The sequence below is a fragment of the Triticum aestivum genome, chromosome 7D (genome assembly GCF_018294505.1).
Source record: "Triticum aestivum cultivar Chinese Spring chromosome 7D, IWGSC CS RefSeq v2.1, whole genome shotgun sequence".
Taxonomy (NCBI): domain Eukaryota; kingdom Viridiplantae; phylum Streptophyta; class Magnoliopsida; order Poales; family Poaceae; genus Triticum; species Triticum aestivum.
The window spans coordinates 537,379,467-537,451,555 of NC_057814.1; the positions used below are offsets into that span (position 1 = coordinate 537,379,467).

A 72,089-nucleotide genomic window follows, 5' to 3' on the forward strand; every position below is an offset into this window, starting at 1 on the left:
TGCACTCACCAACGTGTACTGGATCCCGCGGCTCAAGAGCAACATCGTGTCCATCGTGCAGCTCGACGAGAACGGCTGGCCCACGCACGTCGAAGCCGGCATCATGACGGTGCGCGATCGCCAGCACCGCATCCTGGCCAGAGTGCCGCGCTCCCGCAACAAGCTCTACATCGCCCGTCTACAGCTCGCCAACCCCGTCTGCCTCGCTACGCACTCCGGGGACGAGGCGTGGCACTGGCACGCGCGCTTCGGGCACCAACACTTCGACGGCCTCGAGCGGCTGGCACGTCAGAACATGGTCAAGGGCATGCCCCTCTTCCACCACTCCGAGCAGGTTTGCGACGCCTGCCTAGTGGGCAAGCAGCGGCAAGCGCCTTTCCCTCAGCAGGCTAACTACCGCGCCACCGAGCCGCTTGAGCTTGTGCATGGTGATCTTTGCGGGCCTATCTCGCCGCCCACTCCGGGCAGCAAGCGTTATTTTCTGTTGCTTGTGGATGATCACAGCAGGTTCATGTGGTTGTACCTGCTCCGGAGCAAGGACGAGGCAGCCGAGGCGATCCAGCGCTTCTAGGCGCACGCAGAGCACGAGACGGGGCGGAAGCTGCGCACTTTCCGCTCTGACCGAGGCGGAGAGTTCAACTCCGGCGAGTTCAGCGCACATCTTGCTGATCTTGGGGTCCAGAGGCACCTCACCGCGCCATACTCGCCCCAACAGAATGGCGTGGTGGAGAGGCGCAACCAAACTGTCGTCGGGACGGCCCGGTGCATGCTCAAGGCGATGGGAGTGCCGCCGCAATTTTGGGGCGAGGCCGTGTCCACGGCCGTTTTCGTGCTCAACAGGGCGTACTCCAGAAGTGTGCCGGGCAAGACGCCGTTCGAGGCCTGGCATGGCAGGAAGCCCTCCGTCGACTTCCTACGCGTGTTCGGCAGTGTGGCGCACGTCAAGAACACGCGCCCACACCTCTCCAAGCTTGAGGACCGGAGCAAAGCCATGGTGATGATCGGGTACGAGCCAGGGAGCAAGGCGTACCGGCTCTACGACCCGGTGGGCAAGCGAGTCCATGTCTCTCGGGATGTCGTCTTCGACGAGACGCGAGCATGGGACTGGGAGAAGAGTGGCACGGACCGGGCAGGCATGAGCTTTACAATTGAGCCCATGTCAATCCTCACCGGCGGTCCGTCATCTGCGGCACGCTCCTCCTCGTCGCCTGGCGCCCCGCGATCACCCGCTCAGTCCGCGTCCCCGTCAAGCACGCCATCCACGACAACAGCATCGGCCGGGGGCGACGACGACACCCCAACGGCGACCACTACCGCGCCCACGGCTCCCCCGGCTCCTGCGCGCACGACCAGCAACCTCGCGCCGGTGCACCCGATGACGACGCGCGGCAAGGACGGCATCTTCCTCCCCAACCCTCGCTACATGGACACGCCTGAGAAGGCGGCTCGGAATGCGCCTCCTCCAGGGCTGCAGGAGTTCGACGACGCTGACGGCGAGATCGATGACGACGAACTCGTCGACGAGCTGCACCTCGCGCTGGGCGAGGAGCCTGGCTCCTTTGAGGAAGCAAAAGGTGAGACGTGCTGGCAGCACGCGATGATGGAGGAGATGAACTCCATTGAAGCCAACCAAACCTGGGAGCTCGTGGACCTGCCCGCTGGTCATCGTCCGATCGGCCTCAAATGGGTATACAAGACCAAGAAAGATGCCCACGGCGCGGTAGTGAAGCACAAGGCGAGGTTGGTGGCGAAGGGATATGTACAGAAGCACGGCGTCGACTACGACGAGGTGTTCGCGCCGGTGGCCAGGCTCGAGTCCGTCCGCCTCCTGCTCGCTCTGGCCGCGCGCGCGAGCTGGTCTGTGCACCACATGGACGTAAAGTCCGCCTTCCTCAACGGCGAGCTAGAAGAGGAGGTCTACGTGGTGCAGCCGCCGGGGTTCACAGCTACCGGCGAAGATTCGAAGGTACTCAAGCTCAGAAAGGCCCTGTACGGGCTAAAGCAGGCCCCGCGAGCATGGAACGCCAAACTGGACGCGAGTCTGGGCTCGCTTGGGTTCAGCAGGTGTCCGTCTGAACACGCGGTGTACGCCAGGGGCACGGCGTCCTCGCGTCTGGTCGTCGGCGTCTACGTCGATGATCTAATCATCACTGGCTCGGACGAGGAGGAGATCGATGGCTTCAAGAAGGAGATGCAGGCACTCTTCGACATGAGCGACCTGGGACGGCTCCATTACTATCTTGGGATCGAGGTGAGGCAGCACAACGGCGGCATCGACCTTGGTCAGGCCGCGTACGCTGCCAAGATCCTCGACAAGGCGGACATGACGGGTTGCAACCCCTGTCACACACCCGTGGAGCCGCGCTTCAAGCTGAGCAGGGTGAGCTCGGCACAGCCAGTGGACGCCACCGAATACAGGAGCATCGTGGGCATGCTCCGCTACCTCGTCCACACCAGGCCGGATCTTGCCTTCTCCGTTGGGTACGTCTCCCGGTTCATGCAGGAGCCCACGACGGAGCACATGGCGGCAGTGAAACATGTTCTGCGCTATGTGGCCGGGACTTTGCACTGGGGAGTGCAGTACACCCGCGGTGACCACGATGCGCCTCTGATCGGCTACAGCGACAGCGATCTGGGCGGCGAGGTGGACAACCGCAGGAGCACTACCGGCGTCGCCTTCTTCCTTGGCAGCAACCTGGTCAGCTGGCAATCACAGAAGCAGAGGGTGGTGGCCCTCTCCTCATGCGAGTCGGAGTACATGGCCGCCACCACGGCGGCTTGTCAAGGTATATGCCTCGCACGGCTGCTGGGAGAAATAAAAGACGAAGAACTGAAGGCGGCGGTGCTCAACGTCGACAACAAGTCGGCCATCTCACTGAGTAAGAACCCTGTTTACCACGACCGGAGCAAACACATTGAAATCAGGTATCATTTCATCCGGGAGTGCGTGGAGAACGGGAAGATCCAGATCGAGTTCGTTCGGTCCGGAGATCAACTTGCCGATGTACTCACTAAGGCACTCGGGCGAGTCAAGCTTCAGGAGCAGCGCATGAAGATCGGGATGGTGGAGCTCGACGAAGCACACAAGGCTTAGGGAGTGATTGTGGACTTAAACCTTGTGTATTCGTCAGTTTAGTCTTAGCGGAAAATAAACGCTGCTTAGTCAGCTGAGTAGATAAGTTTGTTAGAAAGTTTTTTCCCTTAGAAATAGTCCACACCTCGCACGAGCTGGATCGTGGGATGGCGCGATCGTTGTGGCTCGGCGTGGCTGTTTTCTCGGGCTGTTAGTGGCCTCGTTTCCCTTCTGTAACAGAATAAGAGGAGAAGAAGAAATGCAGAAAAGTTGCAAGTGTTCGCAACGCAAAACTACTGTATTCTGAGCACTCTCGTGTGTGTGTGTGTGATCTGTGCTTACATCGGCTCAGGGATGGTTGAAAGACGAGAAGACATGCTTGCATCAGAAGAGGAAAAGACTCCGCTAAACACATGTAATGGACGGCATTAAAAATGATTGTGTCCATAGTGGGCCTAGCTAGTGGCCTGGCGGTGCACTGTTCATATTATGATGTGTGTCGAAAGATCGTTCCTATTCTGACAAGGGAGAAAAAACTCGAGTTCACATCTGAGAGAGGGCTGGAAAGGAATGATGAGATGGGTGGAGAATTGCTGATGTGGCGCATGGTTGAGGTGGATAGGCTACATGTTTAGATAAATAGATTAGTGGGGGTGAACTTCTTAAGTATATAGGATGTGTACTTCATTCTTCTTCTTCTACATGCTTACGAAAATTGAAAGACATTGACAATTAGTGGCTAGTTGTCAAGGCTTTGAGAAACACCACACGTCCTCAATTTCTGAGCTTGCTAGGCGCAAACCGATACCGTGATGTATGGGCTTCGCCATAATCGTTGGATGTAGTCCTTCTAAGCAGTCAGTTCTACGCAGTAAATCCTCGAGTATATTCATTTGGTTACTTCTTCGAGATGTTCACTTTGACCCCACAGTAGAGGATTCCATTGTCTGGATTGCTTTAACCTTGAGGTTTTACTCGACGTTGTTCGCACACAATCACAATTAACCGGCGCCACGATCCCTTTTCTTTTCACGAAATTTGGATTTCCAAGGCCAAGCTGCAATGTAAGCTATTTATGTGGCTTTTCCTTCATAGTAAGGCTCTTACCGCGGATCGTCTGGCCATCCAAGGTTGTGGGCATGAAACAAATGAGCAACTAGCACGCAAATGCCTATTCTCTCGTGGGGTGTGGGACATTCGTTTCCTCCTGGCTTTCTATAACCAATGGGATGATACTCTTCTTCACTGCCCTTGAGGAATTGTGGAATTTGAACATCTAGCACAACACCGTTTCGGCATGTGAGTACCTAGGTGTTGTGGTATGTTCGGAAAGAGTGAAGCTATCTATTGTGGTGTGTTTGGAAAGAGTGACACAATCAGATATGTGTTGTGATGTGTATCTTCATTGACTTCTCCCTCATCGTGCTTGAGTTTGCATACTTTGTCACGGAGGACATTAACCAAGTGTGTCCCTCCTTTGCGTCAGACATGCGGCTACGTGTCTTTTGGGGATGTAATCTTGTTGTAATTTCCTTTTTTCGCTTTCATCTTATAAATAACATTTGTTCTTCTTTTTCTATCTTTTTATCCTAGAAAATTAAAGGTCGAGCCTGAATCAATAAGTCAAAGTCAGAGCTGATAAGCAAACAACTATTGGAGGGAGTATTATTATTATTAAACAAAAGTGGAAAGGAAGGGGAACGTGTTACAGAATGGTGTAAATCCTGCTCCACATATATATACGATGAGTCCATCTTTGCGGTGCATAGCATGCATTACGGTGCAGTAAACCAGATTTCACACGGACTTGAGCTTCTTAGCGATGCCGGCGAAGTACCTCCCCTGGTGCTCCGCCAAAGCGAGCTCGGCGCCAGTGGGCACCCTGCTACCGTCGGCGCCGGCGAAGGTGCCCGCCCCGTACGCGCTGCCGCCCTTGACCTCGTCCATGATCAGCATGCCGGCGCCGTGCGTGCCCCCGACAGGCACGAACAGCATGCCGTGGTGCGCCAGCTGCGTGACGGCCGTGAGCGCGGTGGACTCCTGGCCGCCGCCCTGGGTGGCCGTCGCGAAGAAGACGCCCGCGGGCTTGCCGGCGAGGGACTGCTCCTTCCAGAGGCCGCCGGTGGAGTCGAAGAAGGCCTTCATCTGCGCCGCCATCATGCCGAACCGCGTCGGGGTGCCGAACAGGACGCCGTCGGCCTCGGCCAGCTGGCCCGCCGTGATGACGGGGTGGTCCTGGCGCCCCGGCGCGGCGTGCATCTTCGCCAGCACGCCCTCCGGCAGCGTCTCCGGCACCCGCCATATGGTGACCTCCACGCCGGGGACGGAGTCGGCGCCCTTCTTTATCTCCTCCGCCAGCGTCGCGACGTGCCCCCAGGTCGAGTAGTACCTGCAGATAAATGAAGATAATACATAGAGCGGCCGGTCAGATCAGTGACAGTGAGCTAGCTAGCCGGAAGTAAAAGGGGTGAGCGAAGGCTGGGCGTGCATTGATTACACGATGTATATCTTGGTCGCCATTGCAGGAGAGTTCTGCTCTCCTATGATTGTGAAGGAAGAAGACTGAGAGGCACCGGTATTTATATAGAAAGACCGTAGTGTGCTAACTGATTCAGTGGAGTGGCAGCAGTAGTTCTATACACTAAACTGGTTCAGTGGTGCTAATGGCGTCCGCTATCTTGGAAAAGCCATGGCTGCTAAGCGCTACTAGTAATTTAGAATGATCAAGTGTGACAGTGCGCAATATGTAATGAGGGAAAAGCAACACGAATCCACAATAACGGGGTTAGGTGATGATGACGGGAGCTGCTTTGCAAAGCAGCCTAGGTTGTGCGAGGTCATTTAGGCTTTGGCAAATGGCAAGTTGCTTGAGGAAGGGATTTTTTTTTCCTTCTGAATGAAACTTTGTTGTACGCTAATTATGAAAAATAAGACACCAGTTACACTATTACAATGGCATAGTATCGACAACATGACGCTTCCGCGCACCACGAATATATGGTTCATTGACTCATACTGTACGTGATTACCCATAGCTTTCCGCTGGTGGCCGCTGCTCCCTAACCAGCTGACGTGACCAAGAGAATACCTAAGACTAAGTTTCAAAAAAAAGAATACCTAAGACTACCGCAGAACAAACTAATAGCGGTGTGTCCAAAGGAAGCAGATTTTGGCTCTCGGACGATGCGAGTGCATCCGCTATTTTTTTTTAAAATAGTAATTATAAAAAGTAAAAAAACTGAAAGTTTTTACAACAAATATCATAAATGGTAGGGCAGTGCTAGGCGCCGGCGCACCGGCCGAACCGTTCGGCCGGTCGACCCCCAGCCGTCAGATGCGCGTCTTATCAGCCGTTTGATCGAGCTCCTTTTTTCTTTGTCCTCCCCGCATCTCCCACCTCGCGCCGCCGCATGCCAGACGCGAAAGAATCCCCCGCCCGACGACTGAGCCCCCGCTGACCCCACCCCTCCCCCGCCATGGACGAGCTCGACGCCGGCCTCAAAGCTCGCCGCCACTCCATTCTCGCTTTCGGGGGGCAGCCGCGGTTCCCAAAAAAAAAAATCCATCACCACCGTCGAGCAACGCCGCCGTGAATGGAAGTAGCAAAAATTGACTTCGGCTCCAGCAAAATCAAACATGGTTGTAGCAAAAAAATCGACCGAAAAAACAGGGATGTAGCATCTCGTGAGAATGAATGTAGCAATCATCAACACCTGTGGTAACAAAAAACTGACAAAAAGGTTGCATCCAAAGACACAGTCGCGGGTCTTGCATGTTCATGGAGATGGGATGTAGCAAAAATTCGACAAACACCGGCAGTAACAAAAAAACAACATAGTTGTAGCAAAATCGTTAGCCGGTTCCAGCAAGAATACGGTGGGAGCAGATTTCGGGCGGGGTGGGTGGTAGCAAAAACATAAGCCGGTTCCAGCAAAATTTATCTTCGGTTCCAACAAAATCATAACATGGTTGTAGCAAAAAATCGACTGGAAATACAGCGATGTCATGAAGATGGATGTAGCACAAATGCACAAAACACCGGTGGTAACAAAAACCAAAACGGTTGTAGCAAAATGGTTCGCCGGTTCCAGCAAAAACTAACGTGGTAGCAGATTTTGGATGGGTGGGTGGTAGCAAATACATGGGCTGGTTCCAGCAAAAAAAAGCATGGTTGTAGCAAATCCTGCTGCGGCGGCCATGGACCGGAGCGCAACCAGCTGCGGTCGGCCATGGCGACGAGCGCTGGTTGCCGCATGGTCGCGCGGATGGATGAGCGGTTGCTCACCGGAGCAGCGCGAGGCGAGTGGATAGTGGCCGCTCGCCGAAGCAGCGCGAGGTGGGTGTATAATGGCCGCTCGCCGGAGCAGCACGGGCAGGTGGTAGTGAGGCTCGCCGGAGCAAGGATGCGGCGGCCCGAGCGAGAGGCAGAGGCGAGGTAGGCGAGACGTGAGCGAGAGGACGAGTGGATGAGATTTTTGTGGAGGGGCGGTTGCTGGGATAAGGATGTGGATGCCTGGGTAGTGCGCGTGGGACCCATGAACACGTGGTGTGCGTGCGGCACTGCAGCTGTTGACCCGTTGTGCTGTGTGCGCGACAAGAGCGGCGCGACCGGCCGAAAGTTCGGCCGGCGCGCCGGATATAAGCATTTCCATAAATGGTATGCTTGTGTAAAAGGTTAATGAGATTGTTGGCAGAAAAACATATACAAGTTACTACTCACACTTTTGTGTCCTTGAAAATTCGTTTTCTCCACCCATGAGTCAACGGGAGGTTTTTGTTGACGAAACATTCCATACGACTACAAGATAAGATGTCTCGAAACTTTTTGCTATGACATTTGGATGTTAGTAGTACAAGGTAAGATCAAGTTTCTTTTCAGAATTTTTCGATACATGGAGTAGTTACTAAATTATTTTTACTATATCAAGTCCACTCGCACCCGCGAGCCAAGGGATATTTACCTGTGTCCAAAAGACTTGAGGAGGGGTTTCCTACCAGGAAGGGTTTTCTCACGAACCACAGACATCACGTCACCATACAATGTCCATGGCCGGGAAGCCTCGGTTTCTCGCCTGGCTTAGAGCAACTGTAGCAGACCTCGCAAAAAGGCCCGACCCGCAAAATAACACTCAAAATGCGGGTCGGCGCGGAAAATCACGTCCGAACAGACCCCGCAAACGCGGCCGGCCCGCAAAATTTTTTGAGGGGCGCGGCAAAATCTCGGCACCAACCTACGAATACGCGGGTTTCCCCCTCGCCCTTGCGGTGCCCCAAATCCCAGAGAAGCGGTGGCGGGAGGGACATTTCAGCCCGCGCGCCTTTCCCCATCTCCTTCCGCCGCCGCCCGCGTTTGCTTCTGCTCGTCCGCCGCCGGCGATTCCGGCCAAATCTGCAGGCGGAATCGTGCCGCGGGGCCGTCCCCCACCCTCCAGCACCGATACGCTGCACCGACCCCCCCGGATCCGGCGAGAAGAGCCGCCCCTCGTCGCTGTCGCCACCGTCGAGGCCAGCCCTCGTCGCCGCCCGGGATCACCCGCCACACGAGCCGCCGGTTAGTGTTTGTTTTTGTGATATTTGCGAGCGGTATGCATAGTTGATTGACGCGCCGTGCAATTCTTATCGATGTAGATGGAATTGAGCCCGTGCGAGAAGTTCTTGCTCTCCGATTCTTCCGATTTGGACGACTCGGATGTTGAGACCATGCTTGCGACCTTTCGGCAGTAGATATTAGTGATGGCACTTGCTGTGAAGGAGCACGAAGACGAGAACCGGAAGAGGCGGCGAGGATCGACCGTCGGGCGTCTTTGCATTCCTCGAAATCGCCATCTTGGGAACGAGATGTTGATGCAAGACTACTTTGCGGAGAATCCAACATATCCACCGTACCTCTTCCGGAGAAGGTGCCGAATGCGCCGATCCCTCTTTGTGAAAATTGTTCAAGCTTGTGAGGCAAATTGCCGGTATTTTACTCAAAGAAGAAATGTTGCGGGCTTAAAGGGATTTAGTGCATATAAAAAATCTCCGCAGCTATGCGGGTGATTGCATATGGCGTTCCGGCTGACTATGCTGATGAGTACCTTCGCGTTGGTGAAGATACTACAATTGAGTCAGTGTGTAGATTTGCAAAAGTGATCATCCGTGTCTTTGGTCCTGAGTATCTTCGGGCACCCAACGAGGATGACACAAAGAAATTGATGGCATCTAATGAGAGGAGAGGTTGGCCTAGCATGCTAGGTAGCATTGATTGTATGCATTGGACTTGGAAAAATTGCCTAAAGGCATGGCAAAGAATGTATTGTGGCAAGTCTCGTGATGCAACAATTGTGCTAGAGGCCGTAGCATCCGAAAATTTATGGATTTGACATTGCTTCTTTGGTATGCCGGGCACTCTCAATGATATCAATGTGTTGCAACGGTCTCATTTGTTTGCTAGGCTTGCTAGTGGTGATGCTCCTGCTTGCAACTACACTATCAATGGGCATGAATACACAAAAGGGTACTATCTTGCAGATGGTATATACCCTCCTTGATGCACCTTTGTCAAGAGCATCAAAGATCCCAAAACTAGAAAACATTGTGAATTTGCAAGGGTGCAAGAGGCTGCCCGAAAAGACATTGAAAGAGCATTTAGGGTTTTGCAATCTAGGTTTGCCATTCTTCGTGGTCCTGCTCGTTTTTGGGATAAGAGAACCTTGAAAAATATCATGACATGATGGATTATCCTTCACAATATGATTCTTGAAGATGAGAGAGGAATGAACTTGGAATTCTTCTATGATAATGTGGGTAGCCGTGTCAAACCAGCTAGAGACCCTAACCACATTAGAGCTTTTCTTCAAACATACAAGGAGATTAAAAATGCAAACACACACTTTCAACTTCAGGAGGATCTCATTGAACACCATTGGCAAAGGGCTGGACAGTAACTCATTTTTGTATTCATTTGTATTTGTATTCATGATAAGTTTTGTATTGCATTATTTAAGTTTGCTTCGGTGATTTGAACAATTATTTGTAATGTGGATGATTATTGTATTATGTTGGTATTGAATAATTATTTAGTTTGCTTTCGTTTGTTTTATTATGTTGGATTTGATATTTGCGGACCGGTGGGATGCGGGATGCAGCGGCGCAAGAGCAGACCCTGCAAAGCCGACCCGTAAAATAGCATATTCTGTGAATATACTTTTATACGGGTCCGTTTGGGGGTCTGCATCTGCGGCCATCCGCGCCGGCCCGCAAAGGCCGTTTTTCGCGAACCACAAACGCATTTTGCGGGCCGGTGGGATGCGGGGTCCGCTAGAGATGCTCTTAGTCATCAACCGTTGGTGGGATCATCTCGACAGGGAACTGTGTCCCTGGGAAATACTTCTCCACAGTGGCATGAAGTTTCTGGGCCTGCTAGGCAAAGTGCACTGCATCATCTTTGTCTTCCACCACCCTTGCCCGCTGAGAATGTGGATGCAGTAATACAACAAGCTCCATCTCGAGAATTTGAAAAGTATACATGGATAGAGGAAAAAAATAAGGCGGATGCTACGAATCATCCGGCTGATTTCCTGGGGAAATCAGTCGGGTCCCAAACCGTCGGATATGTCCACTCAGAACCGTTGGATTTCGTCAACATGAAGTTCCCTCATCTCCTCTAGCCCGCAGCGAAGCAACGACGCACGTCGTCATGAGAGCAGCGCCGCCTGGCTCACAGCAGCAGACAAACCCCCCCTCTTCGGCGGAGCTCGTCGTTCGCTGCACCCACCACACCCCGTCTCCTCTTGCATCGGTCTGCCACGCGGCGCCGACGAGTGTTGGACCGGTGCGCCGCGTCCGGCTTGTAGCAAGAGCAGCGCAACGATTCCTCCATTGCAGCACCAACACCGACGCGACGGTCCTCCATCGCAGTCCGTTGCAGCTCCATCACAACATCGACCGAAGCCAGCGTGCTTCATTGCAGCGACAGCACCGGCGCGGCGGCGCTCCATCGCAGCACCGACGACCCGTCGCAGTTTCATCGCTGCACCGACGGAAGCCCGTGATGCTTCATTGCAACACTGGCACCGACGCGGCAGTGCTCCATCGCAGCGCGTGGCGACGACGGGTCGACAGGTGGTTGGTGCTATGCAGCGAGCGGAGGCGACGACGATGGCCACGGCCATTGCGGCTATGCAGCGCATGGCGGCGTCAGCGGTTGCTGCGATGCATGGCGTGGCGGCGACGGCTGGTGGCCGGGATAAGAAGTAGCCATGCTCCGTCCCTCGCTGCGTGAGTGGCCGGTAGTGCCTGGCTGCTCCTTCATCAGTGGATGCTACGACGCAGGGCGCGACGATGAAGTGCACGGCGGCGCCAGCAGATGCTGCGATGTAGCCCCTGCTACGCAGCGCCGGTGGAAGCAGGCGTGCCCTGCTCCGTCCCTTCGTAGCACGGCTGGCCGGTGATGGCTGGTGGTGCTCGCTGCTGCTTCATTGGAGGAAGAATGGGGATACAGGAGAGAGAGAACGGAGTGCACGAGGGAAATGAGGAAAAAGCGGCGGGTGGGTTCGGAGAGGACACGTGGCAGGAGAGAGAGGCGACTTACACGGCGCTGTTATCAGCCGGTTGAAAATAAACGATTTCCAAAAAATAATGGTCAGCTCTGGCTCTAGGTGGTGAGCGGATTTTTCAGGCTACATTCTTCATCTCTTTCATTCAGATGCGCCTGGACGCTTCCTGTCCTTCCAAAGCGACCGAGGTAGCAACAAAATTGATCAAGACGGGCTGAGCTAAGATTCTGAGTTTATCTTTTATCATGTTGCCACGATATGCCAAGTCTAAGAGCATCTCTAACAGAACCCGTATTAATCGTCGAAACTGTGAAATTCCGGCGATTATACGGGTTTGGGCCGTTTTGTCTGCGAGAACAGACACCGTAGACGCAGCCCGACCCGTTAAACTTTTGCGGTGGCAGATACGTCTCCAACGTATCTATAATTTTTGATTGTTCCATGCTATTATATATTCTGTTTTGGATGTTTAATGGGCTTATTTATACACTTTTGTATTATTTTGGGGACTAACCTATTAACCAGAGGCCCAGCCCAAATTGCTGTTTTTTGCCTATTTCAGTGTTTCGCAGAAAAAGAATATCAAACGGAGTCCAAACGGAATGAAACCTTCGGGAACGTGATTTTTGGAACAAACGTGATCCAGAGGACTTGGAGTGGACGTCAAGCAACAGACGAGGAGGCCACGAGGTAGGGGGGCGCGCCTACCCCCCCAGGCGCGCCCTCCACCCTCGTGGGCCCCTCGTGGCTCCACCGACCTACTTCTTCCTCCTATATATACCTACGTACCCCCAAACCATCAGAAGCGACCACTAAAACCTAATTCCACCGCCGCAACCTTCTGTACCCGTGAGATCCCATCTTGGGGCCTTTTCCGGCGTCCTGCCAGAGGGGGCATTGATCACGGAGGGCTTCTACATCAACACCATAGCCTCTCCGATGATGTGTGTGTAGTTTACCTCAGACCTTCGGGTCCATAGTTATTAGCTAGATGGCTTCTTCTCTCTCTTTGGATCTCAATACAAAGTTCTCCTCGATTCTCTTGGAGATCTATTTGATGTAACTCTTCTTTTGCGGTGTGTTTTTCGAGATCCGATGAATTGTGGGTTTATGATCAAGATTATCTATGAACAATATTTGAATCTTCTCTGAATTCTTTTATGTATGATTGGTTATCTTTGCAAGTCTCTTCGAATTATCAGTTTGGTTTGGCCTACTAGATTGATCTTTCACTACAGGAATCAGCTACTTTGCCGTCTGCCACGGCAGATGGCAAAGGCAAGGATGGCAGACGGCAAAGGCCTTTGCCGTCTACCGCGGACGGCAAAAGGCTCCGGCAAAGTAGGCATCGGTAAAGAGCTTCTTTGCCGTCTGCTTTTTGAAGCGGACGGCAAAGGGGCCTTTGCTATCAGCGGTTAACGGCAAAGAAAGCCGACAACAATAAATGCGCTGTTAGTCCGTTAGGCGGCTAACGGCAGCCTTTGCCGTCCGCCGTTGACGGCAAAGAGCATCCGGCCTTTGCCGTCCGCCGAATGACGTCAGCTGGACGTCACTGCGGGACAAGCCTTTGCCGTCTGCTGCTGTAGGCAAATGTGGGCATTCTTTGCCGTCTCCCACTATAGGCAAAGCCTTTGCCGTCCGCCGTTGTAGGCAAACTGACCAAATGGGTCAGCTCCCAGGGAGCACAGGTGGCCGCCGCGTGGCTTCTTTGCCGTCCGCGGCAGACGGCAAAGGAGCCTTTGCCATCAGCGGCTGACGGCAAAGGTGCCTCTTTTTTCTGTTTTTTTTAAATCCAGCAATTTTCACAGCAAATATATGACATATATATATATATATATATATATATATATATATATATATATATATATATATATATATTTCACAGGGCTATTTAACAGCAAACATATGACATGTCCAGCACATAAGTTTCATCGTGCATACATATAGTTCCATCCATTCATACATAGCAAGTTGCACATACACATTGTTCCATCCATACATATTACAATGCAAAGTTTCATCAAGATAGCAAGTTCCATCATAGCAAGCTAGAAGAATACTAGAGGAGAATGAAAGAAAAAACAAGCACTCCATCATAGCAAGCTAGCTTCCATGAAGTGAATGAAATCTGCAAAATGGCAAATAAGAAAGTTAGAAAAAGGTGACTAGAAGAAGAAGTATATGCCATTTATGAGCTAACTTAGGTGAAATGTGTCATTTATGAGCTAACTTAGTTGAAATGGATCGTTTATGAGCTAACCTAGGTGAAATAGATCGTTTATGAGCTAACTTAGGTATAATGCATTATTTTAGAGCTAACCTAGGTAGGATGGGTCATTTTGGAGCTAACCTAGGTGAAATGGATCGTTTTTGAGCTAAGTTAGGTGAAATAGACCGTTTATGAGCTAACCTAGGTGAAATAGATCGTTTATGAGCTAACTTAGGTAAAATGCATCATTTTAGAGCTAACCTAGGTGTGATGGGTCATTTTGGAGCTAAACTAGGTAAAATGGATCGTTTGTGAGCTAACCTAGGTGAAATGGATCGTTTATGAGCTAATCTAGGTAAAATGGGTCATTTTAGAGCTAACTTGGGTAAAATGCATCATTTTGGAGCTAACCTAGGTAAGATGGGTCATTTTGGAGCTAACCTAGGTAAAATGGGTCATTTTAGAGCTAACATAGGTAAAATGGATCATTTTGGAACTAGTCTAGGTAAAATGGGTCATTTTAGAGCTAACTTGGGTAAAATGGATCATTTATGAGCTAACTAAGGTAAAATGGGTCATTTTAGAGCTAACTTAGGTAAAATGGATTGTTTATGAGCTAACTAAGCTAATTATGCCATTTTTGACATAAGTAAGCTAAGTACATGTCATTATTGAGCAAACCTAGTTAACTAAGCATATTAGAGCTAACTTAGGTCATTTTGGAGGAAACAAAGCTAACTATAGATCGTTTTAGAGCTAACTTAGGTAAAATGGATGGTTTTGGAGGTCAGTAAGCTTATTAAGTCATTTTGGAGGAAAAGAAGCTAACTCTAGGTCATTGTGGTAAGCATATTGGAGGAAATAAGGCTAAGTCTAGGTCTTTATGCATTTGTTAAGCAAAACACTAGAGAAACTTACCATGATCATAGAGGTGTAGGAGCGGGCTGGCTCGTGCCGGTAGCTGGAGAAGGATCGTGCGATGCTTGTCTGGAGTTACGCTGCATCAAAGATCATTTTCAATGTCTCGTTAGCATGATGACACTCAAATGTTAAGACTAGCAAGTAATGTCCATTCAAATTAAACTCACCGTGGTCCTAGGAGCAATCACTGGCATCGGCGGAGCGGTCTGACCGGTCTTCTCGCACACAGACTGCACATTTGGTTTTGACGACTCAGTCATACTAGTTAGTAATGAGACAAACACTACGTGAATGTTTTGGCTAATCTGCAGAAGAAACTTACCACAAGGAGCTCGTACATGGCCCTTGCCTGCATGTCATTCCGTGCCCTCTCCTCCTCCAACATCTTTGTCGTCCTCTCCTCCAACTCCCGCTGCCTCTCCGCCGCCCCCGCCAGAAGTTTCTCTGTTCTATCTCTCTCACTCTGTATAGCAGCCTGCAACACCAGTCCTCGTTACCATTTGTAATCATTGATGGAAGCACACACAATGTAATGGAGAAAGATAGCTGAGTACGTATAACTAACCTTGATGGCGAGTTGGACTGGCCGTTCACGAGGCCTTATCTCAGGAGCGGAGCTCGACTGGCGCGCCTTGATCTCAGGGAGAGTGCTAGGACAACGGATAAGTCCATCTCCAATGGCTATGGAGCCATGGGACCTCCCGCCACCAGATATCATCACCAGCTCTGGATCAATGGGACCCTGGCTCGGGTTAAAGTCCTCCCCTTTCCTCGCCTTCCCCTCATCTCTATATTTCACGAGCTTGTCGTGGGAGGAGATGTTGGTGAAGTTGTTTGCATCATCGAGGTCAGACAAAGAGAATGCCTTGACTTTCTTGAAAGAGGCAGTGTGGGCCATGGCATACAGGTCGTACACCTCTGGAACCTTATCCGCCTTATTGTAGCGTGCCTGAAAGAGAGAAACAAAGTAAATTAGTAATTAAAGGGCTCAAGCTAGCATGATGAATGAATTGCATGAATCATGAAGCAAACCACATACCCAGTTTCGCCTGAACTGATATAAGTTGGAGCTGCCTTGATGGTGTGGCACACCTTCCATTTGGGCACGTTTGTCCTTGGCCGCGTTGTGGACGGCTAGCCATTCTTTTGAGCACCACTCATTAACCAACACCTCCCAACAATCCATCCGATCCGCACACCATCTCGGAGGCGCCTAAGTTAGCAAATAGAAACTTGAGCGCTACGACTGTGAATTACTAAACGAAGGAAGTAAGTACAAGGCCTTAAGAATTACCTTCATGTACTGCTCCTTACTCAGGAACTTATCGCGGCACGCCGGCTTGGGCTTCTTGATACCACGCAAGGCGTAGTAGTCTCGAACAGCCTGCACCCGAGCCTCGTGCCGTAAGTTCTGTAGTAGGCGCTTGCAGACGTTCTCGATAACATTTGCCGCCTCCTCCTCGTATCCCTCCTCACACCTGTAGAATTTCTGCAATCAAATGAGACAATATTGATTAGTACAATTAATAACTAGCTAGTTGAAGATTTTTAAATGTGTAAAGGAGAAATTACCCAGAACTTTCTGATCACCACGTCTGCCCTCGTGTCGCACAAGACACCGTCGATAATCTCACCCGGCGGGGCCGGGGCAGCCAAGTAGTGCTCCCAGCTCAATCCAACCTCTGGAAGCCGACCCTCACCAGGCTATCGGGGTGTCAGGGTGTCGGGGTGTCGGGGTCGGGGTGTCGGGGTGTCAGGGTATCTTTTTCTTCTTCTTCTTCTTCTTCTTCTTCTTCTTCTTCTTCTTCTTCTTTCCTGTTTTTTCCTTTTCTTCTTCTTCTCTTCTTCTTCTTCTTCTTCTTCTTCTTCTCATCATCATCATCTTCTTCTTCCTCTTCTCCTTTTTCTTCTTCTTCTTCTTCTTCTTCTTCTTCTTCTTCTTCTTCTTCTTCTTCTCCTCCTCCTCTTCCTCCCTCCTCCTCTTCCTCTTCTTTCTCCCTCTTCTTCTTCTTCTTCTTCTTCTTCTTCTTCTTCTTCATCTTCTTCATCTTCTTCTTCTTTCTTCTTCTTCTTTTCTTTCTTCTTCTCCCTCCACCTCTTCCTCCCTCCTCCTCCTTCTACTCTTCTTATTCTTCTAAACTAAAACTAAAACTAATCTAAAATAAACTAAACTAAAAATAAAACTAAACTAAAACTAAAACTAAAGTAAAACTATAACTAAAACAGAAACTAAATTAACTAAAAGAAACTAAAACAAACTAAACTAAAAAAGGGAGGGAAGATCACTCACCTGCAGGGGATCGCTGGTGGAGGGGGAGGCGGCGGCCCAGTGGAGGGGGAGGCCGCGGCGGGTGGGGGCGGCGGCGGCCCTGCGGAGGGGAGTCCACGACGGGTGGGGGCAGCGGCGGCCTGGTGGAGGGGGAGGCCGCTGCGGGTGGGGGCGGCGGCGGCCCGGTGGAGGGGGAGGCCGCGGCGGGACGGGGCGGGGACGGCCACGCAGGGGGCGGCGGGTGGTCGGGGCAACTGGGCGAGAGGCGGTGGGTGGGCGGGTGGCGGCGGCGGGTGGTGGGGGTGGCGGCGGGTGGTTGGTGGCGGGGGCGGCGACGGGTGGCGGTGGTCTCGTCGGGGTGGGGAGGACAGAAAGAGAGAGAGAGAGGGAGGGAGGGAGCGGGGTGGGGACCCGGCCGTTAGTTAGGTTATCTCTTTGCCGTCCACCCCCTTTGCTGTCCGCTTTTTTGCTCTTTGCCGTCTGCTAGCAGACGGCAAAGAGGGGGGCCGTTAGGTTTTTCTAAGCAGCTCGTTAGTGGGGCCCACCTCTCTCTTTGCCGTCCGCCAGCTGACGGCAAAGAAATGGCTGATGGCAAAGACCTTCTTTGCCATCAGCCAGTTCTTTGTCGTCCGTTTTTTGTAAGCGGACGGCAAAGACCTTCTTTGCCGTCAGCCAGCGGACGGCAAAGAATTGACAGACGGCAAATAAGCGAATTCCAGTAGTGTTTCTTGCAATGGGAGAAGTGCTTAGATTTGGGTTCAATCTTGCGGTGTCCTTTCCCAGTGACAGCAGGGGCAGCAAGGCACGTATTGTATTGTTGCCATCGAGGATAAAAAGATGGGGTTTATATCATATTGCATGAGTTTATCCCTCTACATCATGTCATCTTGCTTAAAGCGTTACTCTGTTCTTATGAATTTAATACTCTAGATGCATGCTGGATAGCGGTCGATGTGTGGAGTAATAGTAGTAGATGCAGAATCGTTTCGGTCTACTTGTCACGGACGTGATGCCTATATACATGATCATACCTAGATATAACTATGCTCAATTCTATCAATTGCTTGACAGTAATTTGTTCACCCACCGTGACAGTTATGCTATCTTGAGAGAAGCCACTAGTGAAACCTATGGCCCCCGGGTCTATTTTCCATCATATTAATCTCCCGTTATTTCCATTACTGTTTACTTGCTTTCTTTACTTTTACTCTTTATCAAAAAAATACCAAAAATATTATCTTATCATCTCTATCAGATCTCACTCTCGTAAGTGACCGTGAAGGGATTGACAACCCCTTTATCGCGTTGGTTGCGAGGTCTTATTTGTTTGTGTAGGTGCAAGGGACTTGAGCGTGACCTGCTACTGGATTGATACCTTGGTTCTCAAAAACTGAGGGAAATACTTACGCTACTTTACTGCATCACCCTTTCCTCTTCAAGGGAAAACCAATGCAGTGCTCAAGAGGTAGCAGTGGCCCGGAAATGCGCCCCCTCGATCATTACATGTGCGGGTTCGGCTGCTGGATACGGGCCGGAACCCTATCCCTCCGTCGCCGTGAAAATCCCCAATCCCTCACCGCCGATGCCTCAGATCCGCCGCTTGCCCCTCCAGTCTGCCTCCCGTGCCTCCAGTCCGTCGCCCGCGCCTCCAATCCGCCGCCCGCGATGGCCAAGTCTGCCCGCCGTGACAACGACGACCCCGAGCGGGCGCGTCGCGTCAGATCCAACGCGGCGCGGAAGCGCGCCGCCTTGCGGTACACATGCCACAGGCGGTCGCCGCCACCGTCGCTCCTCCGCCGGGAGACGGAGGATGATAACCCACAAGTATAGGGGATCGCAACAGTTTTCGAGGGTAGAGTATTCAACCCAAATTTATTGATTCGACACAAGGGGAGCCAAAGAATATTCTCAAAGTATTAGCAGTTGAGTTGTCAATTCAACCAGACTTGGATAACTTAGTATCTGCAGCAAAGTATTTAGTAGCAAAGTAATATGGAAGTAACGGTAACGATAGCAAAAGTAATATTTTTTGGGTTTTGTAATGATTGTAACAGTAGCAACGGAAAAGTAAATAAATGGAGAACAATATGTGAAAAGCTCGTAGGCATTGGATCGGTGATGGAGAATTATGCCGGATGCGGTTCATCATGTAACAATCATAACATAGGGTGACACAGAACTAGCTCCAATTCATCAATGTAATGTAGGCATGTATTCCGAATATAGTCATACGTGCTTATGGAAAAGAACTTGCATGACATCTTTTGTCCTACCCTCCCGTGGTAGCGGGGTCCTAACAGAAACTAAGGGATATTAAGGCCTCCTTTTAATAGAGTACCGGACCAAAGCATTAAGACATAGTGAATACATGAACTCCTCAAACTACGGTCATCACCGGGAGTGGTCCCGATTATTGTCACTTCGGGGTTGCCGGATCATAACACATAGTAGGTGACTATAAACTTGCAAGATATGATCAAGAACTCACATATATTCATGAAAACATAATAGGTTCATATCTGAAATCATGGCACTCGGGCCCTAGTGACAAGCATTAAGCATAGCAAAGTCATAGCAACATCAATCTCAGAACATAGTGGATACTAGGGATCAAACCCTAACAAAACTAACTCGATTACATGATAAATCTCATCCAACTCATCACCGTCCAGCAAGCCTACGATGGAATTACTCACGCACGCGGTGAGCATCATGAAATTGGTGATGGAGGATGGTTGATGATGACGATGGCGACGGATTTCCCTCTCCGGAGCCCCGAACGGACTCCAGATCAGCCCCCCCCCGAGAGAGTTTAGGGCTTGGCGGCGGCTCCGTATCGTAAAACGCGATGAATCTTTCTATGATTTTTTTCTCCCCGAACACGAATATATGGAGTTGGAGTTGAGGTCGGTGGCAGGGGGGCGCACCCAGGGGGGCAGGCGCGCCCCCCACCCTCGTGGACAGGTGGTCGGCCCCCTGGCCTTGATTCTTTCGCCAATATTTTTAATATTTTCCAAAAATAAGCTCCGTGGAGTTTCAGGTCATTCTGAGAACTTTTGTTTCTCCACATAAATAACACCATGGCAATTCTGCTGAAAACAACGTCAGTCCGGGTTAGTTCCATTCAAATCATGCAAGTTAGAGTCCAAAACAAGGGCAAAAGTGTTTGGAAAAGTAGATACGGTGGAGACGTATCAACTCCCCCAAGCTTAAACCTTTGCTTGTGCTCAAGCAATTCAGTTGATAAAGTGGAAGTGATAAAGAAAAACTTTTACAAACTCTGTTTGCTCTTGTTGTTGTAAATATCTAAAGCCAGCATTCAAGTTTTCAGCAAAGATTATAACTAACCATATTCACAATAACACTTAGGTCTCATGTTTACTCATATCTATGGCATAATCAACTAGCGAGCAATAATAATAAATCTCGGATGACAACACTTTCTCAAAACAATCATAATACGATATAACAAGATGGTATCTCGCTAGCCCTTTCTGAGACCGCAAAACATAAATGCAGAGCACCTTTAAAGATCAAGGACTTGCTAAACATTGTAATTCATGGTAAAAGAGATCCAATCATAGTCATACCCAATATAAATTAAGAGTAATGGATGCAAATGACAGCGGTGCTCTCCAGCTGGTGCTTTTTAATAAGAGGGTGATGACTCAACATAAAAGTAAATAGATAGGCCCTTCGCAGAGGAAAGCAGGGATTTGTAGAGGTGCCAGAGCTCGATTTTAAAGCAGAGATAAATAATATTTTGAGCGGCATACTTCCATTGTCAACATAACAACCAAGAGATGGCAATATCTTCCATGCTACACACATTATAGGCGCTTCCCAAACAGAATGGTAAAGTTTTTACTCCCCCTCCACCAACAAGCATCAATCCATGGCTTGCTCGAAACAATGAGTGCCTCCAACTAACAACAGTCCCAGGGGGAGTTTTGTTTGCAATTATTTTGATTTGATTTACATAAAGCATGGGACTGGGCATCTCGGTGACCAGCCATTTTCTTGTGAGTGAGGAGAGGAGTCCACTCCTCTTGAGAATAACCCGCCTAACATGGAAGATATGGACAGCCCTAGTTGATACATGAGCTATTCGAGCATACAAAACATAATTTCATTTGAAGGTTTAGAGTTTGGCACATACAAATTTACTTGGAACGGCAGGTAGATACCGCATATAGGAAGGTATAGTGGACTCATATGGAATAACTTTGGGATTTAAGGGATTGGATGCACAAGCAGTATTCCCGCTTAGTAGAAGTGAAGGCTAGCAAAAGACTGGGAAGCGACCAACTAGAGAGCGACAACAGTCATGAACATACATTAAGTTAATGAACATTGAGTGCAAGCATGAGTAGGATATAATCCACCATGAACATAAATATCATGAAGGCTATGTTGATTTGTTTCAACTACATGTGTTAACATGTGCCAAGTCAAGTCACTTAAATCATGCAAAGGAGGATACCACCCTATCATACCACATCACAACCATTTTAATAGCATGTTGGCATGCAAGGTAAACCATTATAAACTCCTAGCTAATTAAGCATGGCATAAGTAACTCCGGCGTATCCACCCGCCACACGGCTGCCGACGGCAGCGGCGGCGAATAGCAAGATCTCGGCGTGGCGGCAACATCTACGCGGTATGGTCTACGGCAATTGGCCCCTATTCCTCTGCCCGTGTCCGCGGCTCAGATGGCCCACGTCCATGGCCACTCACTGCGCGTGGCGCATGGCTTGGCGGCACTCGGCCCTTCACTGCTCCAGGCGAGGCCAGTCCCGCGGCATGGCTGCCGACGGCAGTGGCGGCGCACGGCCCGGTGTGACGACATCTGACCCCTGCCACCGCTGCAAGGATGGATGGCCCCTTTTTGCAACCAAGCTCTGCCGAAAAGGTTAGGGGGAAATGCTATTTGTTTCTGCTGCATCGTTGGAAGATTTGATCCAAAATTTGTCAGGTGTTGAATCATAATCATCTAGAGTTCGATAAGGTGAAACAGGTCCTAGAATTTATTTTAGTGAAGGCGTTTTGTTCAAAATTTTCGCCATGGTATTTTGGACGACGTCAACATTTAATCAGAAGAAGATTCTTGCATTGGGCAGGTAATAAGAGGTACGTAGCATACTTTTCAATGTAGTGATTCATGCATTTGGTTGAATACATTTATTTTGGACACTATCACCAGTCAAAATGTGTGGTGTGGTCCTTCAGGTTCAGGGCATTAGGTGGTGTGCAATTCATGTATGTTGCCTGCATGTGAGGGTGCTGGCCGAGCTGGTACAGGAGACATCGCATTATCAAGCTCACATTACGGTACCGATCAGTGACCATCACCTACATGATTTGGTTCCTGACTGATAGGCTGATCGCAGTCCAAGCCCGGGTGGAAGAAGGGGACCAAGGTCATGTTTGAGGGCATGGGTTCGGTTTTCTTCTTCTCATTAGACGAAATCAGCATAAGCACCTATGGCCTTAGCTATTTTACCATTATTTCTTCCACCCTTTTTTTGTAGAAATCCAGGAAGGGCGATTCATGTCACATATGAACATCCCTCTACTTAAAAAAATCAGATTAACATGTATATCCTGAAGATTCATCTATATTCATCTCCCGTGGATGGTTAAACATTGTGAAGTTTATATTTTGAGACATAATAGTTTAAGGATCTTTCTATACATGATTGGTTTTTGAAATACTAAGCATGTTTAAATATCTTTGAGAGGTATGCTATTCTGAACTCTGAAGCCCTCTTAATGGATTCTTTTTATTGGAAGAATTATGCTATTTACTTTTGTTAAGCATGTTTCCCATTCTCTTCCATTTCATAAAATACTTCTTATTTTGAGTTGATATATGTGTTCTTTCAGGAGGGAGGTTTAGATGTTATGTCTTCACAATGTTAGCTGCACCTGCATGGCCATAGAGTATTAGTATCCCAGTTCATTGTCTTCTGATGATGATGCTTGCAAATAATTTGCAATCTCCATTGCTGATAGTAGGATTTGTAACTAGGTATCATTGAGCTATTAAAATGATATAGTTTTTACTCTGATGGTGTCTTAAGTCACCACTTGCAAAGATTTGTAGGTAGTAGTCACTTCATGTTGCATTTGTTTTGCAACCTGCAGATTATGTTTGTCCTTTCAACTTATGTTTCCATGCTAAATCCAGTAAAGGGCTATAGTTTCTCTTTTGGTATTCATGTTATCAAGATATTTGGCTTATTTGAGTCCAAGCAAAAGGAAGTTGATTTGTGAATTTCTTTCTCGATTAAGTTGTTGTACTATTGAGCCAAAACCAGATAAGCAAGAAACAGTTTAGGGCCAGTGATTTTATGTATTTTGGTTTACATATATTTCGGGGGAAACTGCACAACAAGAAACTTCGTTTGATCATTATAGATGCTACTATTTTTTGAGCTTTGTAAACAACTAATTTTGTTGATCGTCCAGGAGCTATACTTTAGTTTTGATTGCACAAGATAGCAACCTACTCAATATTGTCAAAATAATCTCACTTGCACTTCATGCAATATCTTAAAAATTATTAACCAAACATACCGCAGCAACGCGCGGGGTTTCATCTAGTTTACAAAAAAAAGAGGTCGAGTTCATACCAGCTTTTCTCATCTCAATCAATTCATCATATATCATTATAATTGCCTTTCACTTGCACGACCGAACGATGTGAATAATAATAGTGCACGTGCATTGGACTAAGCTGGAATCTGCGAGCATTCAATAAATAGGAGAAGACAAGGCAATATGGGCTCTTGGTTAAATCAACAATAATGCATATAAGAGCCACTTCAACAAGTTCATTATGGTCTTCTCCTATCGACCCCCAAAGAAAAGAAAAGAAATAAAACTATTTACACGGGAAAGCTCCCAACAAGCAAAAGAAGAACGGGAAATATTTTTGGGTTTTCCTTTTAATTATTACTACTACAACAAGAAAGTAAACTAGCTAAAAGCTACAACTAATTTTTTTTGGTTTTCTTAAGGTTTATCAAACATACAAGAAGAAAGCAGGAAAAAGGAAAATAAACTAGCATGGATAATACAGTGAAAGAGTATGAGCACCGGCATCTAGCAATGAGTGTGTGAACATGAATGTAATGTCGGTGAGAAATACGTACTCCCCCAAGCTTAGGCTTTTGGCCTAAGTTGGTTTATTGCCACGGATGGCCTGGCGGATATCCAAAGTTGTAGCCGGGGTCGTACTGTGATGAAGAAGCCCCTGATTGCCACTGGTTGGCAATCATCTCCGGATCCCACTGGTAATTAGACGGTCGTGGAGGATCAAATTGTGGTTCCGGCTCTGGCTCTGTGGCTGATGTAGGGTTCCGGTAGGCGTGGATGGCCGCCAGCGGAACGAGATACTGACCTGCAGATAAATCAAACAAGGAAGGAGTAGGCAAGGTAATAGTCTCAGGGTGATGTTTATCAAAGAACAATTTGTATTTAAGCGCCCCTTCCCTATTCTTAACAATAAAGTCATGCGCTACCATACTCTTATAATCTAAATAAACAGTAGGAAACAATTTTTCTTCCTTCTCATAATGCCTAATAGGTATGTTATTGTATGCAGCAAGGCGTGAAGCATAAACACCTCCAAAGATGGGGCCCGTTGTACGGTTCAGACTTAACCATTTGGCAATAATACCGCCCATACTAACAGAGTCATCACAGAATAAACCATGGAACAAAATAATAATATCAGGAACACTAAGGTTTCCACAGTTTCCGCGACCAATTAAGCAACGACTAGCAAATATTGCAAAGTAGCGTAAAACAGGAAAATGTATGCTAGTGATTCTTGCATCGGAAACCTTCCTAGTTTCCCCTACAGTAATAGTATGAATAAACCCGTCCACATCTTTACGATGTGGTTCCTCTAAGCTACCCTCGAAAGGTATTTTGCAAACCCTGCAAAATTCATATAGTGACATCTTCTTAACCACATCATATAAATGAAACTCTACTGAAGGAGGTGATTCCTAAGGATAGTAGTAGAAGTTTTGCACAAAAGTATTGGTGAGTAAGAGATACTGTTCGCGTTGGTCGCGGAGGAAGTCGGTGAGGCCTGCATTCTCAGCCAATTCATAAAAATCATCATAAATCCCGGCTGCTCTCAAGAAATCATCGGAAGGCCATTCACACAGCCGAACCTCTGCGGTACGAGGCAGATTATATTTGGGCCTCTCTACTTCTTCACTTTGCTTTTCCTTCGAGCTTCGGCTCGATGAGCCCCTCAAAAATCTCTTCATTATTTTTTGAAAATTTCTGAAATTTTGAGTAACTTCAAATAAAAGTGCACCAAGCTCAACAAAATTGATAGCAACTACTCCTACAAGTGCCTAGAGCCTATATCATGCATTAGAACTACTTGGAACCATATAAATTTGACATGCAAGCTCAATAACATGGTCACCTAGGCAACACAAATTTGCAATGAATAAAGCACTAGAACAAAAACTAATTGGACCAATGGAGGAGTCACATACCAAGGAATAATCCCCCAAAGCAGTTTTGTGAGAGGTGCTTTGAGCAAGGAGATCGAAAATCGCAGCAAAATGAGCTAGAACTCGTGCTTGAGCTGGATGGTGATTTTTTTGGGAGGAAGGAGAAGTGTGTGGGTGCAGGAATAATAGACATACTATCGTCCTCGGGAATATCAAGAATAATAAAGTTCGTTAAAATAGTAACGTTTGCAACCACAACAGGCACATCCTCACAAATACCGATAGGTATAACAGTTGATTTATCAGCCATTTGCAAAGATATTTTAGTAGGTGTAAACTTATTCAAATCAAGTCTGCGATATAAAGAGAGAGGCATAACACTAACACCAGCTCCAAGATCACATAAAGCAGTTTTAACATAATTTCTTTTAATGGAGCATGGTATAGTTGGTACTCCTGGATCTCCAAGTTTCTTAGGTATTCCACCCTTAAAAGTATAATTAGCAAGCATGGTGGAAATTTCAGCTTCCGGTATCTTTCTTTTATTTGTAACAATATCTTTCATATACTTAGCATAAGGATTCATTTTGAGCATATCTGTTAATCGCATACGCAAGAAGATAAGTCTAATTATTTCAGCAAAGCGCTCAAAATCCTCATCATCCTTTTTCTTGGATGGTTTGGGAGGAAAAGGCATGGGTTTCTGAGCCCATGGTTCTCTTTCTTTACTGTGCTTCCTAGCAACAAAGTCTCTCTTATCATAACGTTGATTCTTTGATTGTGGGTTATCAAGATCAACAGCAGGTTCAATTTCTACATCATTATCATTGCTAGGTTGAGCATCAACATGAACATCATCATTAATATTATGAGTAGGTTCATGTTCATCACAAAATTGTGTTTCAGCATCAGAAATAGAAATATCATTGGGGTTCTCAGGTGTGTCTACAACAGGTTCACTAGAAGCATGCAAAGTCCTATCATTTTTCTTTTTCTTCTTTTTAGAAGGACTAGGTGCATCAATATTATTTCTCTGAGAATCTTGCTCAATTCTCTTAGGATGGCCTTCAGGATACAAAGGTTCCCGAGTCATTTTACTAGTTCTAGTAGCCACTCTAACAACATATCATTTTACCAGTTCTAGTAGCCATTGAGCAATCATTCTGAGCTTTAAGTACTTGTTCTACTTCAGTGGTAACCATAGAAGCATGTTTACTAATGAGTTTAAGTTCACCTTTAACTCTAGACATATAATCACCCAAGTGTTCAATCATATAAGCATTGTGTTTTAATTGTCTACCAAAATAAGCATTAAAATCTTCTTGCTTAACCATAAAGTTATCAAACTCATCCAGACAATGGCTAGCAAACTTAGTAGGAGGGATTTCAGCTTTATCATATCTATAGAGAGAATTTACCTTTACTACCTGTGTCGGGTTATCAAGACTATGAGTTTCTTCAATAAGTGATGAATTAAGACCATATATTTCCTCAACAGGCGGTAAATTAAGACCATGTATTTCTTCAATAGGAGGTAAATTCTTAACATCTTCAGCTTTAATACCCTTTTCCTTCATTGATTTCTTTGCCTCTTGCATATCTTCAGGACTGAGAAATAGAACACCTCTTTTCTTCGGAGTTGGTTTAGGAATAGGATCAGGAATTGGCTCAGGAAGTGTCCAATTATTTTCATTTGTCAACATATTATTCAATAGAATTTCAGCTTCATCCGGTGTTCTTTCCCTGAAAACAGAACCAGCACAACTATCCAGGTAATGTCTGGAAGCATCGGTTAGTCCATTATAAAAGATATCAAGTATTTCATTTTTCTTAAGAGGATGATCAGGCAAAGCATTAAGTAATTGGAGAAGCCTCCCCCAATCTTGTGGGAGACTCTTCTTCAAGTTGCACAAAATTATATATTTTCCTTAAAGCAGCTTGTTTCTTATGAGCAGGGAAATATTTAGCAGAGAAGTAATAAATCATATCATGGGGACTACGCCCACAACCAGGATCAAGAGAATTAAACCACATCTTAGCATCACCCTTTAATGAGAACGGAAATATTTTAAGGATATAAAAGTAGTGAGTTCTCTCATCATTAGCGAACAGGGTGGCTATATTATTTAATTTAGTAAGATGTGCCACAACAGTTTCAGATTCATAGCCATAGAAAGGATCAGATTCAACCAAAGTAATTATATCAGGATCAATGGAGAATTCATAATCCTTATCAGTAACAAAGATAGGTGAAGTAGCATAAGCAGGATCATATTTCATTCTAGCATTCAGAGTTTTTTGTTTAAGCTTAGCTAATAATTTCTTAAGATCGCTTCTATCATTGCAAGCAAGAAAGTCTCTTTTAGTTTCTTCATCCATAACATAGCCCTCAGGCACAACAGGCAATTCATATTTATTGGGAGAGCCTTCATCATCACTTTCATCAATATTATCAGTTTCAATAATTTCATTCTCTCTAGCCCTAGCAAGTTGTTCATCAAGAAATTCACCAAGTGACGCAGTAGTATCAAGCATAGAAGTAGTTTCATCATAAGTATCATGCATAGCAGAAGTGGCATAATCAATAACATGCGACATATCAGAATTAAGAGCAGAAGCAGGTTTAGGTGTCGCAAGCTTACTCAAAACAGAAGGTGAATCAAGTGCAGAGCTAGATGGCAGTTCCTTACCTCCCCTCGTAGTTGAGGGATAAATTTGTTTTTGCGTCTTTCAAGTTCTTCATAGTGACCAGCAGATATAAATCCCAAGTGACTCAAAGAATGAGCTATGCTCCCCGGCAACGGCGCCAGAAAATAGTCTTGATAACCCACAAGTATAGGGGATCGCAACAGTTTTCAAGGGTAGAGTATTCAACCCAAATTTATTGATTCGACACAAGGGGAGCCAAAGAATATTCTCAAGTATTAGTGTAACACCCCGCTTGTAACTTGCCATATTTGTAACTCCGACTCTTGCCATTTCCGGCTATGTGATATGTTTTTCCCTCCGTTGTTGGGTTTTGTCTTTCATTTTGTATTTTGTCATGTCATGCATTTTCTTATCATGTCATCTTGTGCATTGCATTCGCATACGTGTTCGTCTCATGCATCCGAGCATTTTCCCCGTTGTCCGTTTTCCAATCCGGCGCTCCTATCTCCTCCGGTGCACCCCTCTAGTTTTCTTTCGTGTGCGTGTGTCAAACTTTCTCGGAATGGACCGAGGCTTATCAAGTGGTCTTAATATACCACCCGGAGACTACCGGTCAAGTTTCGTTCCATTCGGAGGTCGTTTGGTACTCCAACGGTTAACCGGGCATCCGCAATGTCCATTTGAGTGTCCAGCAAAAACCCCCTCCAAAACCAGCCCAAAACCCACCAAACTCTCCTCCATGCTCTAGGTCGTTCGATCACGATCGTGTGGGCGAAAACCACACCTCATTTGGAGTCTCCTAACTCCCTCTACCTATTTATAAGTGGGCATCCCGAAAAACGAAATCACAGACGAACCCTAACCCTCTCCCTCCGCGTCGCGCCGGACGCGTCCGCTCCGGCCGGACAACGTCCGCCCGCCTCCGGCCTCCCACCGCGCTGGCCCACGAGCCCGCCGCGGGCCCGCCGGCCCGCATCGCCACCGCCCGCGCCGCGCGCGCCCGCCGCCGCCTCGCCTCCCGCGCCGGGCGCCGCCGCCGGCCCGCACCGCCGCCGCCGAGCCGCCCGCCGCCGCTGGCCCCGCCGTGCCCCGCCCGCCGGCGACCGGTCCCTCCCCGCCGGCGCCGCCCTCCTCCGCCCGAGGCCGCGGCCTCCCTCTCCTCCTCCGGTGCCCGCTCCGGCCGAGCCCAGCCCGAGCCGGCGAGCTCCTGTAGCAGTTGCTCGATCCAAATCCGATCGAACCACCGTACGTTGACTCTTTCTCGCGCCCGATTTTTTCTCTAAGTCTGGAAAATTCTTAGCAAGTGCTCCTGTTCCCGATGCGATAACTTTGTGCATGTAGCTCTGATTCGCGCGTATAATATGTCAAATTGTTTACCTCGTGATGCTCTTCATTTTGTTCAATTGCACCATTTTCATTAAAGGTCATCTTGATGCCCAAATCTTCGTTGGAAGAGGGCTAGTTGCTGTTAATCTCTGGTTCTTATCAGAACTTGGAGATTTGTCATTTTTGTATCATTTATTCTGTGCATCTTTTGAGCATGAGCTCTACATGTGTTTTGAAGTATGTCATGCCATCTTTCCAGTGGTGTAGTCCATGTATTTTCATGATCTTTGTGGTGACTAGCACAAGCATGCAAAGTAGGCCCCATAATATTTCTGATTTCAGGGACTTGGTGATTTCTCTAAGTCCTTGTCTGCTGTAATTTTGTTGCCATGTAAACTTGATGCTACAGAGAGATCCATGCATATTTTGGAGATGTTCAATAAGGATGTTTTGTAGCTATAGTTGTAATTGATCCATTCCTGCAATTGCTTGCAATTTTAGAGTACAATAGCATGACTCAATCTTGCTCTACTTTTGCTATAAAATATTTCTGGCAGATTCTTAACATGAGATGCAACCTTGCCAAGCTTATTGTAGTTGATCCATACATGCTATGCAATTGTTCTTGCCATGGATAGCTTCATAAACATGCCATATTACTGTAGGTATTCTTGGTTTGTCTTGAATTACTCTGTAGTGAGTGCATCAAGCTCACAAAGAGGCCTACATATTAATATTTCTGCCATGCTCTGTTTTCTGCTAAGTCTGAAACCTGATAACGAAACTTGCTATGTTTACATGCTTTCCATCATATCTTCTGGTCCTTTTTGGCTTATGGTCAGTAAGGGATTTTTGTCATGTGCATTTAGTAGAACACTATCATGCTTTGTTTTGCTATGTTAAGTTCCTGTAACATGTTGATTTCGTGCTCTGAACATTGCTACCTGATGCTGTTTTCTGCTATGTCCAGTTTTTCACCAAGTCTGTGAACCTGTAATCTTTTGCACTTTTTCCATGCTTGTTTGAGCTTGATATTTTGTGAACTAGCCGTAGCTCAGTGTTCATCTTTTGTCAAGCATCTCCTGTAGATTACTGCCATGGGCTTTGTTGCTATGTTGGGGTGCTGTAGTATTGTTGCTTGTTGCATTTTAAGTGCTATCATGCTGTTTATCGCAGATTAGTGTCATTCTTGTTTTGCTTGCCATTTGCAAACCGTGCATCCGATTCCGGTAACCTTTATATCGATTTCGACCGAAATCATCTCATCTTTCCAGTGGCATGCTTGTTTTGCCAAGTTACTGCCATGTTCATCATTTTCCTTCCGGAGCACGCATATGCATCGCATATCATATCTTGCATATCATACATGTTTTGCATCATGTTGCTTGCGCATTTCTCGTGATTGATTGTGGTTCCGTTTGCTTGTATTCTTGTCTTGGGTAGAGCCGGGAGACGAGTTCGTGAACGAGGAACCTGTCGAGTACGCTTACGAGGATCAAGCTTTCGACAACTCTGAGAATCTTGCAGGCAAGATGACCACCCCTCGAAATCACTTCTATCTTTGCTATGCTAGTTGTTCGCTCTATTACCATGCTCGCTACCTATCACTTGCTATATCATGTCTCCCATTTTAGCCATGTCAGCCCTAACCATCCTTTCCTAGCAAACCGTTGTTTGGCTATGTTACCGCTTTTGCTCAGCCCCTCTTATAGCGTTGCTAGTTGCAGGTGAAGTTGAAGTTTGTTCCATGTCGGAACATGGATATGTTGGGATATCACAATATCTCTTATTTAATTAATGCAAATATATATTTTGGTAAAGGGTGGAAGGCTCGGCCTTATGCCTGGTGTTTTGTTCCACTCTTGCCGCCCTAGTTACTGTTATACCGGGATTATGTTCCTTGAGTCTGCGTTCCTTACACGGTCGGGTGATTTATGGAACCCCCTTGACAGTTCGCCTTGAATAAAACTCCTCCAGCAAGGCCCAACCTTGGTTTTACCATTTGCGACCTATACCTTTTTCCCCCGGGTTTTCTAGAGCCCGAGGGTCATCTTTATTTTAAACCCCCGGGCCAGTGTTCCTCTGAGTGCTGGTCCAAACTAGAGCCACTTGCAGCGCCACCTTGGGGAAACTCGAGGATTGGTTTTAGCTGTACGTAGTGTTCATCCGGTGTGCCCTGAGAACGAGATATGTGCAGCTCCTATCGGGATTTGTCGGCACATTCGGGCGGCTTTGCTGGTCTTGTTTTACCATTGTCGAGATGTCTTGTAAACCGGGATTCCGAGACTGATCGGGTTTTTCCGGGAGAAGGTTTATCCTTCGTTGACCGTGAGAGCTTATGATGGGCTAAGTTGGGACACCCCTGCAGCGTATTATCTTTCGAAAGCCGTGCCCGCGGTTATGAGGCAGATGGGAATTTGTTAATGTCCGGTTGTAGATAACTTGCCACTTGACCCAATTAAAATACACCAAGTGCGTGTGTAGCCGTGATGGTCTCTTCTCGGCGGAGTCCGGGAAGTGAACACGGTCTGAGTTATGCATGACGTAAGTAGGTGTTCAGGACCTCTTCTTGGTCATTGCTAGATGACGTCCGTTCCATTGATTCTCTTCTCGCTCTCATTTGCGCAAGTTAGCCACCATACATGCTTTTGCCGCTGCAGCTCCACCTCTTTGCACCTCTTTGTCCTATAAGCTTAAATAGTCTTGATCTCGCGGGTGTGAGATTGCTGAGTCCCCGTGACTCACAGATACTTCCAAAACAGTTGCAGGTGCCGACGATGCCAGTGCAGACGATGGCGTCGATCTCAAGTGGGAGTTCGACGAGGAACGTGGTCGTTACTATGTGTCTTTTTCTGATGATCAGTAGTGGAGCCCAGTTGGGACGATCGGGGATCTAGCATTTGGGGTTGTCTTATTTTCATCTGGTTTTTTGCCGTAGTCGGTCTATATGATTGTATTTTGGATAATGTATGAATGATATTTATGTATTGTGTGAAGTGGCGATTGTAAGCCAACTCTTTATCCCATTCTTGTTCATTACATGGGATTGTGTGAAAATGACCCTTCTTGCGACAAAACCACTATGCGGTTATGCCTCTAAGTCGTGCCTCGACACGTGGGAGATATAGCCGCATCGTGGGCGTTACAATTAGCAGTTGAGTTGTCAATTCAACCACACCTGGATAACTTAGTATCTGCAGCAAAGTATTTAGTAGCAAAGTAATATGGAAGTAACGGTAACGGTAGCAAAAGTAATATTTTGGGTTTTGTAATGATTATAACAGTAGCAACGGAAAAGTAAATAAACGGAGAACAATATGTGAAAAGCTCATAGGCATTGGATCGGTGATGGAGAATTATGCCGGATGCGGTTTATCATGTAACAATCATAACATAGGGTGACACAGAACTAGCTCCAATTCATCAATGTAATGTAGGCATGTATTCCGAATATAGTCATACGTGCTTATGGAAAAGAACTTGCATGACATCTTTTGTCCTACCCTCCCATGGCAGCGGGGTCCTAACGGAAACTAAGGGATATTAAGGCCTCCTTTTAATAGAGTACCGGACCAAATCATTAACACATAGTGAATACATGAACTCCTCAAACTACGGTCATCACCGGGAGTGGTCCCGATTATTGTCACTTCGGGGTTGCCGGATCATAACACATAGTAGGTGACTATAGACTTGCAAGATAGGATCAAGAACTCACATATATTCATGAAAACATAATAGGTTCAGATCTGAAATCATGGCACCCGGGCCCTAGTGACAAGCATTAAGCATAGCAAAGTCATAGCAACATCAATCTCAGAACATAGTGGATACTAGGGATCAAACCCTAACAAAACTAACTCGATTACATGATAAATCTCATCCAACCCATCACCGTCCAGCAAGCCTACGATGGAATTACTCACGCACGGCGGTAAGCATCATGAAATTGGTGATGGAGGATGGTTGATGATGACGATGGCGACGGATTCCCCTCTCCGGAGCCCCGAACGGACTCCAGATCAGCCCCCCGAGAGAGTTTAGGGCTTGGCGGCGGCTCCATATCGTAAAACGCGATGAATCTTTCTCCGATTTTTTTCTCCCCGAACACGAATATATGGAGTTGGAGTTGAGGTCGGTGGAGCTCCAGGGGGCCCACGAGGCAGGGGGGCGCGCCTAGGGGGGCAGGCGCGCCCCCCACCCTCATGGACAGGTGGTGGGCCCCCTGGCCTTGATTCTTTCGCCAATATTTTTAATATTTTCCAAAATTAAGCTCCGTGGAGTTTCAGGTCATTCTGAGAACTTTTGTTTCTGCACATAAATAACACCATGGCAATTCTGCTGAAAACAGCGTCAGTCCGGGTTAGTTCCATTCAAATCATGCAAGTTAGAGTCCAAAACAAGGGCAAAAGTGTTTGGAAAAGTAGATACGACGGATACGTATAAGAGGAGTACGACCGCGCGCGGGGGTGCCTCTTCTTCGGCACCGGCAGCTCCTCCGGGGAGTCCAGCTCGCGCTCCTCTCTCACCCCGGTGAAGAGGGAGCCAGAGGCCGAGGCGGGGCCGGACGACGTGCCGGTGGCGTCGTCGGGCCGAGGACTTCCTCCCCCCGGCGGAGGCGGACACCATTTTGCCCGCGTTGCTAGCGCGGGAGGAGAGCAAGAAGGGGGAATGGCGCCGCGAGGCCGCTGAGCAGGAGCAGATCTTCGTCGATCTCACCTCTGACGATGACTCCGATTGAGCGTCGCCGCTGATCAGCTACCACACGAGCTCCGGTGAGCTCCATTTTGTCTAGTGGTACGGTAGTGTAGCTCTGGCGAGCTTTTATGTAAATATATATATGCTGTGTACGAACGATCTGCCCCTATGTCAAGAATGATCTATACTTCAACGAGCTTTTGCGTTACGGTTTTGCATACAGTTTCTGATCTGCCGCGGCGATATTGAGCCCGTATAGACCCCCCCCCCCCCACCCCCCGCGCGACCTACGGCGTGGGTCGGGTTGATTTGTGACTTGGCGCCATGCACACCATGGCGCCTACTGACTTCTGTACTGTATGCCTCTACACGGAACACTTCCGATTCCCATGTCAGGAGCTGGATGGAGTATTTGTCTGCTGTAGAGTTTTGTAATGCCTGCGAGACAAGATCGCTTTAGTTCTAATCTGTGAACTGTTAAGCTATAAGCAACCGTCCGTCGTAGTCTAGGTGGTTAGGATACCCGGCTCTCACCCGAGAGACCCGGGTTCAAGTCCCGGCGACGGAATTATTTTTTTGGCTGCCTGCCCGTCGTCTGAACAATGGACACAGTGGATAAATGATCCTCTCCTCTCGTAACAGTTGATTACTTGCTATCTGAAATGTCTCCACCGTTCCATAAACAAGCGACTGCCGATATGTTCAAAAAAAAAAAAAAACAAGCGACTGGCGACATCGTCTCCCACGCAATGAGGCCGTCTACGGACCGTTTCATCACCATCAACGCACGATGTATTCAGGTATGGACGTATGGTCACTTTTTTTCACCCCTAAAAAAAAGGTATGGTCACTTTTTCTGACTGTAAAGTTTGGATCCGTTCCTGAGCTCTTTGAGCTTCTGCCTAAATTTTTACTGATGAGTGGTGAGAAACATGGCCAAATATCGAGCTTCGGAGGTCTTTTCATATGGCCAAAGCCGTTTCACGGTTCACTCATTTTATTCGGATATAGTTTCACCTGGCATAGTCCAATTTCGCACGGTTCAAACACTCTGTTTTGTACCATGGGGGAAGAAGACGAGCTGTAGAATTACAGCCCTGGGCTATGTGCTCCCAGCATGGCAGTTCACAATTATATACTCCCTCCGTTCCTAAATATAAGTCTTTATAGAGATTCCACTATAAACCACGTACGGATGTATATAGATGCATTTTAAGTGTAGATTCATTCATTGCTCCGTATGTAGTCCACTTAGTGGAATCTCTACAAAGACTTGTATTTAGAAACGGAGGGAGTACATAATATTGAACGCCGCACATAAGTATCACTAGCCACTGAGGTTGGCGTGCAGGAGGCAGTGGAAGTGGTGCATGGCCATCTCCACGGACGGCGCGTACCTGCCCACGCCGTAGGCCGGCGACTCCAGGCCCCGGTGGACTCCCTCGCACAGCGCAATGTCTTCAATCTGTGGCAGGTAAAACGCATCAGCATCATCGGCCCACGCTTGTTGCGGTACGCTCTTGCTCGCGACATTGCGGCACCAGATGTGTTTTGTTGCTCATGCCGTGGCTACTGTGCTGTGCTGTGCATATATTGGTGCAAGCGTAAAAAGGCATGGAGTCCATGTCGTGAATGCAGTTAGAAGACCATGCAATTTACAGTGCAGTGATTGTTAGCTCAGAGAGGTCTACTTGAAAACAACAAATTTAGTGGTTACAGGCAGCACTGCATCGAGCTACCTTGGCGACCGACGATCAGTTTTGTGGTAATATACCTGTACTTGTTCGCTGTCCTTTAAGCTTCTATCAATGAAATCCTGGTCATCCTGCACATTCAATATGGATGAGTCGACTGAAAATGTATACAGCAAGCAAGAAAGGATTTGCATATTTCAAGGATACTCCGTTTTAGATTGTAGCAATGTAACAAATCATTACTTGTTTCAGATGGAAACTTGATTAATATACGAAGATAACATCATCATCCGTTTGAAGACATCACTCGGCTTTTAGATCTTAGACCATTACCACCCTCTATTCTGAACGGGTTAGTCCCAAGCAAAGAAGAGGAGCACAGTTCCTCTGACTTTGGTTATTCCCAGCATTGCATTTCAGCTGAACAACGAAAACTCATCGCTACAGTAACTTCCACCCCCTACACTATGCTTCTCTGCCTCTGCCATGGGACGCAACTACTTTCTACTAGTATTGCCTATCAGGCACAAGTCGTTTGCGCTCTCTTAGCTCATTCTTAATGCAAATACACCCCCTCCAGGCATGTTCAAGAGTCAAACTCGAAAGCAGCCACATATGATATACAAAGTTACAAACATGTTTTTTTTTTTGCGGAGCAAAGTTAAAACATGTTGTACCCCTATTGATCTGTTCAGCGATAAAGTGGAGACGCTCTTCAAAACCAGTCTCATCTTATCAAGTGCAAGCAAGAAATAAGCACAATATATGTAACAAACAGGTGCTCATGTTTGCAATCAAACTACTATCACAATAATGTGCCACCCGAGCTGTGTAAATAATAAAGAATGAAAGATACCATGTTATGTTATTGAGATGTGAGAACATACAGACAGTACATAAGTATGTACTGAAAAACATAAAATGGATATGTGAGATCAGGAGAATATATACCAGAAGAGATTCGTTCAGAAAATAATCAAAAACCACTTTACACCTGGTTGCATCCAATGGAACAGCTAGATTAGTGTCCATCCATGGACCATACCTGAAAATTATTAGTTAGTCACATCTGTATGCATCTAACGCAAGCAAGTCGAAATGACAAGTTCTGAGGGATGCCCATCACACCTATTGATCATAAAGTTTGGATAAACAAAGGCATATGTAGCTTTCGTCCCTAAGCGATCAATGTCTTGTTCTTCTGGGGCACTTTCACATCTTTGAACACTAACTTTTTCATATGTCTGGAGATAAGTACATGCTAATTAAAAGTCATCCTAAAAAAAGCAAAACCACAAAGGTTCCAAGGAAATAATTCAGTATTGCAGTGGCATTGGTTCAGGTATGAAGATTAATAAAAAGGTAATAACTCGATAATTTCAACACACACAAAAAGAGAGAATATTTATACTGGTTATGAAAACATATTACTAGTTGAGACCAAGTACCTATGCCTAAACAAATATTATCAAGAGGAAAACTGCAGAAGAAAAGGGGTTTACAAACAATACAAGTGTTTCGTAGGATTGAAGCTGAAGGCCAGATGCAAGGGCCCCATGTGCATATGGAACATGATATCCACCATCTAGATAGTTGTCACAAAATACCTGCATGAAAAAAAATACAATGGGCATAAAATATAAACTCAAGAGAATCTCATTGCTTCAGTAACATCATCAAAATAGCAGACATAAAAAAAATTAAACCTTCCAGTTACATTCGATAATATATTCTCGCCTGCAAATATGGGGTAGTGAAGTGTCAATGCCACTTCTACTCAACAGATCTGAAGCACTACCCAGCCATTCATCGCCCACCACATCATCAACAGTATCTTGAGAGGAATCATCAAATCTGGCCAGCACAAAAGGTCCCCATGTAGCCACCTTAATTGGTAAAAGACCGAAATCCTGTTTCCAGAAAGAAGCATAAGTTGCAATTTTGTGAGATTGAGAAGCATAAAGGCTCAAAAGGAGTTGTGCTATACATTCTTGTTGAAGTTCTTGATTCCTGATATTCTTGTAGCTTTCAGGAGGGTACCATCTAAACCGTATGTCCAACCCTAAAAATTTATATAGCTAGTTAGCTACTGAGTCACAAAAAATAAGGCAAATAAAAACAAATGATATGATGATGAAGTTCAGTTTCAGCCAACCTAGCAGAGGCTTCACCACACTTAGTTCCCTCAGAAATGATAATTACACTAATACACATATGAAATCCACTGATGTTGTGTTGTTTTGTTGCCATAGTTTCTAGTTCAGGCAGTTCTGCAGAGACACCAAGAAGCTGGGGGTCCAACTAAAATAGCACCGGATTTCTTTGGAATTCAACTTGAAACGTTTAATCCTCACATGGGACATGTGGATGTATTCCCTCATTGTCATATTTACATTTTGAACTATCCTTAGTTAATACTTAATAGCATGTGGATTCCATCCCATGAAAATTTTCAACTAAACAACTTTTGATGAAAAGTTATGTGGATGTGGCCACATTTCTTACCTCAGATGTCAATAAGCGAAGTATTCAGATGACTATCCTAGAAAGTCGAAGAAAAATTATGGCATATAAGTACAGACCGCAGGTATGTACCATATCTACAAGGTGTTTATTAAGGAACTCACGTGATAAGGGCATTGGAAGCAAGTCTTCTGACCACTTCCACATGCGAGGAGTGAGGCATGATGACGGCACACATTGTGAAAAGCTTGAAGTTTCCCATTTGCATCCCGGCATATGACAAATTCTACATTTCCAAGGCTGTTGGTTCACCTTGTTAGATGATTGAAATTAGCAACCTCCAGCATGAATTATCTTCTTTACAATAATTTGGAGGTAACCATGACTGGAAGTTTTAAATTTTCAAACAAGTGGTGTGCATGCAGATCCTTGTTTTAGAAAAAGAAAAGGTCTAGCGGGGGGTGGGGGGGAGGGGGGGCGGGGGCGCTAAACCCACCTGAACAATTTCCATTAAGCCAAATATTTTTGGCAAATTCAGTTGCAGATTACATGGTGGGAAGTTCTAGAAATATTATAAGAACACTTACACTTATAAAAGGTTTGCACATCAGATACTGTAGAAAGTGTAGAATTTATTCAGGTCGAAGAAGCATTAAAGCAAGATGCAATCACCTTCCAGTGAAGAAATCATTTGGGTTCTTGACTTGTCCTATGTGACCTGGAAAAGAAGCATGCAAGTCGGCACCATGTAACCTCTCAGTAAGGAACTACAGAGTTTAACTAATGAAAACAGATAAACACAAATTGTACTAATGGTATTCCTTCCATTGATTAATATAAGGCATAAATTCTAAAGATTGTTTGAACAAATATAGGGCATACATGTAAAAGTAAATGATGTTTCCCAACTATTCCCCTATTTAATTTCTTTCCCATTTGCATTTGTTCATCGCCACCGCCCACCCACACCACATATTGTCTAATATTTTTCCAAATCAAGTACGGGAGTCCTAGGAGAGGGTACTTGAAAGATTTATATAACACAACAGACAGAGTAAAGCAATCAGTGAGTCATTGGCACACTAGAAAATGTCGGGCAGTAACCAGTAAACATTGAAGTGAGCAATGTTATCAACGATATCGCAATTCGCTATGAGCCAGCGAGGCTCAAGTGGACGGTCACTCCAGGAGTCCAGTCCAGGAACTCCTGTTACAAAACTAGAAATATGTTAACATTTCGATAGGAAGTGATTTACTCCCATACGGGCACCTTGCCCATGATCCCAATTAGTTAGTCACGGGACCTGATCGCCAAAGACCTGGACTATCCATTTCAAGCTAGTGAACACTCAGCCGTCAGTGCAACTGTCACTGTGTGCAGAAAAGTAATCTGTCGCCAATGAAACAGCCAGCGACTGTTCCTCCTGAAAATTGGAAGGAAATTTCCAGGGAATCGAGTGCGCGTACCAACGGCCTGCCACCCGCGGAGGAAGACGCGGTCGAGCTCGAGCCGGAGGAACCCCGGGTCGGTGTACCACCCGCTCGGCGGCGTCACCGCGGAGGCCAGCGGGATCGCCGGGTCGAACTCGACGGCGAGCCGCCGCGCGGGCTCGCCCGACGCCGACGCCGACGCCGCGGCGGCCACGCGGGACGGCGCGGCGCGGCGGGCCCTGGCGCGGGCGGCTACGGAGGACGACAGGGCTAGGGATTGCGCGATCGCCATCGCCGGCCCTGGCAAGCCGCGTGCGGGTTGGGAGGAATTGGAGTGGGGGAGTAGCCGGCCGGCCGTCAGTGCCTTCCCCTGCGTTTTGTCGTTCTCGGTTGGTGCTCTGCTTAGCGATGGACGAGGAAAAAGTTTTTTTTTTTGAAGAATCAAGAAAGGAGCTCGTTCGTAGGTTCTCGCTGTACGTTCTGCGGAATAAACAACAGGCCACCGCCAGGTTGGCTGGGCCAAGAAAAAGGCTTGGTTGCTTCCGTCAGCCTTTCCCTAAGAAAACAAAGATTGGCCAGGCCTTATTGCAAAAGATTGAGGTTTAACTTGGGCCCATTCGGCCTGGTTCTTCTGGGCTAAACCCTGGTCATTCTTCGGGACGGGCAGGTTTCAGGGCATGAACCAAGGGGCATCACCTAGGTGTGGTCTGTTCTCAAAAAAAAAAAAAAAAACCTAGGTGTGGTCTCAGCCTTCACCTAAGAAAAAAATTGGTGAGGCCACCGGATGGATATTTCCCATCCAACACAAGCACCATCTCCTAGTGGTCCACCTATCTCTCTCCATGACTACCTTTTTTACTTTGGATCCAAACAAAAGTAGCTCTCTCTCCTTCATTCCTTTCTTTCTCTTTGCTTTTTGCAGTGAGGCAATCGGTTCTTCTGCAAGAGCCCGCTTGGTTCTGCAAGCGACTGCCTTTTTGATTTTCTCCTCCACGCGAGCTGCTTGTCCGACGTGTATCCGCCGAGCACCTTGATACATCTCCAGCGTATTTATAACTTATAAAGTATACATGCTATTATATTATCAACCTTGGATGTTTTATATGCATTTATATGCTATTTTATATGGTTTTTGGGACTAACCTATTAACCTAGAGCCCAATGCCAGTTTCTGTTTTTTCCTTGCTTTTAGAATATCGCAGAAAAGGGAAACCAAACGGAGCCCAATTGACCTGAAACTTGACGGCGCTTTTTTGGACCAGAAAAAGGCCATGGAGTAAAAGAGTTGGGCCAGAAGAGTCCCGGGCTGCCCACGAGGGTGGGAGGCATGCCCACCCCCTAGGCGCGCCCCCTACCTCGTGGACAGCCCGGAAAACCCCTTGACTTGTTCTCGACGCCAAAACCTCTTATATATATTTATACATATATATATATATATATACATACATATATATATATATACATATATATATATATATATATATATATATATATATATATATATATAAACCTCCAGAAATTAACCTAGATCGAAAGTTCCGCCGCCGCAAGCCTCTGTAGCCACGAGATTTTTTTTCGAGAAAACGCAAAAGAGTTGCGTTTCATTGCATTGAACAGGAAGACATCGGGGGTACAACCTCCAGAAAGGAGGGACACACACACACGCACACGCACACGCACACACACACACAAACGATCGTCCTCACCAAGTGACTACAGCTAGGTGAGGAGGTGCCCTCAACTACAGACACGCAACGACATTAGGCCTCGCCTAGCCTTGCCTCTAGCCAAAATGGCGAAGCACCGAGACTCGGAGCAACAGGGTAGCATCACTGCCATTGCCAGGCACTTTCAGGGACGAATGCAGCTTCAGGACTGCCCAAGCCGACGTACCTCGCACCCATGTGCCTAGAGAGTCGGCGGGTGAAAAGCAGGGCCTGATTGGAACTGGTGTAGCATTCATTGGGGAGCGCCGGCGCAGGCAAACGTTGCGACCTGCTCCTTGTGTAGCAGTCTACGCCAGAGCGATGCATCGCCAACCACCATCTGCCGCATCAAGTACTCCACTTGCAGCCAAAGCAGCGCCATCAAGAGGGGAACAGCGTTGAGACGCCGCCGCTGCCCGGTCCGGGAGGCCGGACCTAGGATTTCTCCCGGTGTTCGAGGAGGAGGTCCGGTCAGGGTCATGCCAACGCCTCCAAGGAGGTGACGGCACCCTCGGGCGTCGCCGTTGACAGCGCAGGCCGTCGCCGCGCGGGGATTTCGCCCCGACCCAAGAACGAAGACCTCAGATGCAATGGCAGACCGGGCATGGCGAAGAATCGTCGTAGAAGACCAACACACATGGGGGAAGGCTAGAAACGTTGTCGTCGCAGGAGTGGGCACCGACCAGCGCAGCTCCAGCAGGCCGGCCACCGCCGGGAGCGCGTCCAGCAGGTGGCAGCAGCCACCTGCACCGCGCCGCCACCGCGCTGGCCCCCAGCCTCCGCCGCCAGGATCCGCCGGGGCACAGAGGAGCAGCAACCGTCAGGGTCGCCGCACGCGTGCTTACTAACCCAGCGGCAACCGCCGGCGGCGGCCGGGAGGGGTGGGAGGAGGGAGAGGGGTGGGTGGGGGCAGAGTGATTGTCGCCGGCCTGGGCGGGCTCGTGCGGCCCAGATCTGGGCGCCCTCAACTCTGCCGCACGCATCAGCGGCCGGCGGCCGCCATGGCAGCGCCACCTCGCACGCAGTCCACGCCATCTCTACCTCCCCGCGAGCAGACGGCCGCCCGCCGCTCCAGCGCGCCCAGCAGAAGCGCGCGAGCACGCGAACGAGGGCCCCGCCGCCGCCGTCCACCGGTGAGGGCTTTGCCCGCCGGCATCCTCCGGCGACGGCGAGGGAAGGGAGGGGAAGGAGGGGAGCCTGGGCGGCGGCTAGGGTTTCGCCTCCCGAGTCGCCCTGGGAGCGACGCGGGGGCTCGAGGGGCTCCCAAAACCGACGGGGTAGCCACGAGAAATCAATCTAGGCCCTCTCTGGCACCCTGCCGGAGGGGGCCATCATCACCAGAGGCCATGGAGGAGGATCCCGGAGGGGCCATCATCTCCATGAAGGCCAAGGACCAGAGGAAGAACCTCTCCCCATCTAGGGGGGAGGCCATGGCGGAGGAAGCACAAGGGGGAGAACCTCTCCTCCTTTCTCTCGGTGGCGCCGGAGTGCCATCGGGAGGGGAATAATCGCTGCGGTGATTGTCTTCATTGTTGGGGAACGTAGTAATTTCAAAAAAAATTCTACACACACGCAAGATCATGGTGATGCATAACAACGAGAGGGGAGAGTGTGTCCACGTACCCTCGTAGACCGAAAGCGGAAGCGTTAGCACAACGCGGTTGATGTAGTCGTACGTCTTCACGATCCGACCGATCAAGTACCGAACGCACGGCACCTCCGAGTTCTGCACACGTTCAACTCGATGACGTCCCTCAAACTCTGATCCAGCCGAGTGTTGAGGGAGAGTTTCGTCAGCACGACGGCGTGGTGACGATGATGATGTTCTACCGATGCAGGGCTTCGCCTAAGCACTGCTACAATATTATCGAGGTGGACTATGGTGGAGGGGGCACCGCACACGGCTAAGAGATCCAAAGGATCAATTGTTGTGTCTCCAAGGGGTGCCCCCCTCCCCGTATATAAAGGACTGGAGGAGGGGGAGGGCCGGCCCTCTCTATGGCGCACCCTAGGAGGAGTCCTACTCCCATCGGGAGTAGGATTCCCCCCTTCCAAGTAGTAGGAGTAGGAGTCAAGGAAAGGGGAGAAAGAAGAGAAGGAAGGAGGGGGCGCAGCCCCTCCCCCTAGTCCAATTCGGACTAGGCCTTGGGGGGCGCCCAGCCTCTCCTCTCTCTTTCCCCTAAAGCCCAATAAGGCCCAGATACTCCCCGGCGAATTCCCGTAACTCTTCAGTACTCCGAAAAATACCCGAATCACTCGGAACCTTTCCGATGTCCTAATATAGTCGTCCAATATATCGATCTTTACGTCTCGACCATTTCGAGACTCCTCGTCATGTCCCCGATCTCATCTGGGACTCTGAAATACCTTCGGTACATCAAAACACATAAACTCATAATATAACCGTCATCGAACTTTAAGCGTGCGGACCCTGCGGGTTCGAGAACAATGTAGACATGACCGAGACACGTCTCCGGTCAATAACCAATAGCGGAACCTGGATGCTCATATTGGCTCCCACATATTCTACGAAGATCTTTATCGGTCAAACCGCATAACAACATACGTTGTTCCCTTTGTCATCGGTATGTTACTTGTCTGAGATTCGATCGTCGGTATCTCAATACCTAGTTCAATCTCGTTACCGGCAAGTCTCTTTACTCATTCTGTAATACATCATCCCGCAGCTAACTCATTAGTTACAATGCTTGCAAGGCTTATAGTGATGTGCATTACTGAGTGGGCCCAGGGATACCTCTCCGACAATCGGAGTGACAAATCCTAATCTCGAAATACGCCAACCCAACAAGTACCTTCGGAGACACCTGTAGAGCACCTTTACAATCACCCAGTTACGTTGTGACGTTTGGTAGCACACAAAGTGTTCCTCCGGTAAATGGGAGTTGCATAATCTCATAGTCATAGGAACATGTATAGGTCATGAAGAAAGCAATAGCAACATACTAAACGATCGAGTGCTAAGTTAACGGAATGGGTCAAGTCAATCACATCATTCTCCTAACGATGTGATCCCATTAATCAAATGACAACTCTTTGTCTATGGCTAGGAAACATAACCATCTTTGATCAACGAGCTAGTCAAGTAGAGGCATACTAGTGACACTGTTTGTCTATGTATTCACACATGTATCATGTTTCCGGTTAATATAATTCTAGCATGAATAATAAACATTTATCATGAAATAAGGAAATAAATAATAACTTTATTATTGCCTCTAGGGCATATTTCCTTCATTCATCAACATCACCATCATCATCACCATCCTCATCTATTTTACGCGGTCCACTCTCCCGCACCCCGCTGTAATCCCTACTTGAACATGGTGCATTATGCCACATATTATGATCCAATGATGTGTTGCCATCCTATGATGTTTTGAGTAGATATCCTTTGTCTTTGGGTTGATTGATGATCTAGATTGGTACGAGTTGTATGTTTTATTTTGGTGCTGTCCTATTGTGCCCACCGTGTCGCGCAAGCGTGAGGGATTCCCGCTGTAGGGTGTTGCAATACGTTCATGATTCGCGTAAACCCGAGTAAGGGAGTTGTTGCGTATGGGAATAAAAAGGACTTGATGCTTTAATGTTATGGTTGGGTTTTACCTTAATGATCTTTAGTAGTTGCAGATGCTTGCTAGAGTTCCAATCATAAGTGCATATGATCCAAGAAGAGAAAGTATGTTAGCTTATGCCTCTCCCTCATATGAAATTGCAATGACGACTATCGGTCTTATTAACAATTGCCTAGGACAATTCCGCACACTGATCCATCATTATTCCACTCTCGCTATTTATAATATTTAGTAGTATATTCTAACTTTGTGATAACAGCAATTACTTTTATATTTTAGTTCTCCGATATCATGCAAAGTTATCCTCTTCATACCCACAACATAGTTTTATATCTCGTTTCTAGTTGGAAGCAAACGTTCGGTGTACGTAGAGTCGTATGAGTGGCAGATAGGGCTTGAGAGAATATTGATCTTACCTTTAGCTCCTTGTGGGTTCGACACTCCATACATATCACTTCCACCTTTGGAAATTGCTACGATGATTCCCTACACTTGGGGATTATCACACTCGTCCACCCTGGAGCGATGGCCATGCCCTCAGGCTGGCCCTGCAAAAGCCTGATCTCAAAAGGATCAACCAGTGTTCAAAAACCAAAAAGAAGGACCAGCCCGAGCCCGACCCCAAGCCGTAAAAATCAGTAACATCCCAGAGCCGGTCCGAACCAAACAAAAAGTGTGTATCTCAAATTTCTCATCATAGGAGCACACAATGTACAACAAATTCCAGTTTGTGCCTTTTGCAAAACAAAAAAAACATTTTGTGCATCACACAAGAAAAGGCCAATACATGCTCACAAACTGAGGGAAAAAGCCCTAGTTTTGGTGTGTGTGTGTGCACTAAAAATATGTTATGTGCCTATAGCTAGATGACATGACGAAAAAAAGGCCCTAGTTTTCATAAGATAGAAATACCATAGGAGTAGGAAAAACTATAGGAAGTGAGATGGCATGTATCTCGGGAAAGGGATGTCATTTGATGCAAATTATAGATTTTTTTTCATTAAATCTAGGCTAATATTTTTTGTTTCTTCAAAATTTGAAAAGATGGGTCCCTTTTTTGCGAAAACAATTCTTGTATTACTCAATCAAAGTACAAGCACACTTAACAGCGTTTAAAACAACCTCTGGTCCCAACCCAAGCCATACAACGGTTTGGCATTGAGTCCTCCCAAAGTTTGCCAAAACATGACTAGGAATTATGATAACCCACAAGTATAGGGGATCGCAACAGTTTTTGAGGGTAGAGTATGCAACCCAAATTTATTGATTCGACACAAGGGGAGCCAAAGAATATTCTCAAGTATTAGCAGTTGAGTTGTCAATTCAACCACACCTGGATAACTTAGTATCTGCAGCAAAGTATTTAGTAGTAAAGTAATATGGAAGTAACGGTAACGGTAGCAAAAGTAATTTTTTGGGGTTTTGTAGTGATTGTAACAGTAGCAACGGAAAAGTAAATAAGCGGAGAACAATATTTGAAAAGCTCGTAGGCATTGGATCGGTGATGGAGAATTATGCCGGATGCGGTTCATCATGTAACAATCATAACATAGGGTGACACAGAACTAGCTCCAATTCATCAATGTAATGTAGGCATGTATTCCGAATATAGTCATACGTGCTTATGGAAAAAACTTGCATGACATCTTTTGTCCTACCCTCCCGTGGCAGCTGGGTCCTAGTGGAAACTAAGGGATATTAAGGCCTCCTTTTAATAGAGTACCGGATCAAAGCATTAACACATAGTGAATACATGAAGTCCTCAAACTATGGTCATCACCGGGAGTGGTCCCGATTATTGTCACTTCGGGGTTGTCGGATCATAACACATAGTAGGTGACTATAGACTTGCAAGATAGGATCAAGAACTCACATATATTCATGAAAACATAATAGGTTCATATCTGAAATCATGGCACTCGGGCCCTAGTGACAAGCATTATGCATAGCAAAGTCATATCAACATCAATCTCAGAACATAGTGGATACTAGGGATCAAACCTAACAAAACTAACTCGATTACATGATAAATCTCATCCAACCCATCACCGTCCAGCAAGTCTACGATGGAATTACTCATGCACGGCGTTGAGCATCATGAAATTGGTGATGGAGGATGGTTGATGATGACGACGGCGACGGATTCCCCTCTGCGGAGCCCCGAACGGACTCCAGATCAGCCCTCCCGAGAGGTTTTAGGGCTTGGCGGCGGCTCCGTATCGTAAAGCGCGATGAAACTTTCTCTCTGACTTTTTTCTCCTCGAACACGAATATATGAAGTTGGAGTTGAGGTCAGTGGAGCTCCAGGGGGCCCAGGAGGCAGCGGGGCGCGCCCCCCACCCTCGTGCCCAGGGTGTGGGCCCCCTGACGTTGATTCTTTCGCCAATATTTTTTATATTTTCCAAAAATAAGCTCCGTGAAGTTTCAGGTCATTCCAAGAACTTTTGTTTCTCCACATAAATAACACCATGGCAATTCTGCTGAAAACAGCGTCAGTCCGGGTTAGTTCCATTCAAATCATGCAAGTTAGAGTCCAAAACAAGGGCAAAAGTGTTTGGAAAAGTAGATACGACGGAGACGTATCAACTCCCCCAAGCTTAAACCTTTGCTTGTCCTCAAGCAATTCAGTTGATAAACTGAAAGTGATAAAGAAAAACTTTTACAAACTCTGTTTGCTCTTGTTGTCGTAAATATGTAAAGCCAGCATTCAAGTTTTCAGCAAAGATTATGAACTAACCATATTCACAATAACATTTAGGTCTCATGTTTACTCAAGGCAATGGCATAATCAACTAGCGAGCAATAATAATAAATCTCAGATGACAACACTTTCTCAAAACAATCATGATATGATATAACAAGATGGTATCTTGCTAGCCCTTTCTGAGACCGCAAAACATAAATGCAGAGCACCTTTAAAGATCAAGGACTGACTAAACATTGTAATTCATGGTAAAAGAGATCCAATCATAGTCATACCCAATATAAATTAACAGTAATGAATGCAAATGACAGCGTTGCTCTCCAGCTGGTGCTTTTTAATAAGAGGGTGATGACTCAACATAAAAGTAAATAGATAGGCCCTTCGCAGAGGGAAGCAGGGATTTGTAGAGGTGCTAGAGCTCGGTTTCGAAATAGAGATAAATAATATTTTGAGCGGCATACTTTCATTGTCAACATAACAACCAAGAGATGGCGATATCTTCCATGCTACACACATTATAGGCGGTTCCCAAACAGAATGGTAAAGTTTATACTCCCCCTCCACCAACAAGCATCAATCCATGGCTTGCTCGAAACAACGAGTGCCTCCAACAAGCAACAGTCCCAGGGGGAGTTTTGTTTGCAATTATTTTGATTTGATTTGCATAAAGCATGGGACTGGGCATCTCGGTGACCAGCCATTTTCTCGTGAGTGAGGAGCGGAGTCCACTCCTCTTGAGAATAACCCGCCTAACATGGAAGATACAGACAGCCCTAGTTGATACATGAGCTATTCGAGCATACAAAACAGAATTTCATTTGAAGGTTTAGAGTTTGGCACATACAAATTTACTTGGAACGGCATGTAGATACCGCATATAGGAAGGTATGGTGGACTCATATGGAACAACTTTGGGGTTTAAGGAATTGGATGCACAAGCAGTATTCCCGCTTAGTACAAGTGAAGGCTAGCAAAAGACTGAGAAGCGACCAATTAGAGAGCGACAACAGCCATGAACATGCATTAAAATTAATGAACATTGAGTGCAAGCATGAGTAGGATATAATCCACCATGAACATAAATATCGTGAAGGCTATGTTGATTTGTTTCAACTACATGCATGAACATGTGCCAAGTCAAGTCTCTTGAATCATTCAAAGGAGGATACCCCCCATCATACCACATCACAACCATTTTAATAGCATGTTGGCACGCAAGGTAAACCATTATAAGCTCCTAGCTAATTAAGCATGGCATAAGTAACTATAATCTCTAATTGTCATTGCAAACATGTTTATTCATAATAGGCTGAATCAGGAACGATGAACTAATCATATTTATAAAAACAAGAGAGGTCGAGTTCATACCAGCTTTTCTCTTCTCAATCAATTCATCCTATATCGTCATAAGTGCCTTTCACTTGCACGACCGAACGATGTGAATAATAATAATAGTGCACGTGCATTGGACTAAGCTGGAATCTGCAAGCATTCAATAAACAGGAGAAGACAAGGCAATATGGGCTCTTGGGTAAATCAACAATAATGCATATAAGAGCCACTTCAACAATTTAATCATGGTCTTCTCCTATCGACCCCCAAAGAAAAGAAAAGAAATAAAACTATTTACACGGGAAAGCTCCCAACAAGCAAAAGAAGAACAGGAAATCTTTTTGGGTTTTCTTTTTAATTACTACTACTACTACGGCAAGAAAGGTAAACTAGCTAAAAACTACAACTAAATTTTTTTGGTTTTTCTTAAGGTTTATCAAACACACAAGAAAGCATAAAAAGGAAAAATAAACTAGCATGGATAGTACAATGAAAGAATATGAGCACCGACATCTAGCAATGAGTATGTGAACATAAATGTAATGTCGGTGAGAAATACGTACTCCCCCAAGCTTAGGCTTTTGGCCTAAGTTGGTTTATTGCCACGGATGGCCTGGCGGATATCCAAAGTTATAATTGGGGTCGTACTGAGAAGAAGAAGCCTACGATTGCCACTGGTTGGCAATCATCTCCGGATCCCACTGGTAATTAGACTGTCGTGGAGTATCAAATTGTGGTTCCTGCTCTGGCTCTGTGGCTGATGTAGGGTTCTGGTAGGCGTGAATGGCAGCCAGCGGAACGAGGTACTTGCCTGCAGACAAATCAAACAAGGAAGGAGCAGGCAAGGTAATAGTCTCAGGGTGATTTTTATCAAATAACATTTTATATTTAAGCGCCCTGGCCCTATTCTTAACAATAAAATCATGTGCTACCATACTCTTATAATCTAAATAAGCATTAGGCAGCAATTTTTCTTCTTTCTCATAGTGCCTAATAGGTATGTTATAGTACGCAGCGAGGCGCGAGGCGAAGATGCCTCCGAAGATGGGGCCCTTAGTACGGTTAAGATTTAACCGCCTTGCAACAATGGCGCCCATACTAAATGTATCATCACGAAACAAGGCATGGAAAAAAATGATAATATCAGGGACACTCAAGTTTCCACAGTTTCCGCGACCAATTATGCATCTACTAGCAAATATAGCAACATAACGTAGAACAGGAAAAATGTATGCTAGTGATTCGTGCGTCGGAAACCTTCCTCGTTTCCCCTACAGCAATTGTATCAATAAACCCCTCCACATCGTTACTATGTGGTTCCTCTATGATACCCTGAAAAGGTAACTTGCAAACTCTACAGAATTCACGAAGGGTCATCTCCTTATACTCATCATATAAATGAAAATCCACCGTAGGTGGTGACCTCCTACAATGGAAATGAAAATTTTGCACAAAGGTATTGGTGAGTAAGAGATACTGTTCGCGTTGGTCGCGGAGGAAGTCGGTGAGGCCTGCATTCTCAGCCAATTCATAAAAATCATCATAAATCCCGGCTGCTCTCAAGAAATCATCACAAGGCCATTCACACGGCCGAACCTCCGCGAAAAGAGGCAGATTATATTTGGGCCTCTTTTCTTCTTCACTTTGTTTTTCCTTCGAGCTTTGGCTCGATGAGCCCCTCAAAATTCTCTTCATCATTTTCTGAAAATTTCTGAAATTTTTAGTAACTTCAAATAAAAGTGAACCAAGCTCAACAAAATTGATAGCAACTACTCCTACAAGTGCCTAGAGACTATATCATGCATTAGAACTACTTGGAACCATATAAATTTGACATGCAAGCTCAAGAACATGGTCACCTAGGAAGCACAAATTTGCAATGAATAAAGCACTAGAGCAAAAACTAATTGGACCAATGGAGGAGTCACATACCAAGGAACAATCCCCCAAAGCAGTTTTGTGAGAGGTGCTTTGAGCAAGGAGATCAAAAATCGCAGCAAAATGAGCTAGAACTCATGCTTGAGCTGGATGGTGATTTTTTTGGGAGGAATAAGAAGTGTGTGGGTGCAGGAATAAGTGGAGGGGAGCCACCGTGGGCCCATGAGGCAGGGGGCGCGCCCAGGGAGGTGGGCGCGCCCTGGACACTCGTGCCCAGGTGTTTGCTCCCCCTGCTGTGTTCTCAGTGCCAAATATTCTCAAATATTCCAGAAAAAATCATATTTCAATTTCAGGGCATTTGGAGAACTTTTATTTTCGGGGTATTTTTATATTGCACGGATAATTTAGAAAATAGACAGAAAAATACAATTTTTTACTTTATTATGACTAAATAACAGAAAGTAGAGAGAGGGTACAGAAGGTTGTGCTTTCTAACTTCATCCATCTCATGCTCATCAAAAGGAATCCACTAACAAGGTTGATCAAGTCTTGTTAACAAACTCATTCCGAATAACATGGAACCGGAGAAATTTAGAATAACACTATGTTACCTCAACGGGGATATGCACATCCCCAATAATAAGAATATCATATCTCTTTTTGACAGTAGGAAGAGGAAATTCAAAACCTCCAATAATAATCGATGGAAATTTTGCAATAGAGTTGATACTGTGAACTTGAGGTTGTTTCCTCGGAAAGGTACCGTGTGCTCATTACCATTAACATGAAAAGTGACATTGCCTTTGTTGCAATCAATAATAGCCCCTGCAGTATTCAAAAAGGGTCTTCCAAGAATAACAGACATACTATCGTCCTCGGGAATATCAAGAATAACAAAGTCCGTTAAAATAGTAACGTTTGCAACCACAACAGGCACATCCTCACAAATACCGACAGGTATAGCAGTTGATTTATCAGCCATTTGCAAAGATATTTCAGTAGGTGTCAACTTATTCAAGTCAAGTCTACGATATAAAGAGAGAGGCAAACACTAACACCGGCTCCAAGATCACATAAAGCAGTTCTAACATAATTTCTTTTAATGGAGCATGGTATAGTAGGTACTCCTGGATCTCCAAGTTTCTTTGGTATTCCACCCTTAAAAGTATAATTAGCAAGCATGGTGGAAATTTCAGCTTCTGGTATCTTTCTTTTATTTATAACAATTTCTTTCATGTACTTGCATAAGGATTCATTTTGAGCATATCAGTTAATCGCATACGCAAAAAGATATGTCTAATCATTTCAGCAAAGCGCTCAAAATCCTCATCATCCTTTTTCTTGGATGGTTTGGGAGGAAAAGGCATGGGTTTCTGAACCCATGGTTCCCTTTCTTTACCGTGCTTCCTAGCAACAAAGTCTCTCTTATCATAACGTTGATTCTTTGATTGTGGGTTATCAAGATCAACAGCAGGTTCAATTTCTACATCATTACCATTACTAGGTTGAGCATCAACATGAACATCATCATTAACATTATCACTAGGTTCATGTTCATTACCAGATTGTGTTTCAGCATCAGAAATAGAAATATCATTTGGATTCTCAGGTGTTTCAGTAATAGGTTCACTAGAAGCATGCAAAGTCCTATCATTTTTCTTTTTCTTCTTTTTACAAGGAATAGGTGCATCTAAATTATTTCTGTGAGAATCCTGCTCGATTCTTTTAGGATGGCCTTCAGGATACAAAGGTTCCTAAGTCATTTTACCAGTTCTAGTAGCCACTCTAACAGCAAAATCATTATTCTTATTATTCAATTCATTGAGCAAATCATTTTGAGCTTTAAGTACTTGTTCTACTTGAGTGGTAACCATAGAAGCATGTTTACTAATGAGTTTAAATTCACCTTTAACTCTAGACATATAATCACTGAAGTGTTCAATCATATAAGCATTTTGTTTTAATTGTCTACCAAAATAAGCATTAAAATCTTCTTGCTTAACCATAAAGTTATCAAATTCATCCAAACATTGGCTAGCAAACTTAGTAGGAGGGATTTCAGCTTCATCATATCTATAGAGAGAATTTACCTTTACTACCTGTGTCGGGTTATCAAGACCATGAGTTTCTTCAATAGGTAATGGATTAGGACCATATATTTCTCAACAGGCGGTAAATTAAGACCATGTATTTCTTAAATAAGAGGTAAATTCTTAACATCTTCAGTTTTAATACCCTTTTCCTTCATAGATTTCTTTGCCTCTTGCATATCTTCAGGACTGAGAAATAGAACACCCCTCTTCTTCGGAGTTGGCTTAGGAGTTGGTTCAAGAATTGGCTCAGGAAGTGTCCAATTATTTTCATTGGTCAGCATATTATTCAATAGAATTTCAGCTTCGTCCGGTGTTCTTTCCCTGAAAACAGAACCAGCACAACTATCCAGGTAGTCTCTGGAAGCATCGGTTAGTCCATTATAAAAGATATCAAGTATTTCATTTTTCTTGAGAGGATGATCAGGCAAAGCATTAAGTAATTGGAGAAGGCTCCCCAAAGCTTGTGGGAGACTCTCTTCTTCAATTTGCACAAGATTATATATATCCCTTAAAGCAGTTTGTTTCTTATGAGCGGGGAAATATTTAGTAGAGAAGTAATAAATCATATCCTGGGGACTACGCACACAACCAGGATCAAGAGAGTTAAACCATATCTTAGCATCACCCTTTAATGAGAACGGAAATATTTTAAGGATATAAAAGTAGCCAGTTATCTCATCATTAGTGAACAGGGTGGCTATATCATTTAATTTAGTAAGATGTGCCACAACAGTTTCTGATTCATAACCATAGAAAGGATCAGATTCAACCAAAGTAATTATATCAGGATCAATAGAAAATTCATAATCCTTATCAGTAACAAAAATAGGTGAAGTAGCATAAGCAGGATCATATTTCATTCTAGCATTCAGAATTTTTTGTTTTAGCTTAGCAAATAATTTCTTAAGATCACTTCTATCATTGCAAGCAAGAAAGTCTCTAGCAGTTTCTTCATCCATAACATAGCCCTCAGGCACAACAAGCAATTCATATTTATTGGGAGAGTCTTCATCATCACTTTCATCAATATTATCAGTTTCAATAATTTCATTCTCTCTAGCCCTAGCAAGTTGTCCATCAAGAAATTCACCAAGTGGCTGTTGGAAATATGCCCTAGAGGCAATAATAAAATGGTTATTATTATAGTTCCTTGTTCATGATAATTGTCTATTGTTCATGCTATAATTGTGTTATCCGGAAATCGTAATACATGTGTGAATACATAGACCACAACATGTCCCTAGTGAGCCTCTAGTTGACTAGCTCGTTGATCAACAGATAGTCATGGTTTCCAGAGTATGGACATTGGATGTCATTGATAACGGGATCACATCATTAGGAGAATGATGTGATGGACAAGACCCAATCCTAAGCATAGCACAAAGATCGTGTAGTTCGTTTGCTAGAGCTTTTCCAATGTCAAGTATCATTTCCTTAGACCATGAGGTCGTGTAAATCCCGGATGGTGTAGGAGTGCTTTGGGTGTACCAAACGTCACAACGTAACTGGGTGAATATAAAGGTACACTACAGGTATCTCTGAAAGTGTCTGTTGGGTTGACACGGATCGAGACTGGGATTTGTCACTCCGTATGATGGAGAGGTATCTCTGGGCCCACTCGGTAATGCATCACCATAATGAGCTCAAAGTGACCAAGTGGTTGGTCACGGGATCATGCATTACGGTACGAGTAAAGTGACTTGCCGGTAACGAGATTGAACAAGGTATTGGGATACCGACGATCGAATCTCGGGCAAGTAACGTACCGATTGACAAAGGGAATTGTATACGGGATTGATTGAATCCTTGACATCGTGGTTCATCCGATGAGATCATCGTGGTACATGTGGGAGCCAACATGGGTATCCAGATCCCGCTGTTGGTTATTGACCGGAGAGTCGTCTCGGTCATGTCTGCGTGTCTCCCGAACCCGTTGGGTCTACACACTTAAGGTTCGGTGACGCTAGGGTTGTAGAGATATTAGTATGCGGTAACCCAAAAGTTGTTCGGAGTCCCGGATGAGATCTTGGACGTCACGAGGAGTTCCGGAATGGTCCGGAGGTGAAGAATTATATATAGGAAGTCTAGTTTCGGCCACCGGGAAAGTTTCGGGGGTTACCGGTATTGTACCGGGACCACCGGAAGGGTCCCGGGGGTCCACCGGGTGCGGCCACCTATCCCGGAGGGCCCCATGGGCTGAAGTGGGAGGGGAACCAGCCCCTGGTGGGCTGGTGCGCCCCCCCTTGGGCCTCCCCCTGCGCTTAGGGTTGGAAACCCAAGGGGTGGGGGCGCCCCCCACTTGGCTTGGGGGGGAAGCCACCCCTTGGCCGCCGCCCCCCTTGGAGATAAGATCTCCCAGGGCCGGCGCCCCCCCAGGAGGCCTATATATAGGAGGGGGGAGGGAGGGCAGCCGCACCACAGCCCCTGGCGCCTCCCTCTCCCTCCCGTGACACCTCTCCCTCTCGCTGTGCTTGGCGAAGCCCTGCCGAGATCCCCGCTACTTCCACCACCACGCCGTCGTGCTGCTGGATCTCCATCAACCTCTCCTTCCCCCTTGCTGGATCAAGAAGGAGGAGACGTTGCTGCTCCGTACGTGTGTTGAACGCGGAGGTGCCGTCCGTTCGGCGCTCGGTCATCGGTGATTTGGTTCACGACGAGTACGACTCCATCAACCCCGTTCACTTGAACGCTTCCGCTCGCGATCTACAAGGGTATGTAGATGCACTCCTCTCCCTCGTTGCTAGATGACTCCATAGATTGATCTTGGTGATGCGTAGAAAATTTTAAATTTCTGCTACGATCCCTAACAGTGGCATCATGAGCCAGGCCTATGCGTAGTTTCTATGCACGAGTAGAACACAAACTTGTTGTGGGCGTAGATGTTGTCAATTTTCTTGCCACTACTAGTCTTATCTTGTTTCGGCGGCATTTTGGGATGAAGCGGCCCGGACCGACCTTACACGTACGCTTACGTGAGACAGGTTCCACCGACTGACATGCACTAGTTGCATAAGGTGGCTAGCGGGTGTCTGTCTCTCCCACTTTAGTCAGAACGGATTCGATGAAAAGGGTCCTTATGAAGGGTAAATAGAAATTGGCATATCACATTGTGGTTTTACGTAGGTAAGAAACGTTCTTGCTAGAAACCTATAGAAGCCACGTAAAAACTTGCAACAACAATTAGAGGACGTCTAACTTGTTTTTGCAGCATATGCCTTGTGATGTGATATGGCCAAAAGGATGTGATGAATGAGATATATGTGATGTATGAGATTGATCATGTTCTTGTAATAGGAATCACGACTTGCATGTCGATGAGTATGACAACCGGCAGGAGCCATAGGAGTTGTCTTTATTTTTTGTATGACCTGCGTGTCATTGAATAACGCCATGTAAATTACTTTACTTTATTGCTAAACACGTTAGCCATAGAAGTAGAAGTAATCATTGGCGTGACAACTTCATGAAGACACGATGATGGAGATCATGATGATGGAGATCATGGTGTCATGCCGGTGACGAAGATGATCATGGCGCCCCGAAGATGGAGATCAAAGGAGCAAAATGATATTGGCCATATCATGTCACTATTTGATTGCATGTGATGTTTATCATGTTTTACATCTTATTTGCTTAGAACGACGGTAGCTTAAATAAGATGATCCCTCGCAATAATTTCAAGAATGTGTTCCCCCTAACTGTGCACCGTTGCAAAGGTTCGTTGTTTCAAAGCACCACGTGATGATCGGGTGTGATAGATTCTAACGTTCGAATACAACGGGTGTAAGCCAGATTTACACACGCAATACACTTAGGTTGACTTGACGAGCCTAGCATGTACAGACATGGCCTCGGAACACGAAAGACCGAAAGGTCGAGCATGAGTCGTATAGAAGATACGATCAACATGAAGATGTTCACCGATGTTGACTAGTCCGTCTCACGTGATGATCGGACACGGCCTAGTTGACTCGGATCATGTTTCACTTAGATGACTAGAGGGATGTCTATCTGAGTGGGAGTTCATTGAATAATTTGATTAGATGAACTTAATTATCATGAACTTAGTCTAAAATCTTTACAATATGTCTTGTAGATCAAATGGCCCACGTTGCCCTCAACTTCAACGCGTTCCTAGAGAAAACCAAGCCGAAAGATGATGGCAGCAACTATACGGACTGGGTCCGGAACCTGAGGATCATCCTCATAGCTGCCAAGAAAGATTATGTCCTAGAAGCACCGCTAGGTGAAGCACCCATCCCAGAGAACCAAGACGTTATGAACGCTTGGCAGTCACGTGCTGATCATTACTCCCTCGTTCAGTGCGGCATGCTTTACAGCTTAGAACCGGGGCTCCAAAAGCGTTTTGAGCAACACGGAGCATATGAGATGTTCGAAGAGCCGAAAATGGTTTTCCAAGCTCATGCCCGGGTCGAGAGATATGAAGTCTCTGACAAGTTCTTCAGTTGTAAGATGGAGGAAAACAGTTCTGTCAGTGAGCACATACTCAAAATGTCTGGGTTGCACAACCGCTTGACTCAGCTGGGAGTTAATCTCCCGGATGACGCGGTCATTGACAGAATCCTTCAGTCGCTTCCACCGAGCTACAAGAGCTTTGTGATGAACTTCAATATGCAGGGGATGGAAAAGACCATTCCTGAGGTATATTCAATGCTGAAATCAGCGGAGGTGGAGATCAAAAAGGAACATCAAGTGTTGATGGTGAATAAAACCACTAAGTTCAAGAAAGGCAAGGGTAAGAAGAACTTCAAGAAGGACGGCAAGGGAGTTGCCGCGCCCGGTAAGCCAGTTGCCGGGAAGAAGCCATAGAATGGACCCAAGCCTGAGACTGAGTGCTTTTCTTGCAAGGGAAGTGGTCACTGGAAGCGGAACTGCCCCAAATACTTAGCGGACAAGAAGGCCGGCAACACCAAAGGTATATGTGATATACATGTAATTGATGTGTACCTTACCAGTACTCGTAGTAGCTCCTGGGTATTTGATACCGGTGCGGTTGCTCATATTTGTAACTCAAAACAGGAGCTGCGGAATAAGCGGAGACTGGCGAAGGACGAGGTGACGATGCGCGTCGGGAATGGTTCCAAGGTCGATGTGATCGCCGTCGGCACGCTACCTCTACATTTACCTACGGGATTAGTTTTAAACCTCAATAATTGTTATTTAGTGCCAGCTTTGAGCATGAACATTGTATCAGGATCTCGTTTAATTCGAGATGGCTACTCATTTAAATCTGAGAATAATGGTTGTTCTATTTATATGAGAGATATGTTTTATGGTCATGCCCCGCTGGTTAATGGTTTATTCTTAATGAATCTTGAACGTAATGTTACACATATTCATAGTGTGAATACCAAAAGATGTAAGGTTGATAATGATAGTCCCACATACTTGTGGCACTGCCGTCTTGGTCACATTGGTGTCAAACGCATGAAGAAGCTCCATGCAGATGGACTTTTGGAGTCTCTTGATTATGAATCATTTGAGACATGCGAACCATGCCTCATGGGTAAGATGACCAAGACTCCGTTCTCCGGAACAATGGAGCGAGCAACCAACTTATTGGAAATCATACATACTGATGTGTGCGGTCCAATGAGTGTTGAGGCTCGTGGTGGCTATCGTTATGTTCTCACTCTCACTGATGACTTGAGTAGATATGGGTATGTCTACCTAATGAAACACAAGTCTGAAACCTTTGAAAAGTTCAAGGAATTTCAGAGTGAGGTTGAGAATCAACGTGACAGGAAAATAAAGTTCTTACGATCAGATCGTGGAGGAGAATATTTGAGTCATGAATTTGGCACACACTTAAGGACATGTGGAATAGTTTCACAACTCACGCCGCCTGGAACACCTCAGCGAAATGGTGTGTCCGAACGTCGTAATCACACTCTATTGGATATGGTGCGATCTATGATGTCTCTTACCGATCTACCGCTCTCATTTTGGGGCTATGCTTTAGAGACTGCCGCATTCACTTTAAATAGGGCTCCGTCGAAATCCATTGAGACGACACCGTATGAATTATGGTTCGGGAAGAGACCTAAGCTGTCGTTTCTAAAAGTTTGGGGATGCGATGCTTATGTCAAGAAACTTCAACCTGAAAAGCTCGAACCCAAGTCGGAGAAATGTGTCTTCATAGGATACCCTAAGGAAACCATTGGGTATACCTTCTACCTTAGATCCGAAGGCAAGATCTTTGTTGCCAAGAACGGGTCCTTTTTGGAGAAAGAGTTTCTCTCGAAAGAATTAAGTGGGAGGAAAGTGGAACTTGATGAGGTGATAGTCACCCCTTCCGAACCGGAAAGTAGCGCAGCGCGAGAAGATGTTCCTGTGGTGCCTACACCGACTGGGGAGGAAGTTAATGATGATGATCATGAAGCTTTGGATCAAGTTACTGCTGAACTTCGTAGGTCCACAAGGACACGTTCCGCACCAGAGTGGTACGGCAACCCTGTCCTGGAAATCATGTTGTTAGACAACGGTTAACCTTCGAACTATGAAGAAGCGATGGCGGGCCCGGACTCCGACAAATGGCTAGAAGCCATGCAATCCGAGATAGGATCCATGTATGAAAACGAAGTATGGACTTTGACTGACTTGCCCGATGATCGATGAGCCATAGAAAACAAATGGATCTTTAAGAAGAAGACAGACGCGGATGGTAATGTGACCATCTATAAGGCTCGACTTGTCGCTAAGGGTTATCGACAAGTTCAAGGGGTTGACTACGATGAGACTTTCTCACCCGTAGCGAAGCTGAAGTCCGTCCGAATCATGTTAGCAATTGCCGCATACTATGATTATGAGATATGGCAGATGGACGTCAAAACGGCTTCCTTAAGGATGAATTGTATATGATGCAGCCGGAAGGTTTTGTCGATCCTAAGAATGCTGACAAAGTATGCAAGCTCCAGCGCTCAATCTATGGGCTGGTGCAAGCATCTCGGAGTTGGAACATTCGCTTTGATGAGATGATCAAAGCGTTTGGGTTTACACAGACTTATGGAGAAGCCTGTGTTTACAAGAAAGTGAGTGGGAGCTCTGTAGCATTTCTCATATTATATGTGGATGACATACTATTGATGGGAAATGATATAGAATTCTTGGAAAGTATAAAGGCCTATTTGAATAAGTGTTTTTCAGTGAAGGACCTTGGAGAAGCTGCTTATATATTAGGCATCAAGATCTATAGAGATAGATCAAGACGCCTCATTGGTCTTTCACAGAGTACATACCTTGACAAGATATTGAAGAAGTTCAATATGGATCAGTCCAAGAAGGGGTTCTTGCCTGTATTGCAAGGTGTGCAATTGAGCACGGCTCAATGCCCGACCACGGCAGAAGATAGAGAAAAGATGAGTGTCGTCCCCTATGCCTCAGCCATAGGGTCTATTATGTATGCCATGCTGTGTACCAGACCTGATGTAAACCTTGCCGTAAGTTTGGTAGGAAGGTACCAAAGTAATCCCGGCATGGAACACTGGACAGCGGTCAAGAATATCTTGAAGTACCTGAAGAGGACTAAGGATATGTTTCTCGTTTATGGAGGTGACGAAGAGCTCGTCGTAAAGGGTTACGTCGATGCTAACTTCGACACAGATCTGGATGACTCTAAGTCACAAACCGGATACGTGTATATTTTGAATGGAGGGGCAGTAAGCTGGTGCAGTTGCAAGCAAAGCGTCGTGGCGGGATCTACATGTGAAGCGGAGTACATGGCGGCCTCAGAGGCAACACAAGAAGCAATCTGGATGAAGGAGTTCATTTCCGACCTAGGGGTGATTCCCAATGCGTCGGGCCCGATGACTCTCTTCTGTGACAACACTGGAGCTATTGCCCTTGAAAAGGAGCCCAGGTTTCACAGGAAGACCAGGCATATCAAGCGTCGCTTCAACTCCATTCGTGAAAGTGTTCAAAATGGAGACATAGATATTTGTAAAGTACATACTGACCTGAATGTAGCAGATCCGTTGACTAAACCTCTCCCTAGAGCAAAACATGATCAACACCAGAACTCTATGGGTGTTCGATTCATCAGAATGTAACTATATTATTGACTCTAGTGCAAGTGGGAGACTGTTGGAAATATGCCCTAGAGGCAATAATAAAATGGTTATTATTATATTTCCTTGTTCATGATAATTGTCTATTGTTCATGCTATAATTGTGTTATCCGGAAATCGTAATACATGTGTGAACGTAGCAGAAATTCAAAATTTTCTACGCATCACCAAGATCAATCTATGGAGTAACCTAGCAACGAGGGAAAGGGGAGTGCATCTACATACCCTTGTAGATCGCGATGCGGAAGCGTTGAAGAACGCGGATGAGGGAGTCGTACTTGTAGCGATTCAGATCGCGGTTGATTCCGATCTAAGCACCGAAGGACGGTGCCTCCGCGTTCAACACACGTGCAGCCCGGTGACGTCTCCCACGCCTTGATCCAACAAGGAGAGAGGGAGAGGTTGGGGAAGACTCCATCCAGCAGCAGCACGACGGCGTGGTGGTGATGGAGGAGCGTGGCAATCCCGCAGGGCTTCGCCAAGCACCGCGGGAGAGGAGGAGGAGGAGGTAGGGCTGCGCCAGGGAGAGGAAAACTCATGTGTTTGCAGCCCCCAATACCTCAACTATATATAGGGGAGAGGGAGGGGGCTGCGCCCCCTCTAGGGTTTCACCCCAAGGGGTGCGGCAGCCCCAAAACCCATCTAGGGTGGCGGCCAAGTGGGGGGGAGAGGGAGGCGCACCAGGCATGGGCCTTTAGGGCCCATCTGCCCTAGGGTTTGCCCCCTCTTTGTTGGGGAATGTAGCAGAAATTCAAAAGTTTCTACGCATCACCAAGATCAATCTATGGAGTTTACTAGCAACGCGAGGGAAGGAGTCCATCTACATACCCTTGTAGATCGCGAGCGGAAGCGTTCAGGAGAACGGGGTGATGGAGTCGTACTCGTCGTGATCCAAATCACCGATGATCCTAGCGCCGAACGGACGGCACCTCCGCGTTCAACACACGTACGGAGCAGCGACGTCTCCTCCTTCTTGATCCAGCAAGGGGGGAGGATAGGTTGATGGAGATCCAGCAGCACGACGGCGTGGTGGTGGAAGTAGCGGGGATCCCGGTAGGGCTTCGCCAAGCACTAACGGGAGGAAGAGGTGTCACGGGAGGGAGAGGGGGCGCCAGGGGCTAGGATATTGCTGCCCTCCCTCCCCCCCACTATATATAGGGCCAAGGGAGAGGGGGGGCGCAGCCTTGGCCCTTCCTCCAAGGAAGGGTGCGGCCAGGGAGGAGTCCTTCCTCCCCAAGGCACCTCGGAGGTGCCTTCCCCCTTTAGGACTCTCCGTTTTTCTTATCTCTTGGCGCATGGGCCTCTTGTGGCTGGTGCCCTTGGCCCATATAGGCCAAGGCGCACCCCCTACAGCCCATGTGGCCCCCCCGGGGCTGGTGGACCCCCTTGGTGGACCCCCGGACCCCTTTCGGCACTCCCGGTACAATACCGATAAAGTGCGAAACTTTTCCGGCGACCAAAATAAGACTTCCCATATATAAATATTTAGCTCCGGACCATTCCGGAACTCCTCGTGACGTCCGAGATCTCATCCGGGACTCCGAACAACTTTCGGGTTACCGCATACTAATATCTCTATAACCCTAGCGTCACCGAACCTTAAGTGTGTAGACCCTACGGGTTCGGGAGACATGCAGACATGACCGAGACGACTCTCCGGTCAATAACCAACAGCGGGATCTGGATACCCATGTTGGCTCCCACATGCTCCCCGATGATCTCATTGGATGAACCACGATGTCGAGGATTCAATCAATCCCGTATACAATTCCCTTTGTCTATCGGTATGTTACTTGCCCGAGATTCGATTGTCGGTATCCCGATACCTTGTTCAATCTCGTTACCGACAAGTCTCTTTACTCGTTCCGTAACTCACATCATCCCGTGATCAACTCCTTGGTCACACTGTGCACATTATGATGATGTCCTACCGAGTGGGCCCAGAGATACCTCTCCGTTTACACGGAGTGACAAATCCCAGTCTCGATTCGTGCCAACCCAACAGACACTTTCGGAGATACCCGTAGTGCACCTTTATAGCCACCCATTTACGTTGTGACGTTTGGTACACCCAAACCATTCCTACGGTATCCGGGAGTTGCACAATCTCATGGTCTAAGGAAATGATACTTGACATTAGAAAAGCTCTGAGCAAACGAACTACACGATCTTGTGCTAGGCTTAGGATTGGGTCTTGTCCATCACATCATTCTCCTAATGATGTGATCCCGTTATCAACGACATCCAATGTCCATGGTCAGGAAACCGTAACCATCTATTGATCAATGAGCCAGTCAACTAGAGGCTTACTAGGGACATGGTGTTGTCTATGTATCCACACATGTATCTGAGTTTCCTATCAATACAATTCTAGCATGGATAATAAACGATTATCGTGAACAAGGAAATATAATAATAACCAATTTATTATTGCCTCTAGGGCATATTTCCAACAGTCTCCCACTTGCACTAGAGTCAATAATCTAGTCCACATCACCATGTGATTAACACTCACAGGTCACATCACCATGTGACCAACATCCAAAGAGTTTACTAGAGTCATCAATCTAGTTCACATCTCTATGTGATTAACACTCAATGAGTTCTGGTTTGATCATGTTATGCTTGTGAGAGAGGTTATTTAGTCAACGGGTCTGAACCTTTCAGATCACGAATATCTATGTCATCTTGTGGATACTACCACGCGCTACTTGGAGCCATTTCAAATAATTGCTCTACTATACGAATCCGGTTTACTACTCAGAGCCATCCGGATTAGTGTCAAAGTTCGCATCGACGTAACCCTTTACGACGAACTCCTTTTCACCTCCATAATCGAGAAAATTCCTTAGTCCACTAGATACTAAGGATAAGTTCGACTGCTGTCATGTGATCCATTCCCGGATCACTATTGTACCCCTTGACCGACTCATGGCAAGGCACACTTCATGTGCGGTACACAGCATAGCATACTGTAGAGCCTACGTCTAAAGCATAGGGGACGACCTTCGTCCTTTCTCTTTCTTCTGCTGTGGTCAGGTCTTGAGTCTTGCTCAATACTCACACCTTGTAACACAGCCAAGAACTCCTTCTTTGCTGATCTATTTTGAACTCTTTCAAAATCATGTCAAGGTGTGCGTTCTTTGAAAGTATCATCAGGCGTCTTGATCTATCTCTATAGATCTTGATGCCCAATATGTAAGCAGCTTTTATCCACGTCTTCCTTTGAAAAACTCCTTTCAAACAACCCTTTATGCTTTCCAGAAATTTTACATCATTTCGGATCAACAATATGTCATTCACATATACTTATCAGAAATGTTGTAGCGCTCCCACTCACTTTATTGTAAATACAAGTTTCTAGCAAACTTTGTATAAACCCAAAAACTTTGATCACTCCATCAAAGCGTATATTCTGACTGCGAGATGCTTGCTCTAGTCCATGGAAGGATCGCTGGAGCTAGCATACCTTTTAGCAGCCTTAGGATCGACACAACCTTTCTGATTGTATCACATACAACCTTTCCTTACGAAAACTGGTAAGGAAACTTGTTTTGACATCCATCTGCCAGATTTCATAAATGCAGCTAATGCTACCATGATTCCGACGGAATTAAGCATCGCTACGGATGAGAAAATCTCATCGTAGTCAACTCCTTGAACTTGTGAAAATACTCTTTGCCACAAGTCGAGCTTCATAGACGGTAACATTACCGTCCACGTCCGTCTTCTTCTTAAAGATCCATTTATCTCGGATTTCATGGCTTCTAACCATTTGTCGGAATATGGGCCCACCATCTCTTCTCCATAGCTCGTAGGTTCATCGTTGTCCAACAACTTGACTTCCAAGACAGGATTACGCATTACTCTGAAGTAATACGCATCCTCGTCGTCCTACGAGGTTTGGTAGTGACTTGATCCGAAGTTTCATGATCACTATCATAAGCTTCCACTTCAATTGGTGTAGGTGCCACAGGAAACAACTTCTTGTGCCCTGCTATACACTAGTCGAAGTGACGGTTCAATAACCTTATCAAGTCTCCACCATCCTCCCACTCAATTCTTTCGAGAGAAACTTTTCCTCGAGAAAGGACCTGTTTCTAGAAACAATTACTTTTGCTTCCAGATCTGAAATAGGAGGTATACCCAACTGTTTTGGGCATTCTATGAAGATGCATTTATCCGCTTTGGGTTCGAGCTTATCATCCTGAAACCTTTTCACATAAGCATCGCAGCCCCAAACTTTTAAGAAACGACAACTTAGGTTTCTCTAAACGGTGTCGTCCCAACGGAATTGCGTGGTGCCCCTTTTAAAGTGAATGCGGTTGTCTCTAATGCCTAACCCATAAATGATAGTGGTAATTTGATAAGAGACATCATGGTATGCACCATATCCAATAGGGTGCAGTTATGATGTTCGGACACACCATCACACTATGGTGTTCCAGGCGGTATTAATTGTGAAACACTTTCCACAATGTCTTAATTGTGTGCCAAACTCGTAACTCAGATACTCATCTCTAGGATCATATCACAGACATTTTATCCTCTTGTCACGACGATCTTCAACTTCACTCTGAAATTACTTGAACCTTTCAATAATTCAGACTTGTGTTTTATCAAGTAAATACACTCAGCATCTACTCAAATCATCTGTGAAGTAAGAACATAATGATATCCACTGCATGCCTCAGCACTCATTGGACTGCATACATCAAAATGTATTAATTCCAACAAGTTGCTCTCTTGTTCCATCTTACTGAAAACGAGGACTTTCAGTCATCTTGCCCATGTGGTATGATTTGCATGTCTCAAGTGATTCAAAATCAAGTGAGTCCAAACGATCCATCTGCATGGAGTTTCTTCATGCATATATACCAACAGACATGGTTCGCATGTCTCAATCTTTTCAAAAACGAGTGAGTCCAAAGATCCATCTACATGGAGCTTCTTCATGCGTTCTATACCAATATGACTCAAATGCCAGTGCCACAAGTGTGTGGAACTATCATTACTATTTTATATCTTTTGGCACGAACATGTGTATCACTACGATCGAGATTCATTTTAGGTGCAAGACCATTGAAGGTATTATTCAAATAAACAGAGTAACCATTATTCTTCTTAAATGAATAACCGCATTGCGATAAACATAATCCAATCATGCTCAACGCAAACACCAAATCTCGATGGTAGAGGGAGCATGCGATGCTTGATCACATCAACCTTGGAAACACTTCCAACACATATCGTCATCTCACCTTTAGCTAGTCTCCGTTTATTCCGCAGCTTTTATTTCGAGTTACTAACACTTAGCAACCGAAACGGTATCTAATACCCTGGTGCTACTAGGAGTACTAGTAAAGTACACATTCATATAACGTATATCCAATATACTTCTGTCGACCTTGTCTGCCTTCTCATCTACCAAGTATCTAGGGTAGTACTGCTTTAGTGACCGTTCCCCTCATTAAGAAGCACTTAGTCTCGGGTTTGGGTTCAACCTTGGGATTCTTCACTAGAGCAGAAAACGACTTGCTGTTTCATGAAGTATCCCTTTTGCCCTTGCCCTTCTAGAAACTAGTGGTTTTACTAACCATCAACAATTGATGCTCCTTCTTGATTTCTACTCTCGCGGTGTCAAACATCGCGAATAGCTCAAGGATCATCATAACTATCCCTGATATGTTATAGTTCATCACGAAGCTCTACCAGCTTGGTGGCAGTGACTATGGAGAACCATCACTATCTCATCTGGGAGATTAACTCCCACTCCATTCAAGCGATTGTGGCACTCAGACAATCTGAGCACATGCTCAACGATTGAGCTTTTCTCCCTTAGTTTGCAGGCTTAAGAAACTTGTCAGAGGTCTCATACCTCTTGATGTGGGCACTAGTCTGAAATCCCAATTTCAGTCTTCGGAACATCTCATATGTTCTGCGACGTTTCAAAAACGTCTCTCGTGCCACAATTCTAAACCGTTAGCATTACGCACTGAACTATCACGTAGTCATCAAAACGTGTATGTCAGATGTTTCGCAACATCTACAGACGACGCTGAGGTTCAGCACACCGAGCGGTGCATTAAGGACATAAGCCTTCTGTGCAGCAATGAGGACAATCCTCAGTTTACGGACCCAGTCCGCATAATTGCTACTACCAACTTTCAACTAAATTTTCTCTAGGAACATATCTTAAATAGTAGAACTAAAGCTTATGACATAATTTGCAAAGACCATTTGACTATGTTCATGATAATGAAGTTCATCTGATTATTGAACTCCCACTCAGATAGACATCCCTCTAGTCATCTAAGTGATACATGATCCGAGTCAAACTAGGCCGTGTCCGATCATCACGTGAGACGGACTAGTCATCATCGGTGAACATCTCCATGTTGATCGTATCTACTATACGACTCATGTTCGATCTTTCGATCTCTTGTGTTCCGAGGCCATGTCTGTACATGCTAGGCTCGTCAAGTCAACCTAAGTGTTTCGCATGTGTTCCGAGGCCATGTCTGTACATGCTAGGCTCGTCAACACCCGTTGTATTCGAACGTTAGAATCTATCACACCTGATCATCACGTGGTGCTTCGAAACAACGAACCTTTGCAACGGTGCACAGTTAGGGGGAACACTTTCTTGAAATTATTATAAGGGATCATCTTACTTACTACCGTCATTCTAAGCAAATAAGATGCATAACATGATAAACATCACATGCAATCAAATAGTGACATGATATGGCCAATATCATTTTGCTCCTTTGATCTCCATCTTCGGGGCACCATGATCATCTTCGTCACCGGCATGACACCATGATCTCCATCATCATGATCTCCATCATTGTGTCTTCATGAAGTTGTCACGCCAACGATTACTTCTACTTCTATGGCTAACGCGCTTAGCAATAAAGTAAAGTAATTTACATGGCGTTAATCAATGACACGCAGGTCATACAAAAAATAAAGACAACTCCTATGGCTCCTGCCAGTTGTCATACTCATCGACATGCAAGTCGTGATTCCTATTACAAGAATATGATCAATCTCATACATCACATATATCATTCATCACATCTTCTGGCCATATCACATCACATAGCACATGCTGCAAAAACAAGTTAGACGTCCTCTAATTGTTGTTGCAAGTTTTTACGTGGCTTGTATAGGTTTCTAGCAAGAACATTTCTTACCTACGTAAGACCACAACGTGATATGCCAATTTCTATTTACCCTTCATAAGGACCCTTTTCATCGAATCCGTTCCGACTAAACTGGGAGAGAAAGACACCCGCTAGCCACCTTATGCATCTAGTGCATGTCAGTCGGTGGAACCTGTCTCACGTAAGCGTACGTGTAAGGTCGGTCCGGGCCGCTTCATCCCACAATGCCGCCGAAACAAGATAAGACTAGTAGCGGCAAGAAGAATTGGCAACATCTACGCCCACAACTTCTTTGTGTTCTACTCGTGCATAGAAACTACGCATAGACCTAGCTCATGATGCCACTGTTGGGGAACGTAGCAGAAATTCAAAATTTTCTACGCATCACCAAGATCAATCTATGGAGTTTACTAGCAACGAGAGGGAAGGAGTGCATCTACATACCCTTGTAGATCGCGAGCGGAAGCGTTCAGGAGAACGGGGTTGATGGAGTCGTACTCGTCGTGATCCAAATCACCGATGATCCTAGCGCCGAACGGACGGCACCTCCGCGTTCAACACACGTACGGAGCAGCGACGTCTCCTCCTTCTTGATCCAGCAAGGGGGGAGGAGAGGTTGATGGAGATCCAGCAGCACGACGGCGTGGTGGTGGAAGTAGCGGGGATCCCGGTAGGGCTTCGCCAAGCACTAATGGGAGGAAGAGGTGTCACGGGAGGGAGAGGGAGGCGCCAGGGGCTAGGATATTGCTGCCCTCCCTCCCCCCCACTATATATAGGGCCAAGGGAGAGGGGGGGCGCAGCCTTGGCCCTTCCTCCAAGGAAGGGTGCGGCCAGGGAGGAGTCCTTCCTCCCCAAGGCACCTCGGAGGTGCCTTCCCCCTTTAGGACTCTCCGTCTTTCTTATCTCTTGGCGCATGGGCCTCTTGGGGCTGGTGCCCTTGGCCCATATAGGCCAAGGCGCACCCCCTACAGCCCATGTGGCCCCCCCGGGGCTGGTGGACCCCCTTGGTGGACCCCCGGACCCCTTTCGGCACTCCCGGTACAATACCGATAAAGTGCGAAACTTTTCCGGCGACCAAAATAAGACTTCCCATATATAAATATTTACCTCCGGACCATTCCGGAACTTCTCGCGACGTCCGAGATCTCATCCGGGACTCCGAACAACTTTCGGGTTACGGCATACTAATATCTCTATAACCCTAGCGTCACCGAACCTTAAGTGTGTAGACCCTACGGGTTCGGGAGACATGCAGACATGACCGAGAAGACTCTCCGGTCAATAACCAACAGCGGGATCTGGATACCCATGTTGGCTCCCACATGCTCCTCGATGATCTCATCGGATGAACCACGATGTCGAGGATTCAATCAATCCCGTATACAATTCCCTTTGTCTATCGGTATGTTACTTGCCCGAGATTCGATTGTCGGTATCCCGATACCTTGTTCAATCTCGTTACCCGCAAGTCTCTTTACTCGTTCCGTAACTCACATCATCCCGTGATCAATTCCTTGGTCACACTGTGCACATTATGATGATGTCCTACCGAGTGGGCCCAGAGATACCTCTCCATTTACACGGAGTGACAAATCCCAGTCTCAATTCGTGCCAACCCAACAGACACTTTCGGAGATACCCGTAGTGCACCTTTATAGCCACCCATTTACGTTGTGACGTTTGGTACACCCAAAGCATTCCTACGGTATCCGGGAGTTGCACAATCTCATGGTCTAAGGAAATGATACTTGATATTAGAAAAGCTCTGAGCAAACGAACTACACGATCTTGTGCTAGGCTTAGGATTGGGTCTTGTCCATCACATCATTCTCCTAATGATGTGATCCCGTTATCAACGACATCCAATGTCCATGGTCAGGAAACCGTAACCATCTATTGATCAACGAGCCAGTCAACTAGAGGCTTACTAGGGACATGGTGTTGTCTATGTATCCACACATGTATCTGAGTTTCCTATCAATACAATTCTAGCATGGATAATAAACGATTATCGTGAACAAGGAAATATAATAATAACCAATTTATTATTGCCTCTAGGGCATATTTCCAACACTCTTCTCTCCAGGCGCATGGGCCTTGGTGGGAAGGCGCCCCAGCCCACCTTGGGGCTGGTCCCTTCTCACACTTGGCCCATGTATGCCTCCGGGGCCCCGTGGCCCCTCCCGGTGGACCCCCGGACCCCTCCGGTGGTCCCGGTACACTACCGGTGATGCCCGGAACACTTCCGGTGGCCAAAACCATACTTCCTATATATAAATCTTTACCTCCGGACCATTCCGGAACTCCTCGTGACGTCCGGGATCTCATCCGGGACTCCGAACAACATTCGGTAACCACGTACATGCTTTCCCTATAACCCTAGCGTCATCGAACCTTAAGCGTGTAGACCCTATGGGTTCGGGAACCATGCAGACATGACCGAGACGTTCTCCGGTCAATAACCAACAGCGGGATCTGGATACCCATGTTGGCTCCCACATGTTCCACGATGATCTCATCGGATGAACCACGATGTCGGGGATTCAATCAATCCCGTATACAATTCCCTTTGTCTATCGGTATGTTACTTGCCCGAGATTCGATCGTCGGTATCCCTATACCTTGTTCAATCTCGTTACCGGCAAGTCTCTTTACTCGTTCCGTAACTCACATCATCCCGTGATCAACTCCTTGGTCACACTGTGCACATTATGATGATGTCCTACCGAGTGGGCCCAGAGATACCTCTCCGTTTACACGGAGTGACAAATCCCAGTCTCGATTCGTGCCAACCCAACAGACACTTTCGGAGATACCTGTAGTGCACCTTTATAGCCACCCAGTTACGTTGTGACGTTTGGTACACCCAAAGCATTCCTACGGTATCCGGGAGTTGCACAGTCTCATGGTCTAAGGAAATGATACTTGACATTATAAAAGCTCTGAGCAAACGAACTACACGATCTTGTGCTAGGCTTAGGATTGGGTCTTGTCCATCACATCATTCTCCTAATGATGTGATCCCGTTATCAACGACATCCAAGGTACATGGTCAGGAAACCGTAACCATCTATTGATCAACGAGCTAGTCAACTAGAGGCTTACTAGGGACATGGTGTTGTCTATGTATCCACACATGTATCTGAGTTTCCTATCAATACAATTCTAGCATGGATAATAAACGATTATCATGAACAAGGAAATATAATAATAACCTATTTATTATTGCCTCTAGGGCATATTTCCAACAGTCTCCCACTTGCACTAGAGTCAATAATCTAGTCCACATCACCATGTGATTAATACTCATAGGTCACATCCCCATGTGACCAACATCCAAAGAGTTTACTAGAGTCAACAATCTAGTTCACATCACTATGTGATTAACACTCAATGAGTTCTGGTTTGATCATGTTATGCTTGTGAGAGAGGTTATTAGTCGACGGCTCTGAACCTTTCAGATCCGTGTGTGCTTTACGAATATCTATGTCATCTTGTGGATGCTACCACGCGCTATTTGGAGCCATTTCAAATAATTGCTCTACTATACGAATCCGGTTTACTACTCAGAGTCATCCGGATTAGTGTCAAAGTTCGCATCGACGTAACCCTTTACGATGAACTCCCTTTCACCTCCATAATCGAGAAAATTCCTTAGTCCACTAGGTACTAAGGATAAGTTTGACCGCTGTCATGAGATCCTTTCCCGGATCACTATTGTACCCTCTTGACCAACTCATGGCAAGGCACACTACATGTGCGGTACATAGC

General features: G+C 46.3%; 2 protein-coding genes and 1 non-coding gene across 3 annotated transcripts; 1 reads left to right on the forward strand and 2 right to left on the reverse strand.

Moving 5' to 3' along the window:
- Positions 1-4,725: 4,725 nt before the first annotated feature.
- LOC123169998 (quinone-oxidoreductase QR2) lies at positions 4,726-7,524 on the reverse strand. The gene is made up of 2 exons (XM_044587849.1): positions 5,571-7,524; positions 4,726-5,462 (listed from the first exon to the last, which is right to left on the reverse strand). The coding sequence occupies exons 1-2, from the start codon at positions 5,591-5,593 to the stop codon at positions 4,871-4,873; spliced, it is 615 nt and encodes a 204-aa protein (XP_044443784.1). The 5' UTR covers positions 5,594-7,524; the 3' UTR covers positions 4,726-4,870.
- Positions 7,525-34,663: 27,139 nt separating this feature from the next.
- On the forward strand, positions 34,664-34,736 carry TRNAE-CUC (transfer RNA glutamic acid (anticodon CUC)). The gene has a single exon. It is a non-coding gene; the product is annotated as a tRNA-Glu (tRNA).
- A 411-nt stretch (positions 34,737-35,147) lies between these two features.
- LOC123167890 (choline monooxygenase, chloroplastic) lies at positions 35,148-40,172 on the reverse strand. Its single transcript, XM_044585752.1, has 10 exons — positions 39,793-40,172; positions 38,998-39,043; positions 38,490-38,625; positions 37,850-37,924; positions 37,569-37,772; positions 37,374-37,469; positions 36,991-37,106; positions 36,814-36,907; positions 35,943-35,993; positions 35,148-35,633 (listed from the first exon to the last, which is right to left on the reverse strand). The coding sequence occupies exons 1-10, from the start codon at positions 40,046-40,048 to the stop codon at positions 35,496-35,498; spliced, it is 1,212 nt and encodes a 403-aa protein (XP_044441687.1). The 5' UTR covers positions 40,049-40,172; the 3' UTR covers positions 35,148-35,495.
- Between the last annotated feature and the right edge of the window lie 31,917 nt (positions 40,173-72,089).

Coding starts and splice junctions, on each gene's coding strand:
- LOC123169998 (XM_044587849.1), bottom strand. CDS start 5,593: ATGGCGACCAAGATATACATCGT. Junction 5,463..5,570: donor GCGACCAAGATATACATCGT/GTAATCAATGCA, acceptor ATTTATCTGCAG/GTACTACTCGACCTGGGGGC.
- LOC123167890 (XM_044585752.1), bottom strand. CDS start 40,048: ATGGCGATCGCGCAATCCCTAGCCCTGTCGTCCTCCGTAGCCGCCCGC. Junction 37,925..38,489: donor GCTTCCAATGCCCTTATCAC/GTGAGTTCCTTA, acceptor ATAAATTTTTAG/GGTTGGACATACGGTTTAGA. Junction 35,994..36,813: donor TTCTGAACGAATCTCTTCTG/GTATATATTCTC, acceptor TTGAATGTGCAG/GATGACCAGGATTTCATTGA.